We start from the raw sequence: 72,089 nt of genomic DNA, 5'->3' as shown, positions 1-72,089 counted from the left end.
ATACTTGGGATGATGAACCAAGATGCTAGAAACTACATATAAAGTGTTTCGGGATACTTGGAATGACGAACCAAGATGCTAGAAACTACATATAAAGTGTTTCGGGAGACTTGGAATGACGAACCAAGATGCTAGAAACTACTTTTAAAGTGTTTCGGGATACTTGGGATGATGAACCAAGATGCTAGAAACTACATATAAAGTGTTTCGGGATACTTGGAATGACGAACCAAGATGCTAGAAACTACATATAAAGTGTTTCGGGAGACTTGGAATGACGAACCAAGATGCTAGAAACTACATATAAAGTGTTTCGGGATACTTGGAATGACGAACCAAGATGCTAGAAACTACATATAAAGTGTTTCGGGATACTTGGAATGACGAACCAAGATGCTAGAAACTACATATAAAGTGATTCGGGATACTTGGAATGACGAACCAAGATGCTAGAAACTACATATAAAGTGTTTCGGGATACTTGGAATGACGAACCAAGATGCTAGAAACTACATATAAAGTGTTTCGGGAGACTTGGAATGACGAACCAAGATGCTAGAAACTACATATAAAGTGTTTCGGGATACTTGGAATGACGAACCAAGATGCTAGAAACTACATATAAAGTGTTTCGGGATACTTGGAATGACGAACCATGATGCTAGAAACTACATATAAAGTGTTTCGGGATACTTGGAATGACGAACCAAGATGCTAGAAACTACATATAAAGTGATTCGGGATACTTGGAATGACGAACCAAGATGCTAGAAACTACATATAAAGTGATTCGGGATACTTGGAATGACGAACCAAGATGCTAGAAACTACTTTTAAAGTGTTTCGGGATACTTGGGATGATGAACCAAGATGCTAGAAACTACATATAAAGTGTTTCGGGATACTTGGAATGACGAACCAAGATGCTAGAAACTACATATAAAGTGTTTCGGGAGACTTGGAATGACGAACCAAGATGCTAGAAACTACATATAAAGTGTTTCGGGATACTTGGAATGACGAACCAAGATGCTAGAAACTACATATAAAGTGTTTCGGGATACTTGGAATGACGAACCAAGATGCTAGATACTACATATAAAGTGTTTCGGGATACTTGGAATGACGAACCAAGATGCTAGAAACTACATATAAAGTGTTTCGGGAGACTTGGAATGACGAACCAAGATGCTAGAAACTACTTTTAAAGTGTTTCGGGATACTTGGGATGATGAACCAAGATGCTAGAAACTACATATAAAGTGTTTCGGGATACTTGGAATGACGAACCAAGATGCTAGAAACTACATATAAAGTGTTTCGGGAGACTTGGAATGACGAACCAAGATGCTAGAAACTACATATAAAGTGTTTCGGGATACTTGAAATGACGAACCAAGATGCTAGATACTACATATAAAGTGTTTCGGGAGACTTGGAATGACGAACCAAGATGCTAGAAACTACATATAAAGTGTTTCGGGATACTTGGAATGACGAACCAAGATGCTAGAAACTACATATAAAGTGTTTCGGGATACTTGGAATGACGAACCAAGATGCTAGAAACTACATATAAAGTGATTCGGGATACTTGGAATGACGAACCAAGATGCTAGAAACTACATATAAAGTGTTTCGGGAGACTTGGAATGACGAACCAAGATGCTAGATACTACATATAAAGTGTTTCGGGATACTTGGAATGACGAACCAAGATGCTAGATACTACATATAAAGTGTTTCGGGAGACTTGGAATGACGAATCAAGATGCTAGAAACTACATATAAAGTGTTTCGGGATACTTGGGATGATGAACCAAGATGCTAGAAACTACATATAAAGTGTTTCGGGATACTTGGAATGACGAACCAAGATGCTAGAAACTACATATAAAGTGTTTCGGGAGACTTGGAATGACGAACCAAGATGCTAGAAACTACTTTTAAAGTGTTTCGGGATACTTGGGATGATGAACCAAGATGCTAGAAACTACATATAAAGTGTTTCGGGATACTTGGAATGACGAACCAAGATGCTAGAAACTACATATAAAGTGTTTCGGGAGACTTGGAATGACGAACCAAGATGCTAGAAACTACATATAAAGTGTTTCGGGATACTTGGAATGACGAACCAAGATGCTAGAAACTACATATAAAGTGTTTCGGGATACTTGGAATGACGAACCAAGATGCTAGAAACTACATATAAAGTGATTCGGGATACTTGGAATGACGAACCAAGATGCTAGAAACTACATATAAAGTGTTTCGGGATACTTGGAATGACGAACCAAGATGCTAGAAACTACATATAAAGTGTTTCGGGAGACTTGGAATGACGAACCAAGATGCTAGAAACTACATATAAAGTGTTTCGGGATACTTGGAATGACGAACCAAGATGCTAGAAACTACATATAAAGTGTTTCGGGATACTTGGAATGACGAACCATGATGCTAGAAACTACATATAAAGTGTTTCGGGATACTTGGAATGACGAACCAAGATGCTAGAAACTACATATAAAGTGATTCGGGATACTTGGAATGACGAACCAAGATGCTAGAAACTACATATAAAGTGATTCGGGATACTTGGAATGACGAACCAAGATGCTAGAAACTACTTTTAAAGTGTTTCGGGATACTTGGGATGACGAACCAAGATGCTAGAAACTACATATAAAGTGTTTCGGGATACTTGGAATGACGAACCAAGATGCTAGAAACTACATATAAAGTGTTTCGGGAGACTTGGAATGACGAACCAAGATGCTAGAAACTACATATAAAGTGTTTCGGGATACTTGGAATGACGAACCAAGATGCTAGAAACTACATATAAAGTGTTTCGGGATACTTGGAATGACGAACCAAGATGCTAGATACTACATATAAAGTGTTTCGGGATACTTGGAATGACGAACCAAGATGCTAGAAACTACATATAAAGTGTTTCGGGAGACTTGGAATGACGAACCAAGATGCTAGAAACTACTTTTAAAGTGTTTCGGGATACTTGGGATGATGAACCAAGATGCTAGAAACTACATATAAAGTGTTTCGGGATACTTGGAATGACGAACCAAGATGCTAGAAACTACATATAAAGTGTTTCGGGAGACTTGGAATGACGAACCAAGATGCTAGAAACTACATATAAAGTGTTTCGGGATACTTGAAATGACGAACCAAGATGCTAGATACTACATATAAAGTGTTTCGGGAGACTTGGAATGACGAACCAAGATGCTAGAAACTACATATAAAGTGTTTCGGGATACTTGGAATGACGAACCAAGATGCTAGAAACTACATATAAAGTGTTTCGGGATACTTGGAATGACGAACCAAGATGCTAGAAACTACATATAAAGTGTTTCGGGATACTTGGAATGACGAACCAAGATGCTAGAAACTACATATAAAGTGTTTCGGGAGACTTGGAATGACGAACCAAGATGCTAGAAACTACATATAAAGTGTTTCGGGAGACTTGGAATGACGAACCAAGATGCTAGAAACTACATATAAAGTGATTCGGGATACTTGGAATGACGAATCAAGATGCTAGAAACTACATATAAAGTGTTTCGGGATACTTGGGATGATGAACCAAGATGCTAGAAACTACATATAAAGTGTTTCGGGATACTTGGAATGACGAACCAAGATGCTAGAAACTACATATAAAGTGTTTCGGGAGACTTGGAATGACGAACCAAGATGCTAGAAACTACTTTTAAAGTGTTTCGGGATACTTGGGATGATGAACCAAGATGCTAGAAACTACATATAAAGTGTTTCGGGATACTTGGAATGACGAACCAAGATGCTAGAAACTACATATAAAGTGTTTCGGGAGACTTGGAATGACGAACCAAGATGCTAGAAACTACATATAAAGTGTTTCGGGATACTTGGAATGACGAACCAAGATGCTAGAAACTACATATAAAGTGTTTCGGGATACTTGGAATGACGAACCAAGATGCTAGAAACTACATATAAAGTGATTCGGGATACTTGGAATGACGAACCAAGATGCTAGAAACTACATATAAAGTGTTTCGGGATACTTGGAATGACGAACCAAGATGCTAGAAACTACATATAAAGTGTTTCGGGATACTTGAAATGACGAACCAAGATGCTAGATACTACATATAAAGTGTTTCGGGAGACTTGGAATGACGAACCAAGATGCTAGAAACTACATATAAAGTGTTTCGGGATACTTGGAATGACGAACCAAGATGCTAGAAACTACATATAAAGTGTTTCGGGATACTTGGAATGACGAACCAAGATGCTAGATACTACATATAAAGTGTTTCGGGATACTTGAGATGACGAACCAAGATGCTAGAAACTACATATAAAGTGTTTCGGGAGACTTGGAATGACGAACCAAGATGCTAGAAACTACATATAAAGTGTTTCGGGAGACTTGGAATGACGAACCAAGATGCTAGAAACTACATATAAAGTGTTTCGGGATACTTGGAATGACGAACCAAGATGCTAGAAACTACATATAAAGTGTTTCGGGAGACTTGGAATGACGAACCAAGATGCTAGAAACTACATATAAAGTGTTTCGGGATACTTGAAATGACGAACCAAGATGCTAGATACTACATATAAAGTGTTTCGGGAGACTTGGAATGACGAACCAAGATGCTAGAAACTACATATAAAGTGTTTCGGGATACTTGGAATGACGAACCAAGATGCTAGAAACTACATATAAAGTGTTTCGGGATACTTGGAATGACGAACCAAGATGCTAGAAACTACATATAAAGTGATTCGGGATACTTGGAATGACGAACCAAGATGCTAGAAACTACATATAAAGTGTTTCGGGATACTTGGAATGACGAACCAAGATGCTAGAAACTACATATAAAGTGTTTCGGGATACTTGGAATGACGAACCAAGATGCTAGAAACTACATATAAAGTGTTTCGGGAGACTTGGAATGACGAACCAAGATGCTAGAAACTACATATAAAGTGTTTCGGGATACTTGGAATGACGAACCAAGATGCTAGAAACTACATATAAAGTGTTTCGGGATACTTGGAATGACGAACCATGATGCTAGAAACTACATATAAAGTGTTTCGGGATACTTGGAATGACGAACCAAGATGCTAGAAACTACATATAAAGTGATTCGGGATACTTGGAATGACGAACCAAGATGCTAGAAACTACATATAAAGTGTTTCGGGAGACTTGGAATGACGAACCAAGATGCTAGAAACTACTTTTAAAGTGTTTCGGGATACTTGGGATGATGAACCAAGATGCTAGAAACTACATATAAAGTGTTTCGGGATACTTGGAATGACGAACCAAGATGCTAGAAACTACATATAAAGTGTTTCGGGAGACTTGGAATGACGAACCAAGATGCTAGAAACTACATATAAAGTGTTTCGGGATACTTGGAATGACGAACCAAGATGCTAGAAACTACATATAAAGTGTTTCGGGATACTTGGAATGACGAACCAAGATGCTAGATACTACATATAAAGTGTTTCGGGATACTTGAAATGACGAACCAAGATGCTAGAAACTACATATAAAGTGTTTCGGGATACTTGGAATGACGAACCAAGATGCTAGAAACTACATATAAAGTGTTTCGGGATACTTGGAATGACGAACCAAGATGCTAGAAACTACTTTTAAAGTGTTTCGGGATACTTGGGATGATGAACCAAGATGCTAGAAACTACATATAAAGTGTTTCGGGATACTTGGAATGACGAACCAAGATGCTAGAAACTACATATAAAGTGTTTCGGGATACTTGGAATGACGAACCAAGATGCTAGAAACTACATATAAAGTGATTCGGGATACTTGGAATGACGAACCAAGATGCTAGAAACTACATATAAAGTGATTCGGGATACTTGGAATGACGAACCAAGATGCTAGAAACTACATATAAAGTGTTTCGGGATACTTGGGATGATGAACCAAGATGCTAGAAACTACATATAAAGTGTTTCGGGATACTTGGAATGACGAACCAAGATGCTAGAAACTACATATAAAGTGTTTCGGGAGACTTGGAATGACGAACCAAGATGCTAGAAACTACATATAAAGTGTTTCGGGATACTTGGAATGACGAACCAAGATGCTAGAAACTACATATAAAGTGTTTCGGGATACTTGGAATGACGAACCAAGATGCTAGAAACTACATATAAAGTGTTTCGGGATACTTGGAATGACGAACCAAGATGCTAGAAACTACATATAAAGTGTTTCGGGATACTTGGAATGACGAACCAAGATGCTAGAAACTACATATAAAGTGTTTCGGGATACTTGAAATGACGAACCAAGATGCTAGATACTACATATAAAGTGTTTCGGGATACTTGAGATGACGAACCAAGATGCTAGAAACTACATATAAAGTGTTTCGGGATACTTGGGATGATGAACCAAGATGCTAGAAACTACATATAAAGTGTTTCGGGAGACTTGGAATGACGAACCAAGATGCTAGAAACTACATATAAAGTGTTTCGGGAGACTTGGAATGACGAACCAAGATGCTAGAAACTACATATAAAGTGTTTCGGGATACTTGGAATGACGAACCAAGATGCTAGAAACTACATATAAAGTGTTTCGGGATACTTGAAATGACGAACCAAGATGCTAGATACTACATATAAAGTGTTTCGGGATACTTGAGATGACGAACCAAGATGCTAGAAACTACATATAAAGTGTTTCGGGATACTTGGAATGACGAACCAAGATGCTAGAAACTACATATAAAGTGTTTCGGGAGACTTGGAATGACGAACCAAGATGCTAGAAACTACATATAAAGTGTTTCGGGATACTTGGAATGACGAACCAAGATGCTAGAAACTACATATAAAGTGTTTCGGGATACTTGGAATGACGAACCATGATGCTAGAAACTACATATAAAGTGTTTCGGGATACTTGGAATGACGAACCAAGATGCTAGAAACTACATATAAAGTGTTTCGGGATACTTGAAATGACGAACCAAGATGCTAGATACTACATATAAAGTGTTTCGGGATACTTGAAATGACGAACCAAGATGCTAGATACTACATATAAAGTGTTTCGGGAGACTTGGAATGACGAACCAAGATGCTAGAAACTACATATAAAGTGTTTCGGGATACTTGGAATGACGAACCAAGATGCTAGAAACTACATATAAAGTGTTTCGGGATACTTGGAATGACGAACCAAGATGCTAGAAACTACATATAAAGTGATTCGGGATACTTGAAATGACGAACCAAGATGCTAGAAACTACATATAAAGTGTTTCGGGATACTTGAAATGACGAACCAAGATGCTAGATACTACATATAAAGTGTTTCGGGATACTTGAGATGACGAACCAAGATGCTAGAAACTACAAATAAAGTGTTTCGGGATACTTGAAATGACGAACCAAGATGCTAGAAACTACATATAAAGTGTTTCGGGATACTTGGAATGACGAACCAAGATGCTAGAAACTACATATAAAGTGTTTCGGGATACTTGGAATGACGAACCAAGATGCTAGAAACTACATATAAAGTGTTTCGGGATACTTGGAATGACGAACCAAGATGCTAGAAACTACATATAAAGTGTTTCGGGATACTTGGGATGACGAACCAAGATGCTAGAAACTACTTTTAAAGTGTTTCGGGATACTTGGGATGACGAACTAAGATGCTAGGAACGACTTTTAAAGTGATTCGGGACACTTGGGATGACGAACTTAGATGCTAGAAACGACTTTTAAAGTTATTCGGGACACTTGGGATGACGAACTAAGATGCTAGGAACGACTTTTAAAGTGATTCGGGATACTTGGGATGACGAACCAAGATGCTAGAAACTACATATAAAGTGTTTCGGGATACTTGGAATGACGAACCATGATGCTAGAAACTACATATAAAGTGTTTCGGGATACTTGGAATGACGAACCAAGATGCTAGAAACTACATATAAAGTGTTTCGGGATACTTGAAATGACGAACCAAGATGCTAGATACTACATATAAAGTGTTTCGGGATACTTGAAATGACGAACCAAGATGCTAGATACTACATATAAAGTGTTTCGGGAGACTTGGAATGACGAACCAAGATGCTAGAAACTACATATAAAGTGTTTCGGGATACTTGGAATGACGAACCAAGATGCTAGAAACTACATATAAAGTGTTTCGGGATACTTGGAATGACGAACCAAGATGCTAGAAACTACATATAAAGTGTTTCGGGATACTTGGGATGACGAACTAAGATGCTAGGAACGACTTTTAAAGTGATTCGGGACACTTGGGATGACGAACTTAGATGCTAGAAACGACTTTTAAAGTTATTCGGGACACTTGGGATGACGAACTAAGATGCTAGGAACGACTTTTAAAGTGATTCGGGATACTTGGGATGACGAACTAAGATGCTAGGAACGACTTTTAAAGTGATTCGGGACACTTGGGATGACGAACTAAGATGCTAGAAACGACTTTTAAAGTTATTCGGGACACTTGGGATGACGAACTAAGATGCTAGGAACGACTTTTAAAGTGATTCGGGACACTTGGGATGACGAACTAAGATGCTAGGAACGACTTTTAAAGTGATTCGGGATACTTGGGATGACGAACTAAGATGCTAGGAACGACTTTTAAAGTGATTCGGGACACTTGGGATGACGAACTTAGATGCTAGAAACGACTTTTAAAGTTATTCGGGACACTTGGGATGACGAACTAAGATGCTAGGAACGACTTTTAAAGTGATTCGGGATACTTGGGATGACGAACTAAGATGCTAGGAACGACTTTTAAAGTGATTCGGGATACTTAGGATGACGAACTAAGATGCTAGGAACGACTTTTAAAGTGATTCGGGACACTTGGAATGACGAACTAAGATGCTAAGAACGACTTTTAAAGTGATTCGGGATACTTGGGATGACGAACTAAGATGCTAGGAACGACTTTTAAAGTGATTCGGGACACTTGGGATGACGAACTAAGATGCTAGGAACGACTTTTAAAGTGATTCGGGATACTTGGGATGACGAACTTAGATGCTAGAAACGACTTTTAAAGTGATTCGGGACACTTGGGATGACGAACTTAGATGCTAGAAACGACTTTTAAAGTTATTCGGGACACTTGGGATGACGAACTTAGATGCTAGAAACGACTTTTAAAGTTATTCGGGACACTTGGGATGACGAACTAAGATGCTAGGAACGACTTTTAAAGTGATTCGGGACACTTGGGATGACGAACTAAGATGCAAGAAACGACTTTTAAAGTTATTCGGGACACTTGGGATGACGAACTAAGATGCTAGGAACGACTTTTAAAGTGATTCGGGATACTTAGGATGACGAACTAAGATGCTAGGAACGACTTTTAAAGTGATTCGGGACACTTGGAATGACGAACTAAGATGCTAAGAACGACTTTTAAAGTGATTCGGGATACTTGGGATGACGAACTAAGATGCTAGGAACGACTTTTAAAGTGATTCGGGACACTTGGGATGACGAACTAAGATGCTAGAAACGACTTTTAAAGTTATTCGGGACACTTGGGATGACGAACTAAGATGCTAGGAACGACTTTTAAAGTGATTCGGGACACTTGGGATGACGAACTAAGATGCAAGAAACGACTTGTAAAGTGATTCGGGATACTTAGGATGACGAACTAAGATGCTAGGAACGACTTTTAAAGTGATTCGGGACACTTGGAATGACGAACTAAGATGCTAAGAACGACTTTTAAAGTGATTCGGGATACTTGGGATGACGAACTAAGATGCTAAGAACGACTTTTAAAGTGATTCGGGATACTTGGGATGACGAACTAAGATGCTAGGAACGACTTTTAAAGTGATTCGGGACACTTGGGATGACGAACTAAGATGCTAGGAACGACTTGTAAAGTGATTCGGGATACTTAGGATGACGAACTAAGATGCTAGGAACGACTTTTAAAGTGATTCGGGATACTTGGGATGACGAACTTAGATGCTAGAAACGACTTTTAAAGTGATTCGGGACACTTGGGATGACGAACTCAGATGCTAGGAACGACATTTAAAGTGATTCGGGACACTTGGGATGACGAACTAAGATGCAAGAAACGACTTGTAAAGTGATTCGGGATACTTAGGATGACGAACTAAGATGCTAGGAACGACTTTTAAAGTGATTCGGGACACTTGGGATGACGAATTAAGATGCTAGAAACGACTTTTAAAGTGATTCGGGATACTTGGGATGACGAACTAAGATGCTAGAAACGACTTTTAAAGTGATTCGGGACACTTGGGATGACGAACTAAGATGCTAGGAACGACTTTTAAAGTGATTCGGGATACTTGGGATGACGAACTAAGATGCTAGAAACGACTTTTAAAGTGATTCGGGACACTTGGGATGACGAACTAAGATGCTAGAAACGACTTTTAAAGTGATTCGGGATACTTGGGATGACGAACTAAGATGCTAGAAACGACTTTTAAAGTGATTCGGGACACTTGGGATGACGAACTCAGATGCTAGGAACGACTTTTAAAGTGATTCGGGACACTTGGGATGACAAACTCAGATGCTAGGAACGACTTTTAAAGTGATTCGGGACAGTTGGGATGACGAACTAAGATGCTAGAAACGACTTTTAAAGTGATTCGGGATACTTGGGATGACGAACTAAGATGCTAGAAACGACTTTTAAAGTGATTCGGGACACTTGGGATGACGAACTCAGATGCTAGGAACGACTTTTAAAGTGATTCGGGACACTTGGGATGTAGAATTTAGATGCTAGAAACGACTTTTAAAGTGATTCGGGATACTTGGGATGACGAACTAAGATGCTAGAATCGACTTTTGAAGTGATTCGGGACACTTGGGATGACGAACTAAGATGCTAGAAACGACTTTTAAAGTGATTCGGGATACTTGGGATGACGAACTAAGATGCAAGAAACGACTTTTGAAGTGATTCGGGACACTTGGGATGACCAACTAAGATGCTAGAAACGACTTTTAAAGTGATTCGGGATACTTGGGATGACGAACTAAGATGCAAGAAACGACTTTTGAAGTGATTCGGGACACTTGGGATGACGAACTAAGATGCTAGGAACGACTTTCAAAGTGATTCGGGACACTTGGGATGACGAACTAAGATGCTAGGAACGACTTTTAAAGTGATTCGGGACACTTGGGATGATGAACTAAGATGCTAGGAACGACTTTTAAAGTGATTCGGGACACTTGGGATGACGAACTCAGATGCTAGGAACGACTGTTAAAGTGATTCGGGACACTTGGGATGACGAATTAAGATGCTTGAAACGACTTTTAAAGTGATTCGGGACACTTGAAATGACGAACTAAGATGCTAGGAACGACTTTTAAAGTGATTCGGGACACTTGGGATGACGAACTAAGATGCTAGGAACGACTTTTAAAGTGATTCGGGACACTTGGGATGACGAACTCAGATGCTAGGAACGACTTTTAAAGTGATTCGGGACACTTGGGATGACGAACTCAGATGCTAGGAACGACTTTTAAAGTGATTCGGGACACTTGGGATGACGAACTCAGATGCTAGGAACGACTTTTAAAGTGATTCGGGACACTTGGGATGACGAATTAAGATGCTAGAAACGACTTTTAAAGTGATTCGGGATACTTGGGATGACGAACTAAGATGCTAGAAACGACTTTTAAAGTGATTCGGGACACTTGGGATGACGAACTAAGATGCTAGAAACGACTTTTAAAGTGATTCGGGACACTTGGGATGACGAACTAAGATGCTAGGAACGACTTTTAAAGTGATTCGGGACACTTGGGATGACGAACTAAGATGCTAGAAACGACTTTTAAAGTGATTCGGGACACTTGGGATGACGAACTAAGATGCTAGGAACGACTTTTAAAGTGATTCGGGACACTTGGGATGACGAACTAAGATGCTAGGAACGACTTTTAAATTGATTCGGGACACTTGGGATGACGAACTAAGATGCTAGGAACGACTTTTAAAGTGATTCGGGACACTTGGGATGACGAACTAAGATGCTAGAAACGACTTTTAAAGTGATTCGGGACACTTGGGATGACGAACTAAGATGCTAGGAACGACTTTTAAAGTGATTCGGGACACTTGGGATGACGAACTCAGATGCTAGGAACGACTTTTAAAGTGATTCGGGACACTTGGGATGACGAACTCAGATGCTAGGAACGACTTTTAAAGTGATTCGGGACACTTGGGATGACGAACTCAGATGCTAGGAACGACTTTTAAAGTGATTCGGGACACTTGGGATGACGAATTAAGATGCTAGAAACGACTTTTAAAGTGATTCGGGATACTTGGGATGACGAACTAAGATGCTAGGAACGACTTTTAAAGTGATTCGGGACACTTGGGATGACGAATTAAGATGCTAGAAACGACTTTTAAAGTGATTCGGGATACTTGGGATGACGAACTAAGATGCTAGAAACGACTTTTAAAGTGATTCGGGACACTTGGGATGACGAATTCAGATGCTAGGAACGACTTTTAAAGTGATTCGGGACACTTGGGATGACAAACTCAGATGCTAGGAACGACTTTTAAAGTGATTCGGGACAGTTGGGATGACGAACTAAGATGCTAGAAACGACTTTTAAAGTGATTCGGGATACTTGGGATGACGAACTAAGATGCTAGAAACGACTTTTAAAGTGATTCGGGACACTTGGGATGACGAACTAAGATGCTAGGAACGACTTTAAAAGTGATTCGGGACACTTGGGATGACGAACTCAGATGCTAGGAACGACTTTTAAAGTGATTCGGGACACTTGGGATGACGAACTCAGATGCTAGGAACGACTGTTAAAGTGATTCGGGACACTTGGGATGACGAATTAAGATGCTAGAAACGACTTTTAAAGTGATTCGGGACACTTGGGATGACGAACTAAGATGCTAGGAACGACTTTTAAAGTGATTCGGGACACTTGGGATGACGAACTAAGATGCTAGGAACGACTTTTAAAGTGATTCGGGACACTTGGGATGACCAACTAAGATGCTAGAAACGACTTTTAAAGTGATTCGGGATACTTGGGATGACGAACTAAGATGCTAGAAACGACTTTTAAAGTGATTCGGGACACTTGGGATGACGAACTAAGATGCTAGGAACGACTTTTAAAGTGATTCGGGATACTTGGGATGACGAACTAAGATGCAAGAAACGACTTTTGAAGTGATTCGGGACACTTGGGATGACGAACTAAGATGCTAGGAACGACTTTAAAAGTGATTCGGGACACTTGGGATGACGAACTCAGATGCTAGGAACGACTTTTAAAGTGATTCGGGACACTTGGGATGACGAACTCAGATGCTAGGAACGACTTTTAAAGTGATTCGGGACACTTGGGATGACGAATTAAGATGCTAGGAACGACTTTTAAAGTGATTCGGGACACTTGGGATGACGAACTAAGATGCTAGGAACGACTTTTAAAGTGATTCGGGACACTTGGGATGACGAACTAAGATGCTAGGAACGACTTTTAAAGTGATTCGGGACACTTGGGATGACGAACTCAGATGCTAGGATCGACTTTTAAAGTGATTCGGGACACTTGGGATGACGAACTCAGATGCTAGGAACGACTTTTAAAGTGATTCGGGACACTTGGGATGACGAACTCAGATGCTAGGAACGACTGTTAAAGTGATTCGGGACACTTGGGATGACGAATTAAGATGCTTGAAACGACTTTTAAAGTGATTCGGGATACTTGGGATGACGAACTAAGATGCTAGAAACGACTTTTAAAGTGATTCGGGACACTTGGGATGACGAACTAAGATGCTAGGAACGACTTTTAAAGTGATTCGGGACACTTGGGATGACGAACTAAGATGCTAGGAACGACTTTTAAAGTGATTCGGGACACTTGGGATGACGAACTTAGATGCTAGGAACGACTTTTAAATTGATTCGGGACACTTGGGATGACGAATTAAGATGCTAGAAACGACTTTTAAAGTGATTCGGGACACTTGGGATGACGAACTAAGATGCTAGGAACGACTTTTAAATTGATTCTATACACTTGGGATGACGAACTAAGATGCTAGGAACGACTTTTAAAGTGATTCGGGACACTTGGGATGACGAACTAAGATGCTAGGAACGACTTTTAAAGTGATTCGGGACACTTGGGATGACGAACTCAGATGCTAGGAACGACTTTTAAAGTGATTCGGGACACTTGGGATGACGAATTAAGATGCTAGAAACGACTTTTAAAGTGATTCGGGATACTTGGGATGACGAACTAAGATGCTAGAAACGACTTTTAAAGTGATTCGGGACACTTGGGATGACGAACTAAGATGCTAGGAACGACTTTTAAAGTGATTCGGGATACTTGGGATGACGAACTAAGATGCAAGAAACGACTTTTGAAGTGATTCGGGACACTTGGGATGACGAATTAAGATGCTAGAAACGACTTTTAAAGTGATTCGGGATACTTGGGATGACGAACTAAGATGCTAGAAACGACTTTTAAAGTGATTCGGGACACTTGGGATGACGAACTAAGATGCTAGGAACGACTTTAAAAGTGATTCGGGACACTTGGGATGACGAACTCAGATGCTAGGAACGACTGTTAAAGTGATTCGGGACACTTGGGATGACGAATTAAGATGCTAGAAACGACTTTTAAAGTGATTCGGGACACTTGGGATGACGAACTCAGATGCTAGGAACGACTGTTAAAGTGATTCGGGACACTTGGGATGACGAACTAAGATGCAAGAAACGACTTTTGAAGTGATTCGGGACACTTGGGATGACCAACTAAGATGCTAGGAACGACTGTTAAAGTGATTCGGGACACTTGGGATGACGAATTAAGATGCTTGAAACGACTTTTAAAGTGATTCGGGATACTTGGGATGACGAACTAAGATGCTAGAAACGACTTTTAAAGTGATTCGGGACACTTGGGATGACGAACTAAGATGCTAGGAACGACTTTTAAAGTGATTCGGGACACTTGGGATGACGAACTAAGATGCTAGGAACGACTTTTAAAGTGATTCGGGACACTTGGGATGACCAACTAAGATGCTAGAAACGACTTTTAAAGTGATTCGGGATACTTGGGATGACGAACTAAGATGCAAGAAACGACTTTTGAAGTGATTCGGGACACTTGGGATGACCAACTAAGATGCTAGAAACGACTTTTAAAGTGATTCGGGATCCTTGGGATGACGAACTAAGATGCAAGAAACGACTTTTGAAGTGATTCGGGACACTTGGGATGACGAACTAAGATGCTAGGAACGACTTTTAAAGTGATTCGGGACACTTGGGATGACGAACTAAGATGCTAGGAACGACTTTTAAAGTGATTCGGGACACTTGGGATGACGAATTAAGATGCTTGAAACGACTTTTAAAGTGATTCGGGATACTTGGGATGACGAACTAAGATGCTAGGAACGACTTTTAAAGTGATTCGGGACACTTGGGATGACGAACTAAGATGCTAGGAACGACTTTTAAAGTGATTCGGGACACTTGGGATGACGAACTAAGATGCTAGGAACGACTTTTAAATTGATTCGGGACACTTGGGATGACGAACTAAGATGCTAGGAACGACTTTTAAAGTGATTCGGGACACTTGGGATGACGAACTAAGATGCTAGAAACGACTTTTAAAGTGATTCGGGACACTTGGGATGACGAACTAAGATGCTAGGAACGACTTTTAAAGTGATTCGGGACACTTGGGATGACGAACTCAGATGCTAGGAACGACTTTTAAAGTGATTCGGGACACTTGGGATGACGAACTCAGATGCTAGGAACGACTTTTAAAGTGATTCGGGACACTTGGGATGACGAACTCAGATGCTAGGAACGACTTTTAAAGTGATTCGGGACACTTGGGATGACGAATTAAGATGCTAGAAACGACTTTTAAAGTGATTCGGGATACTTGGGATGACGAACTAAGATGCTAGGAACGACTTTTAAAGTGATTCGGGACACTTGGGATGACGAATTAAGATGCTAGAAACGACTTTTAAAGTGATTCGGGATACTTGGGATGACGAACTAAGATGCTAGAAACGACTTTTAAAGTGATTCGGGACACTTGGGATGACGAATTCAGATGCTAGGAACGACTTTTAAAGTGATTCGGGACACTTGGGATGACAAACTCAGATGCTAGGAACGACTTTTAAAGTGATTCGGGACAGTTGGGATGACGAACTAAGATGCTAGAAACGACTTTTAAAGTGATTCGGGATACTTGGGATGACGAACTAAGATGCTAGAAACGACTTTTAAAGTGATTCGGGACACTTGGGATGACGAACTAAGATGCTAGGAACGACTTTAAAAGTGATTCGGGACACTTGGGATGACGAACTCAGATGCTAGGAACGACTTTTAAAGTGATTCGGGACACTTGGGATGACGAACTCAGATGCTAGGAACGACTGTTAAAGTGATTCGGGACACTTGGGATGACGAATTAAGATGCTAGAAACGACTTTTAAAGTGATTCGGGACACTTGGGATGACGAACTCAGATGCTAGGAACGACTTTTAAAGTGATTCGGGACACTTGGGATGACGAACTAAGATGCTAGGAACGACTTTTAAAGTGATTCGGGACACTTGGGATGACCAACTAAGATGCTAGAAACGACTTTTAAAGTGATTCGGGATACTTGGGATGACGAACTAAGATGCTAGAAACGACTTTTAAAGTGATTCGGGACACTTGGGATGACGAACTAAGATGCAAGAAACGACTTTTGAAGTGATTCGGGACACTTGGGATGACGAACTAAGATGCTAGGAACGACTTTTAAAGTGATTCGGGACACTTGGGATGACGAACTAAGATGCTAGGAACGACTTTTAAAGTGATTCGGGACACTTGGGATGACGAACTCAGATGCTAGGAACGACTTTTAAAGTGATTCGGGACACTTGGGATGACGAACTCAGATGCTAGGAACGACTGTTAAAGTGATTCGGGACACTTGGGATGACGAACTAAGATGCTAGGAACGACTTTTAAAGTGATTCGGGATACTTGGGATGACGAACTAAGATGCTAGGAACGACTTTTAAAGTGATTCGGGACACTTGGGATGACGAACTAAGATGCTAGGAACGACTTTTAAAGTGATTCGAGACACTTGGGATGACCAACTAAGATGCTAGAAACGACTTTTAAAGTGATTCGGGATACTTGGGATGACGAACTAAGATGCAAGAAACGACTTTTGAAGTGATTCGGGACACTTGGGATGACGAACTAAGATGCTAGGAACGACTTTTAAAGTGATTCGGGACACTTGGGATGACGAACTAAGATGCAAGAAACGACTTTTGAAGTGATTCGGGACACTTGGGATGACGAACTAAGATGCTAGAAACGACTTTTAAAGTGATTCGGGACACTTGGGATGACGAACTAAGATACTAGGAACGACTTTTGAAGTGATTCGGGACACTTGGGATGACGAACTCAGATGCTAGGAACGACTTTTAAAGTGATTCGGGACACTTGGGATGACGAACTAAGATGCAAGAAACGACTTTTGAAGTGATTCGGGACACTTGGGATGACCAACTAAGATGCTAGAAACGACTTTTAAAGTGATTCGGGACACTTGGGATGACGAACTAAGATGCTAGGAACGACTTTTAAAGTGATTCGGGACACTTGGGATGACGAACTAAGATGCTAGAAACGACTTTTAAAGTGATTCGGGACACTTGGGATGACGAACTCAGATGCTAGGAACGACTTTTAAAGTGATTCGGGACACTTGGGATGACGAACTAAGATGCTAGGAACGACTTTTAAAGTGATTCGGGACACTTGGGATGACGAACTCAGATGCTAGGAACGACTTTTAAAGTGATTCGGGACACTTGGGATGACGAACTCAGATGCTAGGAACGACTGTTAAAGTGATTCGGGACACTTGGGATGACGAACTAAGATGCTAGGAACGACTTTTAAAGTGATTCGGGATACTTGGGATGACGAACTAAGATGCTAGGAACGACTTTTAAAGTGATTCGGGACACTTGGGATGACGAACTAAGATGCTAGGAACGACTTTTAAAGTGATTCGAGACACTTGGGATGACCAACTAAGATGCTAGAAACGACTTTTAAAGTGATTCGGGATACTTGGGATGACGAACTAAGATGCAAGAAACGACTTTTGAAGTGATTCGGGACACTTGGGATGACCAACTAAGATGCTAGAAACGACTTTTAAAGTGATTCGGGATACTTGGGATGACGAACTAAGATGCAAGAAACGACTTTTGAAGTGATTCGGGACACTTGGGATGACGAACTAAGATGCTAGGAACGACTTTTAAAGTGATTCGGGACACTTGGGATGACGAACTAAGATGCTAGGAACGACTTTTAAAGTGATTCGGGACACTTGGGATGACGAACTCAGATGCTAGGAACGACTTTTAAAGTGATTCGGGACACTTGGGATGACGAACTAAGATGCAAGAAACGACTTTTGAAGTGATTCGGGACACTTGGGATGACGAACTAAGATGCTAGAAACGACTTTTAAAGTGATTCGGGACACTTGGGATGACGAACTAAGATGCTAGGAACGACTTTTGAAGTGATTCGGGACACTTGGGATGACGAACTAAGATGCTAGGAACGACTTTTAAAGTGATTCGGGACACTTGGGATGACGAACTAAGATGCTAGGAACGACTTTTAAAGTGATTCGGGACACTTGGGATGACCAACTAAGATGCTAGAAACGACTTTTAAAGTGATTCGGGATACTTGGGATGACGAACTAAGATGCAAGAAACGACTTTTGAAGTGATTCGGGACACTTGGGATGACCAACTAAGATGCTAGAAACGACTTTTAAAGTGATTCGGGATACTTGGGATGACGAACTAAGATGCAAGAAACGACTTTTGAAGTGATTCGGGACACTTGGGATGACGAACTAAGATGCTAGGAACGACTTTTAAAGTGATTCGGGACACTTGGGATGACGAACTAAGATGCTAGGAACGACTTTTAAAGTGATTCGGGACACTTGGGATGACGAACTAAGATGCTAGGAACGACTTTTAAAGTGATTCGGGACACTTGGGATGACGAACTCAGATGCTAGGAACGACTTTTAAAGTGATTCGGGACACTTGGGATGACGAACTCAGATGCTAGGAACGACTGTTAAAGTGATTCGGGACACTTGGGATGACGAATTAAGATGCTTGAAACGACTTTTAAAGTGATTCGGGATACTTGGGATGACGAACTAAGATGCTAGAAACGACTTTTAAAGTGATTCGGGACACTTGGGATGACGAACTAAGATGCTAGGAACGACTTTTAAAGTGATTCGGGACACTTGGGATGACGAACTAAGATGCTAGGAACGACTTTTAAAGTGATTCGGGACACTTGGGATGACGAACTAAGATGCTAGGAACGACTTTTAAATTGATTCGGGACACTTGGGATGACGAACTAAGATGCTAGGAACGACTTTTAAAGTGATTCGGGACACTTGGGATGACGAACTAAGATGCTAGGAACGACTTTTAAAGTGATTCTGGACACTTGGGATGACGAATTAAGATGCTAGAAACGACTTTTAAAGTGATTCGGGATACTTGGGATGACGAACTAAGATGCTAGAAACGACTTTTAAAGTGATTCGGGACACTTGGGATGACGAACTTAGATGCAAGGAACGACTTTTAAATTGATTCGGGACACTTGGGATGACGAACTAAGATGCTAGGAACGACTTTTGAAGTGATTCGGGACACTTGGGATGACGAACTAAGATGCTAGGAACGACTTTTGAAGTGATTCGGGACACTTGGGATGACGAACTAAGATGCTAGGAACGACTTTTGAAGTGATTCGGGACACTTGGGATGACGAACTAAGATGCTAGGAACGACTTTTAAAGTGATTCGGGACACTTGGGATGACGAACTCAGATGCTAGGAACGACTTTTAAAGTGATTCGGGACACTTGGGATGACGAACTAAGATGCTAGGAACGACTTTTAAAGTGATTCGGGACACTTGGGATGACGAACTCAGATGCTAGGAACGACTTTTAAAGTGATTCGGGACACTTGGGATGACGAACTAAGATGCTAGGAACGACTTTTAAAGTGATTCGGGACACTTGGGATGACGAACATAGATGCTAAGAACGACTTTTAAAGTGATTCGGTATACTTGGGATGACGAACTAAGATGCTAGAAACGACTTTTAAAGTGATTCGGGACACTTGGGATGACGAACTAAGATGCTAGGAACGACTTTTGAAGTGATTCGGGACACTTGGGATGACGAACTCAGATGCTAGGAACGACTTTTAAAGTGATTCGGGACACTTGGGATGACGAACTAAGATGCTAGGAACGACTTTTGAAGTGATTCGGGACACTTGGGATGACGAACTAAGATGCTAGGAACGACTTTTGAAGTGATTCGGGACACTTGGGATGACGAGCTCAGATGCTAGGAACGACTTTTAAAGTGATTCGGGACACTTGGGATGACGAACTCAGATGCTAGGAACGACTTTTAAAGTGATTCGGGACACTTGGGATGACGAACTAAGATGCTAGGAACGACTTTTAAAGTGATTCGGGACACTTGGGATGACGAACTAAGATGCTAGGAACGACTTTTAAAGTGATTCGGGACACTTGGGATGACGAACTCAGATGCTAGGAACGACTTTTAAAGTGATTCGGGACACTTGGGATGACGAACTAAGATGCTAGGAACGACTTTTAAAGTGATTCGGGACACTTGGGATGACGAACTCAGATGCTAGGAACGACTTTTAAAGTGATTCGGGACACTTGGGATGACAAACTCAGATGCTAGGAACGACTGTTAAAGTGATTCGGGACACTTGGGATGACGAACTAAGATGCTAGGAACGACTTTTAAAGTGATTCGGGACACTTGGGATGACGAACTCAGATGCTAGGAACGACTTTTAAAGTGATTCGGGACACTTGGGATGACGAACTAAGATGCTAGGAACGACTTTTAAAGTGATTCGGGACACTTGGGATGACGTACTAAGATGCTAGAAACGACTTTTAAAGTGATTCGGGACACTTGGGATGACGAACTAAGATGCTAGGAACGACTTTTAAAGTGATTCGGGACACTTGGGATGACGAACTCAGATGCTAGGAACGACTTTTAAAGTGATTCGGGACACTTGGGATGACGAACTCAGATGCTAGGAACGACTGTTAAAGTGATTCGGGACACTTGGGATGACGAACTAAGATGCTAGAAACGACTTTTAAAGTGATTCGGGACACTTGGGATGACGAACTAAGATGCTAGGAACGACTTTTAAAGTGATTCGGGACACTTGGGATGACGAACTAAGATGCTAGGAACGACTTTTAAAGTGATTCTGGACACTTGGGATGACGAACTAAGATGCTAGAAACGACTTTTAAAGTGATTCGGGACACTTGAGATGACGAACTAAGATGCTAGGAACGACTTTTAAAGTGATTCGGGACACTTGGGATGACGAACTAAGATGCTAGGAACGACTTTTAAAGTGATTCGGGACACTTGGGATGACGAACTCAGATGCTAGGAACGACTGTTAAAGTGATTCGGGACACTTGGGATGACGAACTCAGATGCTAGGAACGACTTTTAAAGTGATTCGGGACACTTGGGATGACGAACTAAGATGCTAGGAACGACTTTTAAAGTGATTCGGGACACTTGGGATGACGAACTCAGATGCTAGGAACGACTTTTAAAGTGATTCGGGACACTTGGGATGACGAACTAAGATGCAAGAAACGACTTTTGAAGTGATTCGGGACACTTGGGATGACGAACTAAGATGCTAGGAACGACTTTTAAAGTGATTCGGGACACTTGGGATGACGAACTAAGATGCAAGAAACGACTTTTGAAGTGATTCTGGACACTTGGGATGACGAACTCAGATGCTAGGAACGACTGTTAAAGTGATTCGGGACACTTGGGATGACGAACTAAGATGCTAGGAACGACTTTTGAAGTGATTCGGGACACTTGGGATGACGAACTCAGATGCTAGGAACGACTTTTAAAGTGATTCGGGACACTTGGGATGACGAACTAAGATGCTAGGAACGACTTTTGAAGTGATTCGGGACACTTGGGATGACGAACTAAGATGCTAGGAACGACTTTTGAAGTGATTCGGGACACTTGGGATGACGAGCTCAGATGCTAGGAACGACTTTTAAAGTGATTCGGGACACTTGGGATGACGAACTCAGATGCTAGGAACGACTTTTAAAGTGATTCGGGACACTTGGGATGACGAACTAAGATGCTAGGAACGACTTTTAAAGTGATTCGGGACACTTGGGATGACGAACTAAGATGCTAGGAACGACTTTTAAAGTGATTCGGGACACTTGGGATGACGAACTCAGATGCTAGGAACGACTTTTAAAGTGATTCGGGACACTTGGGATGACGAACTAAGATGCTAGGAACGACTTTTAAAGTGATTCGAGACACTTGGGATGACGAACTCAGATGCTAGGAACGACTTTTAAAGTGATTCGGGACACTTGAGATGACGAACTAAGATGCTAGGAACGACTTTTAAAGTGATTCTGGACACTTGGGATGACGAACTAAGATGCTAGAAACGACTTTTAAAGTGATTCGGGATACTTGGGATGACGAACTAAGATGCTAGGAACGACTTTTAAAGTGATTCTGGACACTTGGGATGACGAACTAAGATGCTAGAAACGACTTTTAAAGTGATTCGGGACACTTGGGATGACGAACTAAGATGCTAGAAACGACTTTTAAAGTGATTCGGGACACTTGGGATGACGAACTAAGATGCTAGAAACGACTTTTAAAGTGATTCGGGATACTTGGGATGACGAACTAAGATGCTAGGAACGACTTTTAAAGTGATTCGGGACACTTGGGATGACGAACTAAGATGCTAGGAACGACTTTTAAAGTGATTCTGGACACTTGGGATGACGAACTAAGATGCTAGGAACGACTTTTAAAGTGATTCGGGACACTTGGGATGACGAACTAAGATGCTAGAAACGACTTTTAAAGTGATTCGGGACACTTGGGATGACGAACTAAGATGCTAGGAACGACTTTTAAAGTGATTCGGGACACTTGGGATGACGAACTAAGATGCTAGGAACGACTTTTGAAGTGATTCGGGACACTTGGGATGACGAACTCAGATGCTAGGAACGACTTTTAAAGTGATTCGGGACACTTGGGATGACGAACTAAGATGCTAGGAACGACTTTTAAAGTGATTCGGGACACTTGGGATGACGAACTAAGATGCTAGGAACGACTTTTAAAGTGATTCGGGACACTTGGGATGACGAACTCAGATGCTAGGAACGACTGTTAAAGTGATTCGGGACACTTGGGATGACGAATTAAGATGCTAGAAACGACTTTTAAAGTGATTCGGGATACTTGGGATGACGAACTAAGATGCTAGGAACGACTTTTAAAGTGATTCGGGACACTTGGGATGACGAACTAAGATGCTAGGAACGACTTTTAAAGTGATTCGGGACACTTGGGATGACGAACTCAGATGCTAGGAACGACTGTTAAAGTGATTCGGGACACTTGGGATGACGAATTAAGATGCTAGAAACGACTTTTAAAGTGATTCGGGATACTTGGGATGACGAACTTAGATGCTAGGAACGACTTTTAAAGTGATTCTGGACACTTGGGATGACGAACTAAGATGCTAGAAACGACTTTTAAAGTGATTCGGGACACTTGGGATGACGAACTAAGATGCTAGGAACGACTTTTAAAGTGATTCGGGACACTTGGGATGACGAACTAAGATGCAAGAAACTACTTTTAAAGTGATTCGGGATACTTAGGATGACGAACTAAGATGCTAGGAACGACTTTTAAAGTGATTCTGGACACTTGGGATGACGAACTAAGATGCTAGAAACGACTTTTAAAGTGATTCGGGACACTTGGGATGACGAACTAAGATGCTAGAAACGACTTTTAAAGTGATTCGGGACACTTGGGATGACGAACTAAGATGCTAGAAACGACTTTTAAAGTGATTCGGGATACTTGGGATGACGAACTAAGATGCTAGGAACGACTTTTAAAGTGATTCGGGACACTTGGGATGACGAACTAAGATGCTAGGAACGACTTTTAAAGTGATTCTGGACACTTGGGATGACGAACTAAGATGCTAGGAACGACTTTTAAAGCGATTCCGCACACTTGGGATGACGAACCAAGATGCTAGAAACTACTTTAAAGCGATTCCGTACACTTGGGATGACGAACCAAGATGCTAGAAACTACTTTTAAAGCGATTCCGTACACTTGGGATGACGAATCAAGATGCTAGAAACTACTTTTAAAGCGATTCCGTACACTTGGGATGACGAATCAAGATGCTAGAAACTACTTTTAAAGCGATTCCGTACACTTGGGATGACGAACCAAGATGCTAGAAACTACTTTTAAAGCGATTCCGTACACTTGGGATGACGAACCAATATGCTAGAAACTACTTTTAAAGCGATTCCGTACACTTGGGATGACGAACCAAGATGCTAGAAACTACTTTTAAAGCGATTCCGTACACTTGGGATGACGAACCAATATGCTAGAAACTACTTTTAAAGCGATTCCGTGCACTTGGGATGACGAACCAAGATGCTAGAAACTACTTTTAAAGCGATTCCGTACACTTGGGATGACGAACCAAGATGCTAGGAACTACTTTTAAAGCGATTCCGTACACTTGGGATGACGAACCAAGATGCTAGGAACTACTTTTAAAGCGATTCCGCACACTTGGGATGACGAACCAAGATGCTAGAAACTACTTTTAAAGCGATTCCGTACACTTGGGATGACGAATCAAGATGCTAGAAACTACTTTTAAAGCGATTCCGTACACTTGGGATGACGAACCAAGATGCTAGAAACTACTTATAAAGCGATTCCGCACACTTGGGATGACGAACCAAGATGCTAGAAACTACTTTTAAAGCGATTCCGTACACTTGGGATGACGAATCAAGATGCTAGAAACTACTTTTAAAGCGATTCCGTACACTTGGGATGACGACCCAAGATGCTAGAAACTACTTTTAAAGTGTTTCGGGATACTTGGGATGACGACCCAAGATGCTAGAAACTACTTTTAAAGTGTTTCGGGATACTTGGGATGACGACCCAATATGCTAGAAACTACTTTTAAAGCGATTCCGTACACTTGGGATGACGAACCAAGATGCTAGAAACTACTTTTAAAGCGATTCCGTACACTTGGGATGACGAATCAAGATGCTAGAAACTACTTTTAAAGCGATTCCGCACACTTGGGATGACGAACCAAGATGCTAGAAACTACTTTTAAAGCGATTCCGTACACTTGGGATGACGAATCAAGATGCTAGAAACTACTTTTAAAGCGATTCCGTACACTTGGGATGACGACCCAAGATGCTAGAAACTACTTTTAAAGTGTTTCGGGATACTTGGGATGACGACCCAAGATGCTAGAAACTACTTTTAAAGTGTTTCGGGATACTTGGGATGACGACCCAATATGCTAGAAACTACTTTTAAAGCGATTCCGTACACTTGGGATGACGAACCAAGATGCTAGAAACTACTTTTAAAGCGATTCCGTACACTTGGGATGACGAATCAAGATGCTAGAAACTACTTTTAAAGCGATTCCGCACACTTGGGATGACGAACCAAGATGCTAGAAACTACTTTTAAAGCGATTCCGTACACTTGGGATGACGAACCAAGATGCTAGGAACTACTTTTAAAGCGATTCCGTACACTTGGGATGACGAATCAAGATGCTAGAAACTACTTTTAAAGCGATTCCGCACACTTGGGATGACGAACCAAGATGCTAGAAACTACTTATAAAGCGATTCCGCACACTTGGGATGACGAACCAAGATGCTAGAAACTACTTTTAAAGCGATTCCGTACACTTGGGATGACGAACCAAGATGCTAGGAACTACTTTTAAAGCGATTCCGCACACTTGGGATGACGAACCAAGATGCTAGAAACTACTTATAAAGCGATTCCGCACACTTGGGATGACGAACCAAGATGCTAGAAACTACTTTTAAAGCGATTCCGTACACTTGGGATGACGAACCAAGATGCTAGGAACTACTTTTAAAGCGATTCCGCACACTTGGGATGACGAACCAAGATGCTAGAAACTACTTTTAAAGCGATTCCGTACACTTGGGATGACGAATCAAGATGCTAGAAACTACTTTTAAAGCGATTCCGCACACTTGGGATGACGAACCAAGATGCTAGAAACTACTTATAAAGCGATTCCGCACACTTGGGATGACGAACCAATATGCTAGAAACTACTTTTAAAGCGATTCCGTACACTTGGGATGACGAACCAAGATGCTAGGAACTACTTTTAAAGCGATTCCGCACACTTGGGATGACGAACCAAGATGCTAGAAACTACTTTTAAAGCGATTCCGTACACTTGGGATGACGAATCAAGATGCTAGAAACTACTTTTAAAGCGATTCCGTACACTTGGGATGACGAACCAAGATGCTAGAAACTACTTATAAAGCGATTCCGCACACTTGGGATGACGAACCAAGATGCTAGAAACTACTTTTAAAGCGATTCCGTACACTTGGGATGACGAATCAAGATGCTAGAAACTACTTTTAAAGCGATTCCGTACACTTGGGATGACGAACCAAGATGCTAGAAACTACTTATAAAGCGATTCCGCACACTTGGGATGACGAACCAAGATGCTAGAAACTACTTTTAAAGCGATTCCGTACACTTGGGATGACGAATCAAGATGCTAGAAACTACTTTTAAAGCGATTCCGTACACTTGGGATGACGACCCAAGATGCTAGAAACTACTTTTAAAGCGATTCGGGATACTTGGGATGACGAATCAAGATGCTAGAAACTACTTTTAAAGCGATTCCGTACACTTGGGATGACGAACCAAGATGCTAGGAACTACTTTTAAAGCGATTCCGCACACTTGGGATGACGAACCAAGATGCTAGAAACTACTTTTAAAGCGATTCCGTGCACTTGGGATGACGAACCAAGATGCTAGAAACTACTTATAAAGCGATTCCGCACACTTGGGATGACGAACCAAGATGCTAGAAACTACTTTTAAAGCGATTCCGTACACTTGGGATGACGAACCAATATGCTAGAAACTACTTTTAAAGCGATTCCGTGCACTTGGGATGACGAACCAAGATGCTAGAAACTACTTATAAAGCGATTCCGCACACTTGGGATGACGAACCAAGATGCTAGAAACTACTTTTAAAGCGATTCCGTACACTTGGGATGACGAATCAAGATGCTAGAAACTACTTTTAAAGCGATTCCGCACACTTGGGATGACGAACCAAGATGCTAGGAACTACTTTTAAAGCGATTCCGCACACTTGGGATGACGAACCAAGATGCTAGAAACTACTTTTAAAGCGATTCCGTACACTTGGGATGACGAATCAAGATGCTAGAAACTACTTTTAAAGCGATTCCGCACACTTGGGATGACGAACCAAGATGCTAGAAACTACTTATAAAGCGATTCCGTACACTTGGGATGACGAATCAAGATGCTAGAAACTACTTTTAAAGCGATTCCGTACACTTGGGATGACGAATCAAGATGCTAGAAACTACTTTTAAAGCGATTCCGTACACTTGGGATGACGAACCAAGATGCTAGGAACTACTTTTAAAGCGATTCCGCACACTTGGGATGACGAACCAAGATGCTAGAAACTACTTATAAAGCGATTCCGCACACTTGGGATGACGAACCAAGATGCTAGAAACTACTTTTAAAGCGATTCCGTACACTTGGGATGACGAATCAAGATGCTAGAAACTACTTTTAAAGCGATTCCGCACACTTGGGATGACGAACCAATATGCTAGAAACTACTTTTAAAGCGATTTCGCACACTTGGGATGACGAACCAAGATGCTAGGAACTACTTTTAAAGCGATTCCGCACACTTGGGATGACGAACCAAGATGCTAGAAACTACTTATAAAGCGATTCCGCACACTTGGGATGACGAACCAAGATGCTAGGAACTACTTTTAAAGCGATTCCGCACACTTGGGATGACGAACCAAGATGCTAGAAACTACTTATAAAGCGATTCCGCACACTTGGGATGACGAACCAAGATGCTAGAAACTACTTTTAAAGCGATTCCGTACAATTGGGATGACGAATCAAGATGCTAGAAACTACTTTTAAAGCGATTCCGCACACTTGGGATGACGAACCAAGATGCTAGGAACTACTTTTAAAGCGATTCCGCACACTTGGGATGACGAACCAAGATGCTAGAAACTACTTATAAAGCGATTCCGCACACTTGGGATGACGAACCAATATGCTAGAAACTACTTTTAAAGCGATTCCGTACACTTGGGATGACGAACCAAGATGCTAGAAACTACTTATAAAGCGATTCCGTACACTTGGGATGACGAACCAATATGCTAGAAACTACTTTTAAAGCGATTCCGTACACTTGGGATGACGAATCAAGATGCTAGAAACTACTTTTAAAGCGATTCCGCACACTTGGGATGACGAACCAAGATGCTAGGAACTACTTTTAAAGCGATTCCGCACACTTGGGATGACGAACCAAGATGCTAGAAACTACTTTTAAAGCGATTCCGTACACTTGGGATGACAAACCAAGATGCTAGAAACTACTTATAAAGCGATTCCGTACACTTGGGATGACGAACCAATATGCTAGAAACTACTTTTAAAGCGATTCCGTACACTTGGGATGACGAATCAAGATGCTAGAAACTACTTTTAAAGCGATTCCGCACACTTGGGATGACGAACCAAGATGCTAGGAACTACTTTTAAAGCGATTCCGCACACTTGGGATGACGAACCAAGATGCTAGAAACTACTTTTAAAGCGATTCCGTACACTTGGGATGACAAACCAAGATGCTAGAAACTTATTTTAAAGCGATTCCGTACACTTGGGATGACGAACCAATATGCTAGAAACTACTTTTAAAGCGATTCCGTACACTTGGGATGACGAACCAAGATGCTAGAAACTACTTTTAAAGCGATTCCGTACACTTGGGATGACGAATCAAGATGCTAGAAACTACTTATAAAGCGATTCCGTACACTTGGGATGACGAACCAATATGCTAGAAACTACTTTTAAAGCGATTCCGTGCACTTGGGATGACGAACCAAGATGCTAGAAACTACTTTTAAAGCGATTCCGCACACTTGGGATGACGAACCAATATGCTAGAAACTACTTTTAAAGCGATTCCGTACACTTGGGATGACGAACCAAGATGCTAGAAACTACTTTTAAAGCGATTCCGTACACTTGGGATGACGAATCAAGATGCTAGAAACTACTTTTAAAGCGATTCCGCACACTTGGGATGACGAACCAAGATGCTAGAAACTACTTTTAAAGCGATTCCGCACACTTGGGATGACGAACCAAGATGCTAGGAACTACTTTTAAAGCGATTCCGCACACTTGGGATGACGAACCAAGATGCTAGAAACTACTTATAAAGCGATTCCGCACACTTGGGATGACGAACCAAGATGCTAGAAACTACTTTTAAAGCGATTCCGTACACTTGGGATGACGAATCAAGATGCTAGAAACTACTTTTAAAGCGATTCCGCACACTTGGGATGACGAACCAAGATGCTAGGAACTACTTTTAAAGCGATTCCGCACACTTGGGATGACGAACCAATATGCTAGAAACTACTTATAAAGCGATTCCGCACACTTGGGATGACGAACCAAGATGCTAGGAACTACTTTTAAAGCGATTCCGCACACTTGGGATGACGAACCAAGATGCTAGAAACTACTTATAAAGCGATTCCGCACACTTGGGATGACGAACCAATATGCTAGAAACTACTTTTAAAGCGATTCCGTACACTTGGGATGACGAACCAAGATGCTAGAAACTACTTTTAAAGCGATTCCGCACACTTGGGATGACGAACCAATATGCTAGAAACTACTTTTAAAGCGATTCCGTACACTTGGGATGACGAACCAAGATGCTAGAAACTACTTTTAAAGCGATTCCGTACACTTGGGATGACGAATCAAGATGCTAGAAACTACTTTTAAAGCGATTCCGTACACTTGGGATGACGAACCAAGATGCTAGAAACTACTTTTAAAGCGATTCCGTACACTTGGGATGACGAATCAAGATGCTAGAAACTACTTTTAAAGCGATTCCGCACACTTGGGATGACGAACCAAGATGCTAGGAACTACTTTTAAAGCGATTCCGCACACTTGGGATGACGAACCAAGATGCTAGAAACTACTTATAAAGCGATTCCGCACACTTGGGATGACGAACCAAGATGCTAGAAACTACTTTTAAAGCGATTCCGTACACTTGGGATGACGAATCAAGATGCTAGAAACTACTTTTAAAGCGATTCCGCACACTTGGGATGACGAATCAAGATGCTAGGAACTACTTTTAAAGCGATTCCGCACACTTGGGATGACGAACCAAGATGCTAGAAACTACTTATAAAGCGATTCCGCACACTTGGGATGACGAACCAATATGCTAGAAACTACTTTTAAAGCGATTCCGTACACTTGGGATGACGAACCAAGATGCTAGAAACTACTTATAAAGCGATTCCGTACACTTGGGATGACGAACCAATATGCTAGAAACTACTTTTAAAGCGATTCCGTACACTTGGGATGACGAATCAAGATGCTAGAAACTACTTTTAAAGCGATTCCGCACACTTGGGATGACGAACCAAGATGCTAGGAACTACTTTTAAAGCGATTCCGCACACTTGGGATGACGAACCAAGATGCTAGAAACTACTTTTAAAGCGATTCCGTACACTTGGGATGACAAACCAAGATGCTAGAAACTTATTTTAAAGCGATTCCGTACACTTGGGATGACGAACCAATATGCTAGAAACTACTTTTAAAGCGATTCCGTACACTTGGGATGACGAACCAAGATGCTAGAAACTACTTTTAAAGCGATTCCGTACACTTGGGATGACGAATCAAGATGCTAGAAACTACTTATAAAGCGATTCCGTACACTTGGGATGACGAACCAATATGCTAGAAACTACTTTTAAAGCGATTCCGTGCACTTGGGATGACGAACCAAGATGCTAGAAACTACTTTTAAAGCGATTCCGCACACTTTGGATGACGAACCAATATGCTAGAAACTACTTTTAAAGCGATTCCGTACACTTGGGATGACGAATCAAGATGCTAGAAACTACTTTTAAAGCGATTCCGCACACTTGGGATGACGAACCAATATGCTAGAAACTACTTTTAAAGCGATTCCGTACACTTGGGATGACGAACCAAGATGCTAGAAACTACTTTTAAAGCGATTCCGTACACTTGGGATGACGAACCAAGATGCTAGGAACTACTTTTAAAGCGATTCCGCACACTTGGGATGACGAACCAAGATGCTAGAAACTACTTATAAAGCGATTCCGCACAGTTGGGATGACGAACCAAGATGCTAGAAACTACTTTTAAAGCGATTCCGTACACTTGGGATGACGAATCAAGATGCTAGAAACTACTTTTAAAGCGATTCCGCACACTTGGGATGACGAACCAAGATGCTAGGAACTACTTTTAAAGCGATTCCGTACACTTGGGATGACGAACCAAGATGCTAGAAACTACTTTTAAAGCGATTCCGCACACTTGGGATGACGAACCAAGATGCTAGAAACTACTTTTAAAGCGATTCCGTACACTTGGGATGACGAATCAAGATGCTAGAAACTACTTTTAAAGCGATTCCGCACACTTGGGATGACGAATCAAGATGCTAGGAACTACTTTTAAAGCGATTCCGCACACTTGGGATGACGAACCAAGATGCTAGAAACTACTTATAAAGCGATTCCGCACACTTGGGATGACGAACCAATATGCTAGAAACTACTTTTAAAGCGATTCCGTACACTTGGGATGACGAACCAAGATGCTAGAAACTACTTATAAAGCGATTCCGTACACTTGGGATGACGAACCAATATGCTAGAAACTACTTTTAAAGCGATTCCGTACACTTGGGATGACGAATCAAGATGCTAGAAACTACTTTTAAAGCGATTCCGCACACTTGGGATGACGAACCAAGATGCTAGGAACTACTTTTAAAGCGATTCCGCACACTTGGGATGACGAACCAAGATGCTAGAAACTACTTATAAAGCGATTCCGTACACTTGGGATGACGAACCAATATGCTAGAAACTACTTTTAAAGCGATTCCGTACACTTGGGATGACGAACCAATATGCTAGAAACTACTTTTAAAGCGATTCCGTACACTTGGGATGACGAACCAAGATGCTAGAAACTACTTTTAAAGCGATTCCGTACACTTGGGATGACGAATCAAGATGCTAGAAACTACTTATAAAGCGATTCCGTACACTTGGGATGACGAACCAATATGCTAGAAACTACTTTTAAAGCGATTCCGTGCACTTGGGATGACGAACCAAGATGCTAGAAACTACTTTTAAAGCGATTCCGCACACTTTGGATGACGAACCAATATGCTAGAAACTACTTTTAAAGCGATTCCGTACACTTGGGATGACGAATCAAGATGCTAGAAACTACTTTTAAAGCGATTCCGCACACTTGGGATGACGAACCAATATGCTAGAAACTACTTTTAAAGCGATTCCGTACACTTGGGATGACGAACCAAGATGCTAGAAACTACTTTTAAAGCGATTCCGTACACTTGGGATGACGAATCAAGATGCTAGAAACTACTTTTAAAGCGATTCCGTACACTTGGGATGACGAACCAAGATGCTAGGAACTACTTTTAAAGCGATTCCGTACACTTGGGATGACGAACCAAGATGCTAGAAACTACTTTTAAAGCGATTCCGTACACTTGGGATGACGAATCAAGATGCTAGAAACTACTTTTAAAGCGATTCCGCACACTTGGGATGACGAATCAAGATGCTAGAAACTACTTTTAAAGCGATTCCGCACACTTGGGATGACGAACCAAGATGCTAGGAACTACTTTTAAAGCGATTCCGTACACTTGGGATGACGAACCAAGATGCTAGAAACTACTTATAAAGCGATTCCGCACACTTGGGATGACGAACCAAGATGCTAGAAACTACTTTTAAAGCGATTCCGTACACTTGGGATGACGAATCAAGATGCTAGAAACTACTTTTAAAGCGATTCCGCACACTTGGGATGACGAACCAATATGCTAGAAACTACTTTTAAAGCGATTCCGTACACTTGGGATGACGAACCAAGATGCTAGAAACTACTTTTAAAGCGATTCCGTACACTTGGGATGACGAATCAAGATGCTAGAAACTACTTTTAAAGCGATTCCGTACACTTGGGATGACGAACCAAGATGCTAGAAACTACTTTTAAAGCGATTCCGCACACTTGGGATGACGAACCAAGATGCTAGAAACTACTTTTAAAGCGATTCCGTACACTTGGGATGACGAATCAAGATGCTAGAAACTACTTTTAAAGCGATTCCGCACACTTGGGATGACGAATCAAGATGCTAGAGACTACTTTTAAAGCGATTCCGCACACTTGGGATGACGAACCAAGATGCTAGGAACTACTTTTAAAGCGATTCCGTACACTTGGGATGACGAACCAAGATGCTAGGAACTACTTTTAAAGCGATTCCGTACACTTGGGATGACGAACCAAGATGCTAGAAACTACTTTTAAAGCGATTCCGTACACTTGGGATGACAAATCAAGATGCTAGAAACTACTTTTAAAGCGATTCCGCACACTTGGGATGACGAATCAAGATGCTAGAAACTACTTTTAAAGCGATTCCGCACACTTGGGATGACGAACCAAGATGCTAGGAACTACTTTTAAAGCGATTCCGTACACTTGGGATGACGAACCAAGATGCTAGAAACTACTTATAAAGCGATTCCGCACACTTGGGATGACGAACCAAGATGCTAGAAACTACTTTTAAAGCGATTCCGTACACTTGGGATGACGAATCAAGATGCTAGAAACTACTTTTAAAGCGATTCCGCACACTTGGGATGACGAACCAATATGCTAGAAACTACTTTTAAAGCGATTCCGTACACTTGGGATGACGAACCAAGATGCTAGAAACTACTTTTAAAGCGATTCCGTACACTTGGGATGACGAATCAAGATGCTAGAAACTACTTTTAAAGCGATTCCGTACACTTGGGATGACGAACCAAGATGCTAGAAACTACTTTTAAAGCGATTCCGCACACTTGGGATGACGAACCAAGATGCTAGAAACTACTTATAAAGCGATTCCGTACACTTGGGATGACGAACCAATATGCTAGAAACTACTTTTAAAGCGATTCCGTACACTTGGGATGACGAATCAAGATGCTAGAAACTACTTTTAAAGCGATTCCGCACACTTGGGATGACGAACCAAGATGCTAGGAACTACTTTTAAAGCGATTCCGCACACTTGGGATGACGAACCAAGATGCTAGAAACTACTTTTAAAGCGATTCCGTACACTTGGGATGACAAACCAAGATGCTAGAAACTACTTATAAAGCGATTCCGTACACTTGGGATGACGAACCAATATGCTAGAAACTACTTTTAAAGCGATTCCGTGCACTTGGGATGACGAACCAAGATGCTAGAAACTACTTTTAAAGCGATTCCGTACACTTGGGATGACGAATCAAGATGCTAGAAACTACTTTTAAAGCGATTCCGCACACTTGGGATGACGAACCAAGATGCTAGGAACTACTTTTAAAGCGATTCCGCACACTTGGGATGACGAATCAAGATGCTAGAAACTACTTTTAAAGCGATTCCGCACACTTGGGATGACGAATCAAGATGCTAGGAACTACTTTTAAAGCGATTCCGCACACTTGGGATGACGAACCAAGATGCTAGAAACTACTTATAAAGCGATTCCGCACACTTGGGATGACGAACCAATATGCTAGAAACTACTTTTAAAGCGATTCCGTACACTTGGGATGACGAACCAAGATGCTAGAAACTACTTATAAAGCGATTCCGCACACTTGGGATGACGAACCAAGATGCTAGAAACTACTTATAAAGCGATTCCGCACACTTGGGATGACGAACCAAGATGCTAGAAACTACTTTTAAAGCGATTCCGTACACTTGGGATGACGAATCAAGATGCTAGAAACTACTTTTAAAGCGATTCCGCACACTTGGGATGACGAATCAAGATGCTAGGAACTACTTTTAAAGCGATTCCGCACACTTGGGATGACGAACCAAGATGCTAGAAACTACTTATAAAGCGATTCCGCACACTTGGGATGACGAACCAATATGCTAGAAACTACTTTTAAAGCGATTCCGTACACTTGGGATGACGAACCAAGATGCTAGAAACTACTTATAAAGCGATTCCGTACACTTGGGATGACGAACCAATATGCTAGAAACTACTTTTAAAGCGATTCCGTACACTTGGGATGACGAATCAAGATGCTAGAAACTACTTTTAAAGCGATTCCGCACACTTGGGATGACGAACCAAGATGCTAGGAACTACTTTTAAAGCGATTCCGCACACTTGGGATGACGAACCAAGATGCTAGAAACTACTTTTAAAGCGATTCCGTACACTTGGGATGACAAACCAAGATGCTAGAAACTACTTATAAAGCGATTCCGTACACTTGGGATGACGAACCAATATGCTAGAAACTACTTTTAAAGCGATTCCGTGCACTTGGGATGACGAACCAAGATGCTAGAAACTACTTTTAAAGCGATTCCGTACACTTGGGATGACGAATCAAGATGCTAGAAACTACTTTTAAAGCGATTCCGCACACTTGGGATGACGAACCAAGATGCTAGGAACTACTTTTAAAGCGATTCCGCACACTTGGGATGACGAACCAAGATGCTAGAAACTACTTATAAAGCGATTCCGCACACTTGGGATGACGAACCAAGATGCTAGAAACTACTTTTAAAGCGATTCCGTACACTTGGGATGACGAATCAAGATGCTAGAAACTACTTTTAAAGCGATTCCGCACACTTGGGATGACGAACCAATATGCTAGAAACTACTTTTAAAGCGATTCCGTACACTTGGGATGACGAACCAAGATGCTAGAAACTACTTTTAAAGCGATTCCGTACACTTGGGATGACGAATCAAGATGCTAGAAACTACTTTTAAAGCGATTCCGTACACTTGGGATGACGAACCAAGATGCTAGAAACTACTTTTAAAGCGATTCCGTACACTTGGGATGACGAACCAAGATGCTAGGAACTACTTTTAAAGCGATTCCGTACACTTGGGATGACGAATCAAGATGCTAGAAACTACTTTTAAAGCGATTCCGCACACTTGGGATGACGAACCAAGATGCTAGGAACTACTTTTAAAGCGATTCCGCACACTTGGGATGACGAACCAAGATGCTAGGAACTACTTTTAAAGCGATTCCGCACACTTGGGATGACGAACCAAGATGCTAGAAACTACTTTTAAAGCGATTCCGTACACTTGGGATGACGAACCAAGATGCTAGAAACTACTTTTAAAGCGATTCCGTACACTTGGGATGACGAATCAAGATGCTAGAAACTTATTTTAAAGCGATTCCGTACACTTGGGATGACGAACCAATATGCTAGAAACTACTTTTAAAGCGATTCCGTACACTTGGGATGACGAATCAAGATGCTAGAAACTACTTTTAAAGCGATTCCGCACACTTGGGATGACGAATCAAGATGCTAGAAACTACTTTTAAAGCGATTCCGTACACTTGGGATGACGAACCAAGATGCTAGAAACTACTTTTAAAGCGATTCCGTACACTTGGGATGACGAATCAAGATGCTAGAAACTACTTTTAAAGCGATTCCGCACACTTGGGATGACGAACCAATATGCTAGAAACTACTTTTAAAGCGATTCCGTACACTTGGGATGACGAACCAATATGCTAGAAACTACTTTTAAAGCGATTCCGTACACTTGGGATGACGAATCAAGATGCTAGAAACTACTTTTAAAGCGATTCCGCACACTTGGGATGACGAACCAAGATGCTAGAAACTACTTTTAAAGCGATTCCGTACACTTGGGATGACGAATCAAGATGCTAGAAACTACTTTTAAAGCGATTCCGCACACTTAGGATGACGAACCAAGATGCTAGGAACTACTTTTAAAGCGATTCCGCACACTTGGGATGACGAACCAAGATGCTAGAAACTACTTTTAAAGCGATTCCGTACACTTGGGATGACGAATCAAGATGCTAGAAACTACTTTTAAAGCGATTCCGTGCACTTGGGATGACGAACCAATATGCTAGAAACTACTTTTAAAGCGATTCCGTACACTTGGGATGACGAATCAAGATGCTAGAAACTACTTTTAAAGCGATTCCGCACACTTGGGATGACGAACCAATATGCTAGAAACTACTTTTAAAGCGATTCCGTACACTTGGGATGACGAACCAATATGCTAGAAACTACTTTTAAAGCGATTCCGTACACTTGGGATGACGAATCAAGATGCTAGAAACTACTTTTAAAGCGATTCCGCACACTTGGGATGACGAACCAAGATGCTAGGAACTACTTTTAAAGCGATTCCGCACACTTGGGATGACGAACCAAGATGCTAGAAACTACTTTTAAAGCGATTCCGTACACTTGGGATGACAAACCAAGATGCTAGAAACTACTTATAAAGCGATTCCGTACACTTGGGATGACGAACCAATATGCTAGAAACTACTTTTAAAGCGATTCCGTGCACTTGGGATGACGAACCAAGATGCTAGAAACTACTTTTAAAGCGATTCCGTACACTTGGGATGACGAACCAAGATGCTAGAAACTACTTTTAAAGCGATTCCGTACACTTGGGATGACGAATCAAGATGCTAGAAACTACTTTTAAAGCGATTCCGTGCACTTGGGATGACGAACCAAGATGCTAGAAACTACTTTTAAAGCGATTCCGTACACTTGGGATGACGAACCAATATGCTAGAAACTACTTTTAAAGCGATTCCGTACACTTGGGATGACGAATCAAGATGCTAGAAACTACTTTTAAAGCGATTCCGCACACTTGGGATGACGAACCAAGATGCTAGAAACTACTTATAAAGCGATTCCGTACACTTGGGATGACGAACCAATATGCTAGAAACTACTTTTAAAGCGATTCCGTACACTTGGGATGACGAATCAAGATGCTAGAAACTACTTTTAAAGCGATTCCGCACACTTGGGATGACGAACCAAGATGCTAGGAACTACTTTTAAAGCGATTCCGCACACTTGGGATGACGAACCAAGATGCTAGAAACTACTTTTAAAGCGATTCCGTACACTTGGGATGACAAACCAAGATGCTAGAAACTACTTATAAAGCGATTCCGTACACTTGGGATGACGAACCAATATGCTAGAAACTACTTTTAAAGCGATTCCGTGCACTTGGGATGACGAACCAAGATGCTAGAAACTACTTTTAAAGCGATTCCGCACACTTTGGATGACGAACCAATATGCTAGAAACTACTTTTAAAGCGATTCCGTACACTTGGGATGACGAATCAAGATGCTAGAAACTACTTTTAAAGCGATTCCGCACACTTGGGATGACGAACCAAGATGCTAGGAACTACTTTTAAAGCGATTCCGCACACTTGGGATGACGAACCAAGATGCTAGAAACTACTTATAAAACGATTCCGCACACTTGGGATGACGAACCAAGATGCTAGAAACTACTTTTAAAGCGATTCCGTACACTTGGGATGACGAATCAAGATGCTAGAAACTACTTTTAAAGCGATTCCGCACACTTGGGATGACGAACCAATATGCTAGAAACTACTTTTAAAGCGATTCCGTACACTTGGGATGACGAACCAAGATGCTAGAAACTACTTATAAAGCGATTCCGTACACTTGGGATGACGAACCAATATGCTAGAAACTACTTTTAAAGCGATTCCGTGCACTTGGGATGACGAACCAAGATGCTAGAAACTACTTTTAAAGCGATTCCGTACACTTGGGATGACGAACCAATATGCTAGAAACTACTTTTAAAGCGATTCCGTGCACTTGGGATGACGAACCAAGATGCTAGAAACTACTTTTAAAGCGATTCCGTACACTTGGGATGACGAACCAAGATGCTAGAAACTACTTTTAAAGCGATTCCGTACACTTGGGATGACGAATCAAGATGCTAGAAACTACTTTTAAAGCGATTCCGCACACTTGGGATGACGAACCAAGATGCTAGGAACTACTTTTAAAGCGATTCCGCACACTTGGGATGACGAACCAAGATGCTAGAAACTACTTATAAAACGATTCCGCACACTTGGGATGACGAACCAAGATGCTAGAAACTACTTTTAAAGCGATTCCGTACACTTGGGATGACGAATCAAGATGCTAGAAACTACTTTTAAAGCGATTCCGCACACTTGGGATGACGAACCAAGATGCTAGAAACTACTTTTAAAGCGATTCCGTACACTTGGGATGACGAACCAAGATGCTAGAAACTACTTTTAAAGCGATTCCGTACACTTGGGATGACGAATCAAGATGCTAGAAACTACTTTTAAAGCGATTCCGTACACTTGGGATGACGAACCAAGATGCTAGGAACTACTTTTAAAGCGATTCCGTACACTTGGGATGACGAACCAAGATGCTAGAAACTACTTTTAAAGCGATTCCGTACACTTGGGATGACGAATCAAGATGCTAGAAACTACTTTTAAAGCGATTCCGCACACTTGGGATGACGAATCAAGATGCTAGAAACTACTTTTAAAGCGATTCCGCACACTTGGGATGACGAACCAAGATGCTAGGAACTACTTTTAAAGCGATTCCGCACACTTGGGATGACGAACCAAGATGCTAGAAACTACTTATAAAGCGATTCCGCACACTTGGGTTGACGAACCAAGATGCTAGAAACTACTTTTAAAGCGATTCCGTACACTTGGGATGACGAATCAAGATGCTAGAAACTACTTTTAAAGCGATTCCGTACACTTGGGATGACGAACCAAGATGCTAGAAACTACTTATAAAGCGATTCCGTACACTTGGGATGACGAACCAATATGCTAGAAACTACTTTTAAAGCGATTCCGTACACTTGGGATGACGAATCAAGATGCTAGAAACTACTTTTAAAGCGATTCCGCACACTTGGGATGACGAACCAAGATGCTAGGAACTACTTTTAAAGCGATTCCGCACACTTGGGATGACGAACCAATATGCTAGAAACTACTTTTAAAGCGATTCCGTACACTTGGGATGACAAACCAAGATGCTAGAAACTACTTATAAAGCGATTCCGTACACTTGGGATGACGAACCAATATGCTAGAAACTACTTTTAAAGCGATTCCGTGCACTTGGGATGACGAACCAAGATGCTAGAAACTACTTTTAAAGCGATTCCGCACACTTTGGATGACGAACCAATATGCTAGAAACTACTTTTAAAGCGATTCCGTACACTTGGGATGACGAATCAAGATGCTAGAAACTACTTTTAAAGCGATTCCGCACACTTGGGATGACGAACCAAGATGCTAGGAACTACTTTTAAAGCGATTCCGCACACTTGGGATGACGAACCAAGATGCTAGAAACTACTTATAAAACGATTCCGCACACTTGGGATGACGAACCAAGATGCTAGAAACTACTTTTAAAGCGATTCCGTACACTTGGGATGACGAATCAAGATGCTAGAAACTACTTTTAAAGCGATTCCGCACACTTGGGATGACGAACCAATATGCTAGAAACTACTTTTAAAGCGATTCCGTACACTTGGGATGACGAACCAAGATGCTAGAAACTACTTATAAAGCGATTCCGCACACTTGGGATGACGAACCAAGATGCTAGAAACTACTTTTAAAGCGATTCCGTACACTTGGGATGACAAACCAAGATGCTAGAAACTACTTATAAAGCGATTCCGTACACTTGGGATGACGAACCAATATGCTAGAAACTACTTTTAAAGCGATTCCGTGCACTTGGGATGACGAACCAAGATGCTAGAAACTACTTTTAAAGCGATTCCGTACACTTGGGATGACGAACCAAGATGCTAGAAACTACTTTTAAAGCGATTCCGTACACTTGGGATGACGAATCAAGATGCTAGAAACTACTTTTAAAGCGATTCCGCACACTTGGGATGACGAACCAAGATGCTAGGAACTACTTTTAAAGCGATTCCGCACACTTGGGATGACGAACCAAGATGCTAGAAACTACTTATAAAACGATTCCGCACACTTGGGATGACGAACCAAGATGCTAGAAACTACTTTTAAAGCGATTCCGTACACTTGGGATGACGAATCAAGATGCTAGAAACTACTTTTAAAGCGATTCCGCACACTTGGGATGACGAACCAATATGCTAGAAACTACTTTTAAAGCGATTCCGTACACTTGGGATGACGAACCAAGATGCTAGAAACTACTTTTAAAGCGATTCCGTACACTTGGGATGACGAATCAAGATGCTAGAAACTACTTTTAAAGCGATTCCGTACACTTGGGATGACGAACCAAGATGCTAGGAACTACTTTTAAAGCGATTCCGTACACTTGGGATGACGAACCAAGATGCTAGAAACTACTTTTAAAGCGATTCCGTACACTTGGGATGACGAATCAAGATGCTAGAAACTACTTTTAAAGCGATTCCGCACACTTGGGATGACGAATCAAGATGCTAGAAACTACTTTTAAAGCGATTCCGCACACTTGGGATGACGAACCAAGATGCTAGGAACTACTTTTAAAGCGATTCCGCACACTTGGGATGACGAACCAAGATGCTAGAAACTACTTATAAAGCGATTCCGCACACTTGGGTTGACGAACCAAGATGCTAGAAACTACTTTTAAAGCGATTCCGTACACTTGGGATGACGAATCAAGATGCTAGAAACTACTTTTAAAGCGATTCCGCACACTTGGGATGACGAATCAAGATGCTAGGAACTACTTTTAAAGCGATTCCGTACACTTGAGATGACGAATCAAGATGCTAGAAACTACTTTTAAAGCGATTCCGCACACTTGGGATGACGAATCAAGATGCTAGGAACTACTTTTAAAGCGATTCCGCACACTTGGGATGACGAACCAAGATGCTAGAAACTACTTATAAAGCGATTCCGCACACTTGGGATGACGAACCAATATGCTAGAAACTACTTTTAAAGCGATTCCGTGCACTTGGGATGACGAACCAAGATGCTAGAAACTACTTTTAAAGCGATTCCGCACACTTTGGATGACGAACCAATATGCTAGAAACTACTTTTAAAGCGATTCCGTACACTTGGGATGACGAATCAAGATGCTAGAAACTACTTTTAAAGCGATTCCGCACACTTGGGATGACGAACCAATATGCTAGAAACTACTTTTAAAGCGATTCCGTACACTTGGGATGACGAATCAAGATGCTAGAAACTACTTTTAAAGCGATTCCGTACACTTGGGATGACGAACCAAGATGCTAGAAACTACTTTTAAAGCGATTCCGTACACTTGGGATGACGAACCAAGATGCTAGAAACTACTTTTAAAGCGATTCCGTACACTTGGGATGACGAACCAAGATGCTAGAAACTACTTTTAAAGCGATTCCGCACACTTGGGATGACGAACCAAGATGCTAGAAACTACTTTTAAAGCGATTCCGTACACTTGGGATGACGAATCAAGATGCTAGAAACTACTTTTAAAGCGATTCCGCACACTTGGGATGACGAACCAATATGCTAGAAACTACTTTTAAAGCGATTCCGTACACTTGGGATGACGAACCAAGATGCTAGAAACTACTTTTAAAGCGATTCCGCACACTTGGGATGACGAATCAAGATGCTAGAAACTACTTTTAAAGCGATTCCGCACACTTGGGATGACGAACCAATATGCTAGAAACTACTTTTAAAGCGATTCCGTGCACTTGGGATGACGAACCAAGATGCTAGAAACTACTTTTAAAGCGATTCCGCACACTTTGGATGACGAACCAATATGCTAGAAACTACTTTTAAAGCGATTCCGTACACTTGGGATGACGAACCAAGATGCTAGAAACTACTTTTAAAGCGATTCCGTACACTTGGGATGACGAACCAAGATGCTAGAAACTACTTTTAAAGCGATTCCGCACACTTGGGATGACGAACCAATATGCTAGAAACTACTTTTAAAGCGATTCCGTACACTTGGGATGACGAACCAAGATGCTAGAAACTACTTTTAAAGCGATTCCGCACACTTGGGATGACGAACCAAGATGCTAGAAACTACTTTTAAAGCGATTCCGTACACTTGGGATGACGAATCAAGATGCTAGAAACTACTTTTAAAGCGATTCCGTACACTTGGGATGACGAACCAAGATGCTAGAAACTACTTTTAAAGCGATTCCGTACACTTGGGATGACGAACCAAGATGCTAGAAACTACTTTTAAAGCGATTCCGTACACTTGGGATGACGAACCAATATGCTAGAAACTACTTTTAAAGCGATTCCGTGCACTTGGGATGACGAACCAAGATGCTAGAAACTACTTTTAAAGCGATTCCGCACACTTGGGATGACGAACCAATATGCTAGAAACTACTTTTAAAGCGATTCCGTGCACTTGGGATGACGAACCAAGATGCTAGAAACTACTTTTAAAGCGATTCCGTACACTTGGGATGACGAATCAAGATGCTAGAAACTACTTTTAAAGCGATTCCGTACACTTGGGATGACGAACCAAGATGCTAGAAACTACTTTTAAAGCGATTCCGTACACTTGGGATGACGAACCAAGATGCTAGAAACTACTTTTAAAGCGATTCCGCACACTTGGGATGACGAACCAAGATGCTAGAAACTACTTTTAAAGCGATTCCGTACACTTGGGATGACGAATCAAGATGCTAGAAACTACTTTTAAAGCGATTCCGCACACTTGGGATGACGAACCAATATGCTAGAAACTACTTTTAAAGCGATTCCGTGCACTTGGGATGACGAACCAAGATGCTAGAAACTACTTTTAAAGCGATTCCGCACACTTTGGATGACGAACCAATATGCTAGAAACTACTTTTAAAGCGATTCCGTACACTTGGGATGACGAACCAAGATGCTAGAAACTACTTTTAAAGCGATTCCGTACACTTGGGATGACGAACCAAGATGCTAGAAACTACTTTTAAAGCGATTCCGCACACTTGGGATGACGAACCAAGATGCTAGAAACTACTTTTAAAGCGATTCCGTACACTTGGGATGACGAATCAAGATGCTAGACACTACTTTTAAAGCGATTCCGCACACTTGGGATGACGAACCAATATGCTAGAAACTACTTTTAAAGCGATTCCGTACACTTGGGATGACGAATCAAGATGCTAGAAACTACTTTTAAAGCGATTCCGTACACTTGGGATGACGAACCAAGATGCTAGAAACTACTTTTAAAGCGATTCCGTACACTTGGGATGACGAATCAAGATGCTAGAAACTACTTTTAAAGCGATTCCGCACACTTGGGATGACGAACCAAGATGCTAGGAACTACTTTTAAAGCGATTCCGCACACTTGGGATGACGAACCAAGATGCTAGAAACTACTTATAAAGCGATTCCGCACACTTGGGTTGACGAACCAAGATGCTAGAAACTACTTTTAAAGCGATTCCGTACACTTGGGATGACGAATCAAGATGCTAGAAACTACTTTTAAAGCGATTCCGCACACTTGGGATGACGAATCAAGATGCTAGGAACTACTTTTAAAGCGATTCCGCACACTTGGGATGACGAACCAAGATGCTAGAAACTACTTATAAAGCGATTCCGCACACTTGGGATGACGAACCAATATGCTAGAAACTACTTTTAAAGCGATTCCGTACACTTGGGATGACGAACCAAGATGCTAGAAACTACTTATAAAGCGATTCCGTACACTTGGGATGACGAACCAATATGCTAGAAACTACTTTTAAAGCGATTCCGTACACTTGGGATGACGAATCAAGATGCTAGAAACTACTTTTAAAGCGATTCCGCACACTTGGGATGACGAACCAAGATGCTAGGAACTACTTTTAAAGCGATTCCGCACACTTGGGATGACGAACCAAGATGCTAGAAACTACTTTTAAAGCGATTCCGTACACTTGGGATGACAAACCAAGATGCTAGAAACTACTTATAAAGCGATTCCGTACACTTGGGATGACGAACCAATATGCTAGAAACTACTTTTAAAGCGATTCCGTGCACTTGGGATGACGAACCAAGATGCTAGAAACTACTTTTAAAGCGATTCCGTACACTTGGGATGACTAATCAAGATGCTAGAAACTACTTTTAAAGCGATTCCGCACACTTGGGATGACGAACCAAGATGCTAGGAACTACTTTTAAAGCGATTCCGCACACTTGGGATGACGAACCAAGATGCTAGAAACTACTTATAAAGCGATTCCGCACACTTGGGATGACGAACCAAGATGCTAGAAACTACTTTTAAAGCGATTCCGTACACTTGGGATGACGAATCAAGATGCTAGAAACTACTTTTAAAGCGATTCCGCACACTTGGGATGACGAACCAATATGCTAGAAACTACTTTTAAAGCGATTCCGTACACTTGGGATGACGAACCAAGATGCTAGAAACTACTTTTAAAGCGATTCCGTACACTTGGGATGACGAATCAAGATGCTAGAAACTACTTTTAAAGCGATTCCGTACACTTGGGATGACGAACCAAGATGCTAGAAACTACTTTTAAAGCGATTCCGTACACTTGGGATGACGAACCAAGATGCTAGAAACTACTTTTAAAGCGATTCCGTACACTTGGGATGACGAATCAAGATGCTAGAAACTACTTTTAAAGCGATTCCGCACACTTGGGATGACGAATCAAGATGCTAGAAACTACTTTTAAAGCGATTCCGCACACTTGGGATGACGAACCAAGATGCTAGAAACTACTTATAAAGCGATTCCGTACACTTGGGATGACGAACCAAGATGCTAGAAACTACTTTTAAAGCGATTCCGCACACTTTGGATGACGAACCAATATGCTAGAAACTACTTTTAAAGCGATTCCGTACACTTGGGATGACGAACCAAGATGCTAGAAACTACTTTTAAAGCGATTCCGTACACTTGGGATGACGAACCAAGATGCTAGAAACTACTTTTAAAGCGATTCCGTACACTTGGGATGACTAATCAAGATGCTAGAAACTACTTTTAAAGCGATTCCGCACACTTGGGATGACGAACCAATATGCTAGAAACTACTTTTAAAGCGATTCCGTACACTTGGGATGACGAACCAAGATGCTAGAAACTACTTTTAAAGCGATTCCGTACACTTGGGATGACGAATCAAGATGCTAGAAACTACTTTTAAAGCGATTCCGTACACTTGGGATGACGAACCAAGATGCTAGAAACTACTTTTAAAGCGATTCCGTACACTTGGGATGACGAACCAAGATGCTAGAAACTACTTATAAAGCGATTCCGTACACTTGGGATGACGAACCAATATGCTAGAAACTACTTTTAAAGCGATTCCGTACACTTGGGATGACGAATCAAGATGCTAGAAACTACTTTTAAAGCGATTCCGCACACTTGGGATGACGAACCAAGATGCTAGAAACTACTTATAAAGCGATTCCGTACACTTGGGATGACGAACCAAGATGCTAGAAACTACTTTTAAAGCGATTCCGCACACTTGGGATGACGAACCAAGATGCTAGAAACTACTTATAAAGCGATTCCGTACACTTGGGATGACGAACCAATATGCTAGAAACTACTTTTAAAGCGATTCCGTACACTTGGGATGACGAATCAAGATGCTAGAAACTACTTTTAAAGCGATTCCGCACACTTGGGATGACGAACCAAGATGCTAGGAACTACTTTTAAAGCGATTCCGCACACTTGGGATGACGAACCAAGATGCTAGAAACTACTTTTAAAGCGATTCCGTACACTTGGGATGACAAACCAAGATGCTAGAAACTACTTATAAAGCGATTCCGTACACTTGGGATGACGAACCAATATGCTAGAAACTACTTTTAAAGCGATTCCGTGCACTTGGGATGACGAACCAAGATGCTAGAAACTACTTTTAAAGCGATTCCGTACACTTGGGATGACTAATCAAGATGCTAGAAACTACTTTTAAAGCGATTCCGCACACTTGGGATGACGAATCAAGATGCTAGGAACTACTTTTAAAGCGATTCCGCACACTTGGGATGACGAACCAAGATGCTAGAAACTACTTATAAAGCGATTCCGCACACTTGGGATGACGAACCAAGATGCTAGAAACTACTTTTAAAGCGATTCCGTACACTTGGGATGACGAATCAAGATGCTAGAAACTACTTTTAAAGCGATTCCGCACACTTGGGATGACGAACCAATATGCTAGAAACTACTTTTAAAGCGATTCCGTACACTTGGGATGACGAACCAAGATGCTAGAAACTACTTTTAAAGCGATTCCGTACACTTGGGATGACGAATCAAGATGCTAGAAACTACTTTTAAAGCGATTCCGTACACTTGGGATGACGAACCAAGATGCTAGAAACTACTTTTAAAGCGATTCCGTACACTTGGGATGACGAACCAAGATGCTAGAAACTACTTTTAAAGCGATTCCGTACACTTGGGATGACGAATCAAGATGCTAGAAACTACTTTTAAAGCGATTCCGTACACTTGGGATGACGAACCAAGATGCTAGAAACTACTTTTAAAGCGATTCCGTACACTTGGGATGACGAACCAAGATGCTAGAAACTACTTTTAAAGCGATTCCGTACACTTGGGATGACGAATCAAGATGCTAGAAACTACTTTTAAAGCGATTCCGCACACTTGGGATGACGAACCAATATGCTAGAAACTACTTTTAAAGCGATTCCGTACACTTGGGATGACGAACCAAGATGCTAGAAACTACTTTTAAAGCGATTCCGTACACTTGGGATGACGAATCAAGATGCTAGAAACTACTTTTAAAGCGATTCCGTACACTTGGGATGACGAACCAAGATGCTAGAAACTACTTTTAAAGCGATTCCGTACACTTGGGATGACGAACCAAGATGCTAGAAACTACTTATAAAGCGATTCCGCACACTTGGGATGACGAACCAAGATGCTAGAAACTACTTTTAAAGCGATTCCGTACACTTGGGATGACGAATCAAGATGCTAGAAACTACTTTTAAAGCGATTCCGCACACTTGGGATGACGAACCAATATGCTAGAAACTACTTTTAAAGCGATTCCGTACACTTGGGATGACGAACCAAGATGCTAGAAACTACTTTTAAAGCGATTCCGTACACTTGGGATGACGAATCAAGATGCTAGAAACTACTTTTAAAGCGATTCCGTACACTTGGGATGACGAACCAAGATGCTAGAAACTACTTTTAAAGCGATTCCGTACACTTGGGATGACGAACCAAGATGCTAGAAACTACTTTTAAAGCGATTCCGTACACTTGGGATGACGAATCAAGATGCTAGAAACTACTTTTAAAGCGATTCCGTACACTTGGGATGACGAACCAAGATGCTAGAAACTACTTTTAAAGCGATTCCGTACACTTGGGATGACGAACCAAGATGCTAGAAACTACTTTTAAAGCGATTCCGTACACTTGGGATGACGAATCAAGATGCTAGAAACTACTTTTAAAGCGATTCCGTACACTTGGGATGACGAACCAAGATGCTAGAAACTACTTATAAAGCGATTCCGCACACTTGGGATGACGAACCAAGATGCTAGAAACTACTTTTAAAGCGATTCCGTACACTTGGGATGACGAATCAAGATGCTAGAAACTACTTTTAAAGCGATTCCGCACACTTGGGATGACGAACCAATATGCTAGAAACTACTTTTAAAGCGATTCCGTACACTTGGGATGACGAACCAAGATGCTAGAAACTACTTTTAAAGCGATTCCGTACACTTGGGATGACGAATCAAGATGCTAGAAACTACTTTTAAAGCGATTCCGTACACTTGGGATGACGAACCAAGATGCTAGAAACTACTTTTAAAGCGATTCCGTACACTTGGGATGACGAACCAAGATGCTAGAAACTACTTATAAAGCGATTCCGCACACTTGGGATGACGAACCAAGATGCTAGAAACTACTTTTAAAGCGATTCCGTACACTTGGGATGACGAATCAAGATGCTAGAAACTACTTTTAAAGCGATTCCGCACACTTGGGATGACGAACCAATATGCTAGAAACTACTTTTAAAGCGATTCCGTACACTTGGGATGACGAACCAAGATGCTAGAAACTACTTTTAAAGCGATTCCGTACACTTGGGATGACGAATCAAGATGCTAGAAACTACTTTTAAAGCGATTCCGTACACTTGGGATGACGAACCAAGATGCTAGAAACTACTTATAAAGCGATTCCGTACACTTGGGATGACGAATCAAGATGCTAGAAACTACTTTTAAAGCGATTCCGTACACTTGGGATGACGAACCAAGATGCTAGAAACTACTTTTAAAGCGATTCCGTACACTTGGGATGACGAACCAAGATGCTAGAAACTACTTTTAAAGCGATTCCGTACACTTGGGATGACGAATCAAGATGCTAGAAACTACTTTTAAAGCGATTCCGTACACTTGGGATGACGAACCAAGATGCTAGAAACTACTTTTAAAGCGATTCCGCACACTTGGGATGACGAACCAATATGCTAGAAACTACTTTTAAAGCGATTCCGTACACTTGGGATGACGAACCAAGATGCTAGAAACTACTTTTAAAGCGATTCCGTACACTTGGGATGACGAATCAAGATGCTAGAAACTACTTTTAAAGCGATTCCGTACACTTGGGATGACGAACCAAGATGCTAGAAACTACTTTTAAAGCGATTCCGTACACTTGGGATGACGAACCAAGATGCTAGAAACTACTTTTAAAGCGATTCCGCACACTTGGGATGACGAACCAAGATGCTAGAAACTACTTTTAAAGCGATTCCGTACACTTGGGATGACGAATCAAGATGCTAGAAACTACTTATAAAGCGATTCCGCACACTTGGGATGACGAACCAAGATGCTAGAAACTACTTTTAAAGCGATTCCGTACACTTGGGATGACGAACCAAGATGCTAGAAACTACTTTTAAAGCGATTCCGTACACTTGGGATGACGAATCAAGATGCTAGAAACTACTTTTAAAGCGATTCCGTACACTTGGGATGACGAACCAAGATGCTAGAAACTACTTTTAAAGCGATTCCGTACACTTGGGATGACGAACCAAGATGCTAGAAACTACTTATAAAGCGATTCCGCACACTTGGGATGACGAACCAAGATGCTAGAAACTACTTTTAAAGCGATTCCGTACACTTGGGATGACGAATCAAGATGCTAGAAACTACTTATAAAGCGATTCCGCACACTTGGGATGACGAACCAAGATGCTAGAAACTACTTTTAAAGCGATTCCGTACACTTGGGATGACGAATCAAGATGCTAGAAACTACTTTTAAAGCGATTCCGCACACTTGGGATGACGAACCAATATGCTAGAAACTACTTTTAAAGCGATTCCGTACACTTGGGATGACGAACCAAGATGCTAGAAACTACTTTTAAAGCGATTCCGTACACTTGGGATGACGAATCAAGATGCTAGAAACTACTTTTAAAGCGATTCCGTACACTTGGGATGACGAACCAAGATGCTAGAAACTACTTTTAAAGCGATTCCGTACACTTGGGATGACGAACCAAGATGCTAGAAACTACTTTTAAAGCGATTCCGTACACTTGGGATGACGAATCAAGATGCTAGAAACTACTTTTAAAGCGATTCCGTACACTTGGGATGACGAACCAAGATGCTAGAAACTACTTTTAAAGCGATTCCGTACACTTGGGATGACGAATCAAGATGCTAGAAACTACTTTTAAAGCGATTCCGTACACTTGGGATGACGAACCAAGATGCTAGAAACTACTTTTAAAGCGATTCCGCACACTTGGGATGACGAACCAATATGCTAGAAACTACTTTTAAAGCGATTCCGTACACTTGGGATGACGAACCAAGATGCTAGAAACTACTTTTAAAGCGATTCCGTACACTTGGGATGACGAATCAAGATGCTAGAAACTACTTTTAAAGCGATTCCGCACACTTGGGATGACGAACCAATATGCTAGAAACTACTTTTAAAGCGATTCCGTACACTTGGGATGACGAACCAAGATGCTAGAAACTACTTTTAAAGCGATTCCGTACACTTGGGATGACGAATCAAGATGCTAGAAACTACTTTTAAAGCGATTCCGTACACTTGGGATGACGAACCAAGATGCTAGAAACTACTTTTAAAGCGATTCCGTACACTTGGGATGACGAACCAAGATGCTAGAAACTACTTTTAAAGCGATTCCGCACACTTGGGATGACGAACCAAGATGCTAGAAACTACTTTTAAAGCGATTCCGTACACTTGGGATGACGAATCAAGATGCTAGAAACTACTTATAAAGCGATTCCGCACACTTGGGATGACGAACCAAGATGCTAGAAACTACTTTTAAAGCGATTCCGTACACTTGGGATGACGAATCAAGATGCTAGAAACTACTTTTAAAGCGATTCCGCACACTTGGGATGACGAACCAATATGCTAGAAACTACTTTTAAAGCGATTCCGTACACTTGGGATGACGAACCAAGATGCTAGAAACTACTTTTAAAGCGATTCCGTACACTTGGGATGACGAATCAAGATGCTAGAAACTACTTTTAAAGCGATTCCGTACACTTGGGATGACGAACCAAGATGCTAGAAACTACTTTTAAAGCGATTCCGTACACTTGGGATGACGAACCAAGATGCTAGAAACTACTTATAAAGCGATTCCGCACACTTGGGATGACGAACCAAGATGCTAGAAACTACTTTTAAAGCGATTCCGTACACTTGGGATGACGAATCAAGATGCTAGAAACTACTTTTAAAGCGATTCCGCACACTTGGGATGACGAACCAATATGCTAGAAACTACTTTTAAAGCGATTCCGTACACTTGGGATGACGAACCAAGATGCTAGAAACTACTTTTAAAGCGATTCCGTACACTTGGGATGACGAATCAAGATGCTAGAAACTACTTTTAAAGCGATTCCGTACACTTGGGATGACGAACCAAGATGCTAGAAACTACTTTTAAAGCGATTCCGTACACTTGGGATGACGAATCAAGATGCTAGAAACTACTTTTAAAGCGATTCCGTACACTTGGGATGACGAACCAAGATGCTAGAAACTACTTTTAAAGCGATTCCGTACACTTGGGATGACGAACCAAGATGCTAGAAACTACTTTTAAAGCGATTCCGTACACTTGGGATGACGAATCAAGATGCTAGAAACTACTTTTAAAGCGATTCCGTACACTTGGGATGACGAACCAAGATGCTAGAAACTACTTTTAAAGCGATTCCGCACACTTGGGATGACGAACCAATATGCTAGAAACTACTTTTAAAGCGATTCCGTACACTTGGGATGACGAACCAAGATGCTAGAAACTACTTTTAAAGCGATTCCGTACACTTGGGATGACGAATCAAGATGCTAGAAACTACTTTTAAAGCGATTCCGTACACTTGGGATGACGAACCAAGATGCTAGAAACTACTTTTAAAGCGATTCCGTACACTTGGGATGACGAACCAAGATGCTAGAAACTACTTTTAAAGCGATTCCGCACACTTGGGATGACGAACCAAGATGCTAGAAACTACTTTTAAAGCGATTCCGTACACTTGGGATGACGAACCAAGATGCTAGAAACTACTTTTAAAGCGATTCCGCACACTTGGGATGACGAACCAATATGCTAGAAACTACTTTTAAAGCGATTCCGTACACTTGGGATGACGAACCAAGATGCTAGAAACTACTTTTAAAGCGATTCCGTACACTTGGGATGACGAATCAAGATGCTAGAAACTACTTTTAAAGCGATTCCGTACACTTGGGATGACGAACCAAGATGCTAGAAACTACTTTTAAAGCGATTCCGTACACTTGGGATGACGAACCAAGATGCTAGAAACTACTTATAAAGCGATTCCGCACACTTGGGATGACGAACCAATATGCTAGAAACTACTTTTAAAGCGATTCCGTACACTTGGGATGACGAATCAAGATGCTAGAAACTACTTATAAAGCGATTCCGCACACTTGGGATGACGAACCAAGATGCTAGAAACTACTTTTAAAGCGATTCCGTACACTTGGGATGACGAATCAAGATGCTAGAAACTACTTTTAAAGCGATTCCGCACACTTGGGATGACGAACCAATATGCTAGAAACTACTTTTAAAGCGATTCCGTACACTTGGGATGACGAACCAAGATGCTAGAAACTACTTTTAAAGCGATTCCGTACACTTGGGATGACGAATCAAGATGCTAGAAACTACTTTTAAAGCGATTCCGTACACTTGGGATGACGAACCAAGATGCTAGAAACTACTTTTAAAGCGATTCCGTACACTTGGGATGACGAACCAAGATGCTAGAAACTACTTTTAAAGCGATTCCGTACACTTGGGATGACGAATCAAGATGCTAGAAACTACTTTTAAAGTGATTCCGCACACTTGGGATGACGAATCAAGATGCTAGAAACTACTTTTAAAGCGATTCCGCACACTTGGGATGACGAACCAAGATGCTAGAAACTACTTATAAAGCGATTCCGTACACTTGGGATGACGAACCAAGATGCTAGAAACTACTTTTAAAGCGATTCCGCACACTTTGGATGACGAACCAATATGCTAGAAACTACTTTTAAAGCGATTCCGTACACTTGGGATGACGAACCAAGATGCTAGAAACTACTTTTAAAGCGATTCCGTACACTTGGGATGACGAACCAAGATGCTAGAAACTACTTTTAAAGCGATTCCGTACACTTGGGATGACTAATCAAGATGCTAGAAACTACTTTTAAAGCGATTCCGCACACTTGGGATGACGAACCAATATGCTAGAAACTACTTTTAAAGCGATTCCGTACACTTGGGATGACGAACCAAGATGCTAGAAACTACTTTTAAAGCGATTCCGTACACTTGGGATGACGAATCAAGATGCTAGAAACTACTTTTAAAGCGATTCCGTACACTTGGGATGACGAACCAAGATGCTAGAAACTACTTTTAAAGCGATTCCGTACACTTGGGATGACGAACCAAGATGCTAGAAACTACTTATAAAGCGATTCCGTACACTTGGGATGACGAACCAATATGCTAGAAACTACTTTTAAAGCGATTCCGTACACTTGGGATGACGAATCAAGATGCTAGAAACTACTTTTAAAGCGATTCCGCACACTTGGGATGACGAACCAAGATGCTAGAAACTACTTATAAAGCGATTCCGTACACTTGGGATGACGAACCAATATGCTAGAAACTACTTTTAAAGCGATTCCGTACACTTGGGATGACGAACCAAGATGCTAGAAACTACTTATAAAGCGATTCCGTACACTTGGGATGACGAACCAATATGCTAGAAACTACTTTTAAAGCGATTCCGTACACTTGGGATGACGAATCAAGATGCTAGAAACTACTTTTAAAGCGATTCCGCACACTTGGGATGACGAACCAAGATGCTAGGAACTACTTTTAAAGCGATTCCGCACACTTGGGATGACGAACCAAGATGCTAGAAACTACTTTTAAAGCGATTCCGCACACTTGGGATGACGAACCAAGATGCTAGAAACTACTTTTAAAGCGATTCCGTACACTTGGGATGACGAATCAAGATGCTAGAAACTACTTTTAAAGCGATTCCGCACACTTGGGATGACGAACCAATATGCTAGAAACTACTTTTAAAGCGATTCCGTACACTTGGGATGACGAACCAAGATGCTAGAAACTACTTTTAAAGCGATTCCGTACACTTGGGATGACGAATCAAGATGCTAGAAACTACTTTTAAAGCGATTCCGTACACTTGGGATGACGAATCAAGATGCTAGAAACTACTTTTAAAGCGATTCCGCACACTTGGGATGACGAACCAATATGCTAGAAACTACTTTTAAAGCGATTCCGTACACTTGGGATGACGAACCAAGATGCTAGAAACTACTTTTAAAGCGATTCCGTACACTTGGGATGACGAATCAAGATGCTAGAAACTACTTTTAAAGCGATTCCGTACACTTGGGATGACGAACCAAGATGCTAGAAACTACTTTTAAAGCGATTCCGTACACTTGGGATGACGAACCAAGATGCTAGAAACTACTTTTAAAGCGATTCCGTACACTTGGGATGACGAATCAAGATGCTAGAAACTACTTTTAAAGCGATTCCGCACACTTGGGATGACGAATCAAGATGCTAGAAACTACTTTTAAAGCGATTCCGCACACTTGGGATGACGAACCAAGATGCTAGAAACTACTTATAAAGCGATTCCGTACACTTGGGATGACGAACCAAGATGCTAGGAACTACTTTTAAAGCGATTCCGCACACTTGGGATGACGAACCAAGATGCTAGAAACTACTTATAAAGCGATTCCGCACACTTGGGATGACGAACCAAGATGCTAGAAACTACTTTTAAAGCGATTCCGTACACTTGGGATGACGAATCAAGATGCTAGAAACTACTTTTAAAGCGATTCCGCACACTTGGGATGACGAACCAATATGCTAGAAACTACTTTTAAAGCGATTCCGTACACTTGGGATGACGAACCAAGATGCTAGAAACTACTTTTAAAGCGATTCCGTACACTTGGGATGACGAATCAAGATGCTAGAAACTACTTTTAAAGCGATTCCGTACACTTGGGATGACGAACCAAGATGCTAGAAACTACTTTTAAAGCGATTCCGTACACTTGGGATGACGAACCAAGATGCTAGAAACTACTTTTAAAGCGATTCCGTACACTTGGGATGACGAATCAAGATGCTAGAAACTACTTTTAAAGCGATTCCGCACACTTGGGATGACGAATCAAGATGCTAGAAACTACTTTTAAAGCGATTCCGCACACTTGGGATGACGAACCAAGATGCTAGAAACTACTTTTAAAGCGATTCCGTACACTTGGGATGACGAATCAAGATGCTAGAAACTACTTTTAAAGCGATTCCGTACACTTGGGATGACTAATCAAGATGCTAGAAACTACTTTTAAAGCGATTCCGCACACTTGGGATGACGAACCAATATGCTAGAAACTACTTTTAAAGCGATTCCGTACACTTGGGATGACGAACCAAGATGCTAGAAACTACTTTTAAAGCGATTCCGTACACTTGGGATGACGAATCAAGATGCTAGAAACTACTTTTAAAGCGATTCCGTACACTTGGGATGACGAACCAAGATGCTAGAAACTACTTTTAAAGCGTTTCCGTACACTTGGGATGACGAACCAAGATGCTAGAAACTACTTATAAAGCGATTCCGTACACTTGGGATGACGAACCAATATGCTAGAAACTACTTTTAAAGCGATTCCGTACACTTGGGATGACGAATCAAGATGCTAGAAACTACTTTTAAAGCGATTCCGCACACTTGGGATGACGAACCAAGATGCTAGAAACTACTTATAAAGCGATTCCGTACACTTGGGATGACGAACCAATATGCTAGAAACTACTTTTAAAGCGATTCCGTACACTTGGGATGACGAACCAAGATGCTAGAAACTACTTATAAAGCGATTCCGTACACTTGGGATGACGAACCAATATGCTAGAAACTACTTTTAAAGCGATTCCGTACACTTGGGATGACGAATCAAGATGCTAGAAACTACTTTTAAAGCGATTCCGCACACTTGGGATGACGAACCAAGATGCTAGAAACTACTTATAAAGCGATTCCGTACACTTGGGATGACGAACCAATATGCTAGAAACTACTTTTAAAGCGATTCCGTGCACTTGGGATGACGAACCAAGATGCTAGAAACTACTTTTAAAGCGATTCCGTACACTTGGGATGACTAATCAAGATGCTAGAAACTACTTTTAAAGCGATTCCGCACACTTGGCATGACGAACCAAGATGCTAGGAACTACTTTTAAAGCGATTCCGCACACTTGGGATGACGAACCAAGATGCTAGAAACTACTTATAAAGCGATTCCGCACACTTGGGATGACGAACCAAGATGCTAGAAACTACTTTTAAAGCGATTCCGTACACTTGGGATGACGAATCAAGATGCTAGAAACTACTTTTAAAGCGATTCCGCACACTTGGGATGACGAACCAATATGCTAGAAACTACTTTTAAAGCGATTCCGTACACTTGGGATGACGAACCAAGATGCTAGAAACTACTTTTAAAGCGATTCCGTACACTTGGGATGACGAATCAAGATGCTAGAAACTACTTTTAAAGCGATTCCGTACACTTGGGATGACGAACCAAGATGCTAGAAACTACTTTTAAAGCGATTCCGTACACTTGGGATGACGAACCAAGATGCTAGAAACTACTTTTAAAGCGATTCCGTACACTTGGGATGACGAATCAAGATGCTAGAAACTACTTTTAAAGCGATTCCGCACACTTGGGATGACGAATCAAGATGCTAGAAACTACTTTTAAAGCGATTCCGCACACTTGGGATGACGAACCAAGATGCTAGAAACTACTTATAAAGCGATTCCGTACACTTGGGATGACGAACCAAGATGCTAGAAACTACTTTTAAAGCGATTCCGCACACTTTGGATGACGAACCAATATGCTAGAAACTACTTTTAAAGCGATTCCGCACACTTGGGATGACGAACCAAGATGCTAGAAACTACTTATAAAGCGATTCCGCACACTTGGGATGACGAACCAAGATGCTAGAAACTACTTTTAAAGCGATTCCGTACACTTGGGATGACGAATCAAGATGCTAGAAACTACTTTTAAAGCGATTCCGCACACTTGGGATGACGAACCAATATGCTAGAAACTACTTTTAAAGCGATTCCGTACACTTGGGATGACGAACCAAGATGCTAGAAACTACTTTTAACGCGATTCCGTACACTTGGGATGACGAATCAAGATGCTAGAAACTACTTTTAAAGCGATTCCGTACACTTGGGATGACGAACCAAGATGCTAGAAACTACTTTTAAAGCGATTCCGTACACTTGGGATGACGAACCAAGATGCTAGAAACTACTTATAAAGCGATTCCGTACACTTGGGATGACGAACCAATATGCTAGAAACTACTTTTAAAGCGATTCCGTACACTTGGGATGACGAATCAAGATGCTAGAAACTACTTTTAAAGCGATTCCGCACACTTGGGATGACGAACCAAGATGCTAGAAACTACTTATAAAGCGATTCCGTACACTTGGGATGACGAACCAAGATGCTAGAAACTACTTTTAAAGCGATTCCGCACACTTTGGATGACGAACCAATATGCTAGAAACTACTTTTAAAGCGATTCCGTACACTTGGGATGACTAATCAAGATGCTAGAAACTACTTTTAAAGCGATTCCGCACACTTGGGATGACGAACCAAGATGCTAGGAACTACTTTTAAAGCGATTCCGCACACTTGGGATGACGAACCAAGATGCTAGAAACTACTTATAAAGCGATTCCGCACACTTGGGATGACGAACCAAGATGCTAGAAACTACTTTTAAAGCGATTCCGTACACTTGGGATGACGAATCAAGATGCTAGAAACTACTTTTAAAGCGATTCCGCACACTTGGGATGACGAACCAATATGCTAGAAACTACTTTTAAAGCGATTCCGTACACTTGGGATGACGAACCAAGATGCTAGAAACTACTTTTAAAGCGATTCCGTACACTTGGGATGACGAATCAAGATGCTAGAAACTACTTTTAAAGCGATTCCGTACACTTGGGATGACGAACCAAGATGCTAGAAACTACTTTTAAAGCGATTCCGTACACTTGGGATGACGAACCAAGATGCTAGAAACTACTTTTAAAGCGATTCCGTACACTTGGGATGACGAATCAAGATGCTAGAAACTACTTTTAAAGCGATTCCGCACACTTGGGATGACGAATCAAGATGCTAGAAACTACTTTTAAAGCGATTCCGCACACTTGGGATGACGAACCAAGATGCTAGGAACTACTTTTAAAGCGATTCCGTACACTTGGGATGACGAATCAAGATGCTAGAAACTACTTTTAAAGCGATTCCGCACACTTGGGATGACGAACCAAGATGCTAGAAACTACTTATAAAGCGATTCCGTACACTTGGGATGACGAACCAATATGCTAGAAACTACTTTTAAAGCGATTCCGTACACTTGGGATGACGAATCAAGATGCTAGAAACTACTTTTAAAGCGATTCCGTACACTTGGGATGACGAACCAAGATGCTAGAAACTACTTTTAAAGCGATTCCGTACACTTGGGATGACGAACCAAGATGCTAGAAACTACTTTTAAAGCGATTCCGTACACTTGGGATGACGAATCAAGATGCTAGAAACTACTTTTAAAGCGATTCCGCACACTTGGGATGACGAATCAAGATGCTAGAAACTACTTTTAAAGCGATTCCGCACACTTGGGATGACGAACCAAGATGCTAGAAACTACTTTTAAAGCGATTCCGTACACTTGGGATGACGAATCAAGATGCTAGAAACTACTTTTAAAGCGATTCCGCACACTTGGGATGACGAACCAAGATGCTAGAAACTACTTATAAAGCGATTCCGTACACTTGGGATGACGAACCAATATGCTAGAAACTACTTTTAAAGCGATTCCGTGCACTTGGGATGACGAACCAAGATGCTAGAAACTACTTTTAAAGCGATTCCGCACACTTTGGATGACGAACCAATATGCTAGAAACTACTTTTAAAGCGATTCCGTACACTTGGGATGACGAACCAAGATGCTAGAAACTACTTTTAAAGCGATTCCGTACACTTGGGATGACGAACCAAGATGCTAGAAACTACTTTTAAAGCGATTCCGTACACTTGGGATGACGAATCAAGATGCTAGAAACTACTTTTAAAGCGATTCCGCACACTTGGGATGACGAACCAAGATGCTAGGAACTTCTTTTAAAGCGATTCCGCACACTTGGGATGACGAACCAAGATGCTAGAAACTACTTATAAAGCGATTCCGCACACTTGGGATGACGAATCAAGATGCTAGAAACTACTTTTAAAGCGATTCCGTACACTTGGGATGACGAACCAATATGCTAGAAACTACTTTTAAAGCGATTCCGTACACTTGGGATGACGAATCAAGATGCTAGAAACTACTTTTAAAGCGATTCCGCACACTTGGGATGACGAACCAATATGCTAGAAACTACTTTTAAAGCGATTCCGTACACTTGGGATGACGAACCAAGATGCTAGAAACTACTTTTAAAGCGATTCCGTACACTTGGGATGACGAATCAAGATGCTAGAAACTACTTTTAAAGCGATTCCGTACACTTGGGATGACGAACCAAGATGCTAGAAACTACTTTTAAAGCGATTCCGTACACTTGGGATGACGAACCAAGATGCTAGAAACTACTTTTAAAGCGATTCCGTACACTTGGGATGACGAATCAAGATGCTAGAAACTACTTTTAAAGCGATTCCGCACACTTGGGATGACGAATCAAGATGCTAGAAACTACTTTTAAAGCGATTCCGCACACTTGGGATGACGAACCAAGATGCTAGAAACTACTTTTAAAGCGATTCCGTACACTTGGGATGACGAATCAAGATGCTAGAAACTACTTTTAAAGCGATTCCGCACACTTGGGATGACGAACCAATATGCTAGAAACTACTTTTAAAGCGATTCCGTACACTTGGGATGACGAACCAAGATGCTAGAAACTACTTTTAAAGCGATTCCGTACACTTGGGATGACGAACCAAGATGCTAGAAACTACTTTTAAAGCGATTCCGTACACTTGGGATGACGAATCAAGATGCTAGAAACTACTTTTAAAGCGATTCCGCACACTTGGGATGACGAACCAAGATGCTAGGAACTTCTTTTAAAGCGATTCCGCACACTTGGGATGACGAACCAAGATGCTAGAAACTACTTATAAAGCGATTCCGCACACTTGGGATGACGAATCAAGATGCTAGAAACTACTTATAAAGCGATTCCGCACACTTGGGATGACGAACCAATATGCTAGAAACTACTTTTAAAGCGATTCCGTACACTTGGGATGACGAATCAAGATGCTAGAAACTACTTTTAAAGCGATTCCGCACACTTGGGATGACGAACCAATATGCTAGAAACTACTTTTAAAGCGATTCCGTACACTTGGGATGACGAACCAAGATGCTAGAAACTACTTTTAAAGCGATTCCGTACACTTGGGATGACGAATCAAGATGCTAGAAACTACTTTTAAAGCGATTCCGTACACTTGGGATGACGAACCAAGATGCTAGAAACTACTTTTAAAGCGATTCCGTACACTTGGGATGACGAACCAAGATGCTAGAAACTACTTTTAAAGCGATTCCGTACACTTGGGATGACGAATCAAGATGCTAGAAACTACTTTTAAAGCGATTCCGCACACTTGGGATGACGAATCAAGATGCTAGAAACTACTTTTAAAGCGATTCCGCACACTTGGGATGACGAACCAAGATGCTAGAAACTACTTTTAAAGCGATTCCGTACACTTGGGATGACGAATCAAGATGCTAGAAACTACTTTTAAAGCGATTCCGCACACTTGGGATGACGAACCAATATGCTAGAAACTACTTTTAAAGCGATTCCGTACACTTGGGATGACGAACCAAGATGCTAGAAACTACTTTTAAAGCGATTCCGTACACTTGGGATGACGAATCAAGATGCTAGAAACTACTTTTAAAGCGATTCCGTACACTTGGGATGACGAACCAAGATGCTAGAAACTACTTATAAAGCGATTCCGTACACTTGGGATGACGAATCAAGATGCTAGAAACTACTTTTAAAGCGATTCCGTACACTTGGGATGACGAATCAAGATGCTAGAAACTACTTTTAAAGCGATTCCGCACACTTGGGATGACGAACCAAGATGCTAGAAACTACTTATAAAGCGATTCCGTACACTTGGGATGACGAACCAATATGCTAGAAACTACTTTTAAAGCGATTCCGTGCACTTGGGATGACGAACCAAGATGCTAGAAACTACTTTTAAAGCGATTCCGCACACTTTGGATGACGAACCAATATGCTAGAAACTACTTTTAAAGCGATTCCGTACACTTGGGATGACGAACCAAGATGCTAGAAACTACTTTTAAAGCGATTCCGTACACTTGGGATGACGAACCAAGATGCTAGAAACTACTTTTAAAGCGATTCCGTACACTTGGGATGACGAATCAAGATGCTAGAAACTACTTTTAAAGCGATTCCGCACACTTGGGATGACGAACCAAGATGCTAGGAACTTCTTTTAAAGCGATTCCGCACACTTGGGATGACGAACCAAGATGCTAGAAACTACTTATAAAGCGATTCCGCACACTTGGGATGACGAACCAAGATGCTAGAAACTACTTTTAAAGCGATTCCGTACACTTGGGATGACGAATCAAGATGCTAGAAACTACTTTTAAAGCGATTCCGCACACTTGGGATGACGAACCAATATGCTAGAAACTACTTTTAAAGCGATTCCGTACACTTGGGATGACGAACCAAGATGCTAGAAACTACTTTTAAAGCGATTCCGTACACTTGGGATGACGAATCAAGATGCTAGAAACTACTTTTAAAGCGATTCCGCACACTTAGGATGACGAACCAAGATGCTAGGAACTACTTTTAAAGCGATTCCGCACACTTGGGATGACGAACCAAGATGCTAGAAACTACTTATAAAGCGATTCCGTACACTTGGGATGACGAACCAATATGCTATAAACTACTTTTAAAGCGATTCCGTGCACTTGGGATGACGAACCAAGATGCTAGAAACTACTTTTAAAGCGATTCCGCACACTTGGGATGACGAACCAAGATGCTAGAAACTACTTTTAAAGCGATTCCGTACACTTGGGATGGCGAACCAAGATGCTAGGAACTACTTTTAAAGCGATTCCGCACACTTGGGATGACGAACCAAGATGCTAGAAACTACTTTTAAAGCGATTCCGTACACTTGGGATGACGAATCAAGATGCTAGAAACTACTTTTAAAGCGATTCCGTACACTTGGGATGACGAACCAAGATGCTAGAAACTACTTTTAAAGCGATTCCGCACACTTGGGATGACGAACCAAGATGCTAGAAACTACTTTTAAAGCGATTCCGTACACTTGGGATGACGAATCAAGATGCTAGAAACTACTTTTAAAGCGATTCCGCACACTTAGGATGACGAACCAAGATGCTAGGAACTACATTTAAAGCGATTCCGCACACTTGGGATGACGAACCAAGATGCTAGAAACTACTTTTAAAGCGATTCCGTACACTTGGGATGACGAATCAAGATGCTAGAAACTACTTTTAAAGCGATTCCGTGCACTTGGGATGACGAACCAAGATGCTAGAAACTACTTTTAAAGCGATTCCGTACACTTGGGATGACGAACCAATATGCTAGAAACTACTTTTAAAGCGATTCCGTGCACTTGGGATGACGAACCAAGATGCTAGAAACTACTTTTAAAGCGATTCCGCACACTTGGGATGACGAACCAATATGCTAGAAACTACTTTTAAAGCGATTCCGTACACTTGGGATGACGAATCAAGATGCTAGAAACTACTTATAAAGCGATTCCGCACACTTGGGATGACGAACCAAGATGCTAGAAACTACTTTTAAAGCGATTCCGTACACTTGGGATGACGAACCAAGATGCTAGAAACTACTTTTAAAGCGATTCCGCACACTTGGGATGACGAATCAAGATGCTAGAAACTACTTATAAAGCGATTCCGTACACTTGGGATGACGAATCAAGATGCTAGAAACTACTTTTAAAGCGATTCCGCACACTTGGGATGACGAACCAAGATGCTAGAAACTACTTTTAAAGCGATTCCGCACACTTGGGATGACGAACCAAGATGCTAGAAACTACTTATAAAGCGATTCCGTACACTTGGGATGACGAATCAAGATGCTAGAAACTACTTTTAAAGCGATTCCGCACACTTGGGATGACGAACCAAGATGCTAGAAACTACTTTTAAAGCGATTCCGTACACTTGGGATGACGAACCAAGATGCTAGAAACTACTTTTAAAGCGATTCCGTGCACTTGGGATGACGAACCAAGATGCTAGAAACTACTTTTAAAGCGATTCCGCACACTTGGGATGACGAACCAAGATGCTAGGAACTACTTTTAAAGCGATTCCGCACACTTGGGATGACGAACCGAGATGCTAGAAACTACTTTTAAAGCGATTCCGTACACTTGGGATGACGAACCAATATGCTAGAAACTACTTTTAAAGCGATTCCGTGCACTTGGGATGACGAACCAAGATGCTAGAAACTACTTTTAAAGCGATTCCGCACACTTGGGATGACGAACCAAGATGCTAGAAACTACTTATAAAGCGATTCCGTACACTTGGGATGACGAATCAAGATGCTAGAAACTACTTTTAAAGCGATTCCGTACACTTGGGATGACGAACCAAGATGCTAGAAACTACTTTTAAAGCGATTCCGTACACTTGGGATGACGAATCAAGATGCTAGAAACTACTTTTAAAGCGATTCCGCACACTTGGGATGACGAACCAAGATGCTAGGAACTACTTTTAAAGCGATTCCGCACACTTGGGATGACGAACCAAGATGCTAGAAACTACTTATAAAGCGATTCCGCACACTTAGGATGACGAACCAAGATGCTAGGAACTACTTTTAAAGCGATTCCGCACACTTGGGATGACGAACCAAGATGCTAGAAACTACTTATAAAGCGATTCCGTACACTTGGGATGACGAACCAATATGCTATAAACTACTTTTAAAGCGATTCCGTGCACTTGGGATGACGAACCAAGATGCTAGAAACTACTTTTAAAGCGATTCCGCACACTTGGGATGACGAACCAAGATGCTAGAAACTACTTTTAAAGCGATTCCGTACACTTGGGATGGCGAACCAAGATGCTAGGAACTACTTTTAAAGCGATTCCGCACACTTGGGATGACGAACCAAGATGCTAGAAACTACTTTTAAAGCGATTCCGTACACTTGGGATGACGAACCAAGATGCTAGAAACTACTTTTAAAGCGATTCCGTACACTTGGGATGACGAACCAAGATGCTAGAAACTACTTTTAAAGCGATTCCGTACACTTGGGATGACGAATCAAGATGCTAGAAACTACTTTTAAAGCGATTCCGTACACTTGGGATGACGAACCAAGATGCTAGAAACTACTTTTAAAGCGATTCCGCACACTTGGGATGACGAACCAAGATGCTAGAAACTACTTTTAAAGCGATTCCGTACACTTGGGATGACGAATCAAGATGCTAGAAACTACTTTTAAAGCGATTCCGCACACTTAGGATGACGAACCAAGATGCTAGGAACTACTTTTAAAGCGATTCCGCACACTTGGGATGACGAACCAAGATGCTAGAAACTACTTTTAAAGCGATTCCGTACACTTGGGATGACGAATCAAGATGCTAGAAACTACTTTTAAAGCGATTCCGTACACTTGGGATGACGAACCAAGATGCTAGAAACTACTTTTAAAGCGATTCCGTACACTTGGGATGACGAACCAAGATGCTAGAAACTACTTTTAAAGCGATTCCGTGCACTTGGGATGACGAACCAAGATGCTAGAAACTACTTTTAAAGCGATTCCGCACACTTGGGATGACGAACCAAGATGCTAGAAACTACTTTTAAAGCGATTCCGTACACTTGGGATGGCGAACCAAGATGCTAGGAACTACTTTTAAAGCGATTCCGCACACTTGGGATGACGAACCAAGATGCTAGAAACTACTTTTAAAGCGATTCCGTACACTTGGGATGACGAACCAAGATGCTAGAAACTACTTTTAAAGCGATTCCGTACACTTGGGATGACGAACCAAGATGCTAGAAACTACTTTTAAAGCGATTCCGTACACTTGGGATGACGAATCAAGATGCTAGAAACTACTTTTAAAGCGATTCCGTACACTTGGGATGACGAACCAAGATGCTAGAAACTACTTTTAAAGCGATTCCGCACACTTGGGATGACGAACCAAGATGCTAGAAACTACTTTTAAAGCGATTCCGTACACTTGGGATGACGAATCAAGATGCTAGAAACTACTTTTAAAGCGATTCCGCACACTTAGGATGACGAACCAAGATGCTAGGAACTACTTTTAAAGCGATTCCGCACACTTGGGATGACGAACCAAGATGCTAGAAACTACTTTTAAAGCGATTCCGTACACTTGGGATGACGAATCAAGATGCTAGAAACTACTTTTAAAGCGATTCCGTACACTTGGGATGACGAATCAAGATGCTAGGAACTACTTTTAAAGCGATTCCGCACACTTGGGATGACGAACCAAGATGCTAGAAACTACTTTTAAAGCGATTCCGTGCACTTGGGATGACGAACCAAGATGCTAGAAACTACTTTTAAAGCGATTCCGCACACTTGGGATGACGAACCAAGATGCTAGAAACTACTTTTAAAGCGATTCCGTACACTTGGGATGGCGAACCAAGATGCTAGGAACTACTTTTAAAGCGATTCCGCACACTTGGGATGACGAACCAAGATGCTAGAAACTACTTTTAAAGCGATTCCGTACACTTGGGATGACGAACCAATATGCTAGAAACTACTTTTAAAGCGATTCCGTACACTTGGGATGACGAACCAAGATGCTAGAAACTACTTTTAAAGCGATTCCGTACACTTGGGATGACGAAACAAGATGCTAGAAACTACTTTTAAAGCGATTCCGTACACTTGGGATGACGAACCAAGATGCTAGAAACTACTTTTAAAGCGATTCCGTACACTTGGGATGACGAACCAAGATGCTAGAAACTACTTTTAAAGCGATTCCGTACACTTGGGATGACGAATCAAGATGCTAGAAACTACTTTTAAAGCGATTCCGCACACTTAGGATGACGAACCAAGATGCTAGGAACTACTTTTAAAGCGATTCCGCACACTTGGGATGACGAACCAAGATGCTAGAAACTACTTTTAAAGCGATTCCGTACACTTGGGATGACGAATCAAGATGCTAGAAACTACTTTTAAAGCGATTCCGTGCACTTGGGATGACGAACCAAGATGCTAGAAACTACTTTTAAAGCGATTCCGTACACTTGGGATGACGAACCAATATGCTAGAAACTACTTTTAAAGCGATTCCGTGCACTTGGGATGACGAACCAAGATGCTAGAAACTACTTTTAAAGCGATTCCGCACACTTGGGATGACGAACCAATATGCTAGAAACTACTTTTAAAGCGATTCCGTACACTTGGGATGACGAATCAAGATGCTAGAAACTACTTATAAAGCGATTCCGTACACTTGGGATGACGAACCAAGATGCTAGAAACTACTTTTAAAGCGATTCCGTACACTTGGGATGACGAACCAAGATGCTAGAAACTACTTTTAAAGCGATTCCGCACACTTGGGATGACGAATCAAGATGCTAGAAACTACTTATAAAGCGATTCCGTACACTTGGGATGACGAATCAAGATGCTAGAAACTACTTTTAAAGCGATTCCGCACACTTGGGATGACGAACCAAGATGCTAGAAACTACTTTTAAAGCGATTCCGCACACTTGGGATGACGAACCAAGATGCTAGAAACTACTTATAAAGCGATTCCGTACACTTGGGATGACAAACCAAGATGCTAGAAACTACTTATAAAGCGATTCCGTACACTTGGGATGACGAACCAAGATGCTAGAAACTACTTTTAAAGCGATTCCGTGCACTTGGGATGACGAACCAAGATGCTAGAAACTACTTTTAAAGCGATTCCGCACACTTGGGATGACGAACCAAGATGCTAGGAACTACTTTTAAAGCGATTCCGCACACTTGGGATGACGAACCGAGATGCTAGAAACTACTTTTAAAGCGATTCCGTACACTTGGGATGACGAACCAATATGCTAGAAACTACTTTTAAAGCGATTCCGTGCACTTGGGATGACGAACCAAGATGCTAGAAACTACTTTTAAAGCGATTCCGCACACTTGGGATGACGAACCAAGATGCTAGAAACTACTTTTAAAGCGATTCCGTACACTTGGGATGACGAATCAAGATGCTAGAAACTACTTTTAAAGCGATTCCGTACACTTGGGATGACGAACCAAGATGCTAGAAACTACTTTTAAAGCGATTCCGTACACTTGGGATGACGAATCAAGATGCTAGAAACTACTTTTAAAGCGATTCCGCACACTTGGGATGACGAACCAAGATGCTAGGAACTACTTTTAAAGCGATTCCGCACACTTGGGATGACGAACCAAGATGCTAGAAACTACTTATAAAGCGATTCCGTACACTTGGGATGACAAACCAAGATGCTAGAAACTACTTATAAAGCGATTCCGTACACTTGGGATGACGAACCAATATGCTAGAAACTACTTTTAAAGCGATTCCGTACACTTGGGATGACGAACAAAGATGCTAGAAACTACTTTTAAAGCGATTCCGTACACTTGGGATGACGAACCAAGATGCTAGAAACTACTTTTAAAGCGATTCCGTACACTTGGGATGACGAACCAAGATGCTAGAAACTACTTTTAAAGCGATTCCGTACACTTGGGATGACGAATCAAGATGCTAGAAACTACTTTTAAAGCGATTCCGTACACTTGGGATGACGAACCAAGATGCTAGAAACTACTTTTAAAGCGATTCCGCACACTTGGGATGACGAACCAAGATGCTAGAAACTACTTTTAAAGCGATTCCGTACACTTGGGATGACGAATCAAGATGCTAGAAACTACTTTTAAAGCGATTCCGCACACTTAGGATGACGAACCAAGATGCTAGGAACTACTTTTAAAGCGATTCCGCACACTTGGGATGACGAACCAAGATGCTAGAAACTACTTTTAAAGCGATTCCGTACACTTGAGATGACGAATCAAGATGCTAGAAACTACTTTTAAAGCGATTCCGTGCACTTGGGATGACGAACCAAGATGCTAGAAACTACTTTTAAAGCGATTCCGTACACTTGGGATGACGAACCAATATGCTAGAAACTACTTTTAAAGCGATTCCGTGCACTTGGGATGACGAACCAAGATGCTAGAAACTACTTTTAAAGCGATTCCGCACACTTGGGATGACGAACCAATATGCTAGAAACTACTTTTAAAGCGATTCCGTACACTTGGGATGACGAATCAAGATGCTAGAAACTACTTATAAAGCGATTCCGTACACTTTTGATGACGAACCAAGATGCTAGAAACTACTTTTAAAGCGATTCCGTACACTTGGGATGACGAACCAAGATGCTAGAAACTACTTTTAAAGCGATTCCGCACACTTGGGATGACGAATCAAGATGCTAGAAACTACTTATAAAGCGATTCCGTACACTTGGGATGACGAATCAAGATGCTAGAAACTACTTTTAAAGCGATTCCGCACACTTGGGATGACGAACCAAGATGCTAGAAACTACTTTTAAAGCGATTCCGCACACTTGGGATGACGAACCAAGATGCTAGAAACTACTTTTAAAGCGATTCCGCACACTTGGGATGACGAACCAAGATGCTAGAAACTACTTTTAAAGCGATTCCGTACACTTGGGATGACGAACCAAGATGCTAGAAACTACTTTTAAAGCGATTCCGTGCACTTGGGATGACGAACCAAGATGCTAGAAACTACTTTTAAAGCGATTCCGCACACTTGGGATGACGAACCAAGATGCTAGGAACTACTTTTAAAGCGATTCCGCACACTTGGGATGACGAACCGAGATGCTAGAAACTACTTTTAAAGCGATTCCGTACACTTGGGATGACGAACCAATATGCTAGAAACTACTTTTAAAGCGATTCCGTGCACTTGGGATGACGAACCAAGATGCTAGAAACTACTTTTAAAGCGATTCCGCACACTTGGGATGACGAACCAAGATGCTAGAAACTACTTTTAAAGCGATTCCGTACACTTGGGATGACGAATCAAGATGCTAGAAACTACTTTTAAAGCGATTCCGTACACTTGGGATGACGAACCAAGATGCTAGAAACTACTTTTAAAGCGATTCCGTACACTTGGGATGACGAATCAAGATGCTAGAAACTACTTTTAAAGCGATTCCGCACACTTGGGATGACGAACCAAGATGCTAGGAACTACTTTTAAAGCGATTCCGCACACTTGGGATGACGAACCAAGATGCTAGAAACTACTTATAAAGCGATTCCGTACACTTGGGATGACAAACCAAGATGCTAGAAACTACTTATAAAGCGATTCCGTACACTTGGGATGACGAACCAATATGCTAGAAACTACTTTTAAAGCGATTCCGTACACTTGGGATGACGAACCAAGATGCTAGAAACTACTTATAAAGCGATTCCGTACACTTGGGATGACAAACCAAGATGCTAGAAATTACTTTTAAAACGATTCCGTACACTTGGGATGACGAACCAAGATGCTAGGAACTACTTTTAAAGCGATTCCGCACACTTGGGATGACGAACCAAGATGCTAGGAACTACTTTTAAAGCGATTCCGCACACTTGGGATGACGAACCAAGATGCTAGAAACTACTTTTAAAGCGATTCCGTACACTTGGGATGACGAACCAATATGCTAGAAACTACTTTTAAAGCGATTCCGTACACTTGGGATGACGAACCAATATGCTAGAAACTACTTTTAAAGCGATTCCGCACACTTGGGATGACGAACCAAGATGCTAGGAACTACTTTTAAAGCGATTCCGTACACTTGGGATGACGAACCAAGATGCTAGGAACTACTTTTAAAGCGATTCCGTACACTTGGGATGACGAACCAAGATGCTAGAAACTACTTATAAAGCGATTCCGTACACTTGGGATGACGAACCAATATGCTAGAAACTACTTTTAAAGCGATTCCGTACACTTGGGATGACGAACCAAGATGCTAGAAACTACTTATAAAGCGATTCCGTACACTTGGGATGACGAACCAATATGCTAGAAACTACTTTTAAAGCGATTCCGCACACTTGGGATGACGAACCAAGATGCTAGGAACTACTTTTAAAGCGATTCCGTACACTTGGGATGACGAACCAAGATGCTAGAAACTACTTATAAAGCGATTCCGTACACTTGGGA

This window comes from Anopheles coustani, unplaced genomic scaffold (assembly GCF_943734705.1).
Source record: "Anopheles coustani unplaced genomic scaffold, idAnoCousDA_361_x.2 scaffold_13_ctg1, whole genome shotgun sequence".
Taxonomy (NCBI): domain Eukaryota; kingdom Metazoa; phylum Arthropoda; class Insecta; order Diptera; family Culicidae; genus Anopheles; species Anopheles coustani.
This window is presented reverse-complemented; position numbering follows the sequence as displayed.